The 62,389-nt window shown below is 45.0% G+C and overlaps 1 protein-coding gene across 4 annotated transcripts; it reads left to right on the plus strand.

The window, feature by feature from the left end:
* The first annotated feature begins 29,191 nt into the window (after window positions 1-29,191).
* On the plus strand, window positions 29,192-59,075 carry Znf507 (zinc finger protein 507). 4 transcript variants are annotated; one of them, XM_037199355.1, is made up of 8 exons: window positions 29,192-29,371; window positions 30,685-30,777; window positions 33,080-33,600; window positions 36,195-38,308; window positions 39,787-39,901; window positions 43,648-43,762; window positions 58,266-58,400; window positions 58,510-59,075. In XM_037199355.1, the coding sequence occupies exons 4-8, from the start codon at window positions 36,197-36,199 to the stop codon at window positions 58,877-58,879; spliced, it is 2,847 nt and encodes a 948-aa protein (XP_037055250.1). In that variant the 5' UTR covers window positions 29,192-29,371; window positions 30,685-30,777; window positions 33,080-33,600; window positions 36,195-36,196; the 3' UTR covers window positions 58,880-59,075. The 4 variants fall into 4 exon arrangements, with proteins under 4 accessions (XP_037055250.1, XP_028733585.1, XP_028733591.1 ...); XM_028877752.2 differs by lacking the exon at window positions 33,080-33,600; XM_028877758.2 differs by lacking the exon at window positions 33,080-33,600 and having other exon boundaries at window positions 36,195-37,774.
* Window positions 59,076-62,389: the final 3,314 nt, after the last annotated feature.

A 62,389-nucleotide genomic window follows, 5' to 3' on the forward strand; every position in this document is an offset into this window, starting at 1 on the left:
CATGAATGTAAACATCAACTTCATGAAGATTCAAGCAAAAGCAGGCCCTTTTTCTGCCAGAACATTTTTTTTTTTTAATTTCTTATCTGCAAAGGTTAGATAAGGCATTCACGTAACTGTTGGGTTGGAGACCCAATCATCAAACTCTTGAAACTAACCTAACGGAGAAGAGAATGTCCCTTGGTGAAGACCCCACTGTGTGTGCTGGAAGTGAGTAGGCTAAGGCAAACTGAGGGCGCTGGGGAGGGATAAGTATTCTCGAAGAGGCAAGAGTGCTGAGGAAGAGAAACTGCAAACAGATTCGTGAGAAGCTACTGGCTGCCTAACACAAATAGCACTTCTTTGCCTCCTGCAAAGGAATCACACCGACTAGTTCCAAGTGCTTTGGGTTGCTGTGCGCATGGCCTCTGTCTAATGAGACACAGTTTCCAGCCTGTTGGATTTCACACTGTTCAGTGCCAGCTTGGCAATTTGTTTTGAATCAAACTCTAAAGCCTGTTAACCTGGTGGGTAAGTCTTCTGGGTGGGCAGCCAGAATCCTGCATGGTATTTCGCTTCTCTTAAAGGAAAAAAAAGAAGAAGAAGATGGTGGTGGTGGTGGCAGTGAGGATAAAGAGAGTGAGTTCAGAGGTGGGCACAGTGGTGCACAACTATCATTCTGATGATGTGTCAAGGGGCTGAGGCAGGAGGATCACAAGTCTAAGGCCACCCTGGGCTTACAGAACAAGACCTATCAAGATGTAAGGGGAGGGGGAAAGGGAAAGAGGGAGGCAAGGAGGGAGGGAGGGAGGGGGGAGGGAGAGAAGAGTACAATCAGGTTGTTGTCTTGAAATTTTGAGCCCAACAACAGGGTCTTAGCACATAGTTGCAGTGGGTAGCTAAGGGCAATGGTGAGAGCCTGTGCTGTTTTGGAGACCTCTGGGGCCTCCCTGAGCAGTGTCTTCTATGGAGGGACCCCATGCCCTGCATGCCATGTTCATTCAATTCCTCATGCCTCCTGGAATACTTGTCCAGCCATGCACAGTATTTCCTTTTGAATTCTCTTTTGTTTAAACTGTGGTTTGTAATTACCTTATCACCTAGTAAGCAAGACACTTTAGTCCAGAGCAAATGAGCCCCAGGGGCTAAGAACTCAGAAACAAAGTCGTCCGTGATGGCTAACTGTGACTGTCAGCCTGATCAAGGTGAAGAATGCCTCAGGGATTCATGAAGCCCACCTCTGGGTGAGGTGATATGCCATTTCCAGAGACAATTAGACCATGAGGGCTCTGCCCTACACTAGGGGATTCTCCAGTGATGGGTTTATAATACAGTGGAAATGCTGGGAGGCAGTGTAAGGTAGGAGGTGGGGGTTGGGTTTGAAGATGTAGGTCGATGTAGGTGTGTTCTTATGGCTGTATCTCCCTGTAATCCTTTTCTGTGTCCTTTTTTTCTCTGCTTCCTCTCCACTACAAGATGAGCTGTTGTGACAAGCGTCCCAGCCACCATGATACACTGCTTAAGAAAATGGGACCAAGTTACTATAGACTGAAACCTTGGAAACTGTGAGCCACAATAGCCACCACCCACCACCTCACCCCCGTACCTGAAGCTCTGTCTGCACCAGATGACAGCAAGAGCAAAAGCAGCTAACACAGAGTCTAACCTCATGCTTTACAACGGTAAATACCCAAGTTCCCCAGGGGCCAGCGAGATGAATCAGTGGGGGCAAGTACTTGCTGCACAAGCCTAAGGACCTGAGTTCGGTCCCCAGAACCCATGCAAAAAAGGACACAGTGGCACTATAATCCCAGCATGCCTGCCTGCCTACCGCCTACCGCAAAACAGGAAGTGGAAACAGGAGAATTCCTGGAAGCTCAGGAGCCGGCTAGCCAGAGTACACAGCGGCAGAAACAAGAGAGACCCTAAAGAGAAAGGAAAAGGCCCCATCAGCTTTGACATCGGAAGCACTGGATGGTGTGGTGTAGCCGGCTGGGCACCCTTGCTGCACAGAGGGCCAGGGGCAGGAATGGCTATTTCAAACCCTTCCCACAAGGTCAGGAGTAAGGCAGAGAGGATCTATCTCTATAGGACTAAAATCTCTCACCTTCCTCAGCATCTACCCCACTGAGAACTGCACAGAGCTAATCGGCCCCCCAGGCTGCTGAGACAAGACAATGAAAGCTGCTCTCTGTCAGCATAAGAAACTGAAATGACAATTATCCAGGGCTTGGGTGGGAGAGCAACAAATGCCTTTGACTTACAAAGAAAGAGAAAGGCTTCCCTAGCTTAGAGAGGCCGTGAAAACAAATGTGCCCACATTCAAAGGAGCGTGTGCTAGAGGGTTACAGACTTTAACACACATGCCTCATGCAAGAGTGTGTGTGTGTGTGTGTGTGTGTGTGTGTGTGTGTGTGTGTGTGTGTTTCAAAGCTGCAGGAGCTCAACTGTCTATTGATTTTCTGACAAGCCGCATGGTCCTTTTCAGCTACTTTCAAAGACAGAAAGATGACCCTGAGCAGTGGAACACTGTCAAGAAAGTTCTGGAAGTGCACATGAGGAAGCACTGAGGACTTTGATTCGACTCAACATTGGTGACTGATCCCAACAGTGTCTGCTCACAATGTAGCCAACCCTCCAGGCACCGTGGTCCCCTGGGCTGAGGCCAGAAGCTGCAGAGCCCATTGGTTTTAAGCCAATGCATACTGATTGAAAAGTTGCAGCCCAGAGAACTAGGGATTTTCATAGGTATTTTTTGTTTTTGTTTTTGTTTTTCGAGACAGGGTTTCTCTATGTAGCTTTGCACCTTTCCTGGAGCTCACTTGGTAGCCCAGGCTGGCCTCGAACTCACAGAGATCCGCCTGCCTCTGCCTCCCGAGTGCTGGGATTAAAAGTGTGCATCCTCTACTCTCTTAAGATCTGGAGCAAATGCAATCAAGTTTTGAAGACTATTTCCTTTATAGTTTGTATCTGTTACTTTGTATCACTGCGAACAAAACACCTGAAAAAAACACAATGTGAGAGAGGCAAAGTGTATTTGGGTTTCAGAGGGATTTCAGTTCGTGGAAGAAACACCCTCCTCACATGGCAGAGACCACTCACATCACCACAGACCAGAGACAGAGGTATTGGAACAGGACCAGGCTACAGCCTTCAAAGCTCCCTGCCTCTGGACCTCCACCAACTAGGCCCCACCTCTAAAAGTTCCACAGCCTCCCTATGTTCAAAACATGAGCCTTGGGCTGGAGATACGGCTCAGTGATTAAGAGGACTGTTTGCTCTTGCAGAGGATCTGAGTTAGACTCCCAACCCCACATCAGGTGGCTCACAACCACCTGTAACTCCAGCTCCAGGGAGATCCAACCCCTTTGACCTCTTTAGGTATGTGCACATACACACACATAAACACATACATATATACACATATATGCAAAGGTAATTCAAAATAACTTTTGGGGCTGGAGAAATGGCTTGTTGGTTAAGAGCACAGGACCCCAGGGTCAGTTCCCAGTACCCACATGGTGGCTCACACTCATCTGTAACTCCGGTTTCAGGGGATACAATGCCCTCTTCTGACCTCCTTGGCTACCAGGCATGCATATACTACACAGACTTACATTCAGACAAAATATCCATACACATAAAAATTAAAAAAAAAAAACAAAAACACATGAGCAGGCTCTGGGTGAGGTGTTTTATCGGGCCCTGGACCCCCCACCCCTTTCCCTTTGGGTCCTGTTTAGATACCTAGCCCTGTGTCTTTCGGCCATCACTCCTTTGAATGTGTTCTGGGAACAAGAAACTGCCGTCTCAGGGAAGCTGCTCTCCATTTCACTGTCAACCTATGTCACTCTACCTCTCCCTCAGGACCTTCAGCATCTGAAGCTGCAGCCATAATGCAGGACAACTCTGAAATCCACACACATGATGTTGTTAGACAATTCCAAGAACTCGTCTTGTTAGACCGTTTTCCTCAAATACTTCCCAACACAGTCAATCAAGTCCCTCAAATTGACACTGTCACCCAAATGAAATCAATACTTCTTTGCAAGAGTGAAATAAGTATTTCATTTAATAACCAGCTTATTTGAGATTTACAGTGCTGGCTACTGTGACCAAAAGGCACTTCTCAATTATTTACATTTAACCCTACATTATTTCCATCTTTGTATCAATTGCACTCAAAAAAATGTGAGCATCTAATTGAATTCTGTTTTGGATCGCCTATGACATATCTATCTATAGCAATTTCCCGGGAGGAAAAGACAATCAGTCAAAAGGGTGGTTACAGAAAATACTTATCAAGCACTTTCAACATGCCAGACTCTGGGTTTGAGCCATGGTGCAGGTGGCTTCTCTGCGCCTTGGTCATGTCATGGTTGATCTCCACCGTCAACTTGACTAGATTTGGAATCACCTACAAGGCTGGTCAGGCACACTTGGGTGGAGGGTGGGTTTTTCTAGAGTAGTTTGACCTTCTGGCCTTCTAGAGATCCTGCATGTACATGACACACATGGAGAATATAAACTCAGTAAGTTGCACATACATACACACAAAAACCACACACACACACACACACACACACACACACACACACACACACGATTGCATGCTTTCTCCAGGCCCAACACACTGTACAGACAAAGTGTGTTAAACTCAGGAGAAAAAGGCTCTGAGTCCACAGAACCCCAGCCATATGATTTCTAGTCCAAATCTTGTCCAATGTCTGTACACCACAGCAGAGCACCTCACATTGGAATTTTCTAAAAACATCGTATTGAGCTTGGCATAATGGTCCATGCCCGTGATCCCAGCACTGGGGAATTCAAAGCCAGCCTGCACTACAGAGAGATCAAAACAAACAAACAAGTAAGCCAGTAACACACTCTGAATTTACCTTTCCAACATCCCATAAATGACATGTCAGCAACCTATCTCTTAAAATTAAAGGAAAAATGAGAAAATATGGGTGTAAACATTTTAGTGTCTTGTATCTCAAATAATTATACAGTAATACTATGATAATCTGACAGCAATTGAGAAGATAAAAAGGCATGGTAATCAGGTATTGTGCTTGATGTAAGCAGAATGGTACCACCTAACACCCTGCCTCTCATGTCACGGTTTCACTGCCTGGACACCCCCTTCCGGTAATGAATATGCTATTAAGGACAGTTACATTTGTGTGTTTCTATTATAGCCATTTCTCAATAAATTTCTCTGACTCCTTTCATAAATATATGTCATTATTTCTCTTTTTTTAAAAAAAAAAAAATCACCTCCTTCTTTCCTGAAGGAATGTCATATATGAGACGACCCTTCCCATATATAAAACCATAAACAACAAAGGGCCAGACGTTAAGAAGCCACGTAAGCAAACAACAGGACACGGGATGCAGTTGGGCAGACATAAGGCATTATGGGTATGTTGATGTCTTCAAAAGGAATATTTTACAATGCAAAAAGAAGGTCTAGTTTTACTACAGCATGAGACAAGTCCAGATTTCACACGGTTTATCACTGATGTCCTCATTCTGTTGTTTTCAATGTGCTTTTAGGACATGCTGGACCACTAGTAAAACCCGTATACAATGCAAACGATGTTTTAGATAAGTTTTATTGACTTAATGCTCTGATAATAAAATTATAACAATCAGTGTTATTCTGATTTGTTGCGATTTTTTACTTTCACTTTGCAATGGACTCGGAGCATGGCAGAATTGAATGTGATGTTGCTGCCATCTCAAGGTCACTCACTGGAAATGAGATGGCTTCAGCCTCCACACACTCACGCACATAAGTAACCACGGGCTTTATGGATGGAAATACCACTCTGCAGTCATGTCACAGTAAATCTAACCTTTTATTTGCAATGAAACCATGGGTTTTATATGCAATTTCCAGTGAAAGCATATTCCAGTAATGCTAGTGTGCACTGTGAATGCCAGGTCCAAGAAGAAAAAAGCTGTTAGACCGCAGAATGTGGAAAGAAACGTGGGCACAGCAAACTGAATAATCATCTGTGCACAGCTGCCACGTTGGCGTGGCTTAATCCAGATGCAGTGGCTTCTTTTTTAAAAATAGTACATAAGTGTGTTTCTCATTTATAAAGCTTCCTTGGCTCTTTCCTTATTTCCAGACTTTCTGTGTTGGTGACCTCCATGAATTTGACACTCCCTATCTGGATTTTTCTGAAGTACCCCTCATACCAGCAAAGAAAAAGAGCAAAACACTAACTTCCTCACAGAAACCCAAGTTATTTTATCTTGTTTTTTTTAATTTATGATCTACTTATTTTTGTTTGGGCACAGGCAACAAGTGCAGATGCCCTCAGAGGCCACAAGAGGGCGTCAGACACCCCCTCACCCCCACCCCCAACTCCAACCCCAACCCCACCCCCAACCCCAACCCCACCCCACAAGCTGGAGTTACAGGTGGTTGTGAGCCACCTGACAAGGATGCTGGGAACCAAACTCAAGTCTTCTGCAAGAGCAGTATGAACTAGCTCTAAACCACTGAGTAATCTCTCCAGCCACAAGTCTAAAGTTTTGTGAACAGACTCTCTGTGATCAACTTTGGATAACACTGGTGTTGAAGGTAGAATTATAAATCAGAAATGAAGGAAATGTGCCCATATTGTTTTTCCAAAGTTTAAAATGCCTATTCCTTCTAATCAGGAATCCCTTGTTCTAGCAATTTATTCTTCCAACACAATGTACATGTGTCCCAAGACACATCTACAGGGTAAATCACTACAGCAAGGGGTTGACAACCAAGTAAGTGTCCCTCTACACGAGACTTGTAAAGGATGGTGAAGCCGTAAGTGGGATTCTGCCCTGTCTTCGCAGTCGGCTCTGTGCGTACCAATATGGCACCATTTCCAAATCATATGGCTGAGTAAGGCGGGGGAGCAATGTGTAAAACAGTGTGCATGTGTAGCGTGTATGTATTTACAGAGTCTCTGAAAAAAATACAATAAATCATTAGCAATGATAGTGAGTCTAAGGGAGACCACATTGTCACTGTGTGTCCATTTCTGTCTTGAATTTTTACACTGTATATGCTTATTAATGACTCAGAATGTGTAGATAAAAATAAAACCTTTTGAAAACTGCATCGGATTGCAATTCATCATGAAAGTCAATAACTGTGAAGAAAAGACAACGGAGGCTCAGAAGGGAGGAAAGGAGAGGCAAGAAGCAGAGGGACAGAGGAAGGAAAGACTGTCGGCCAGGAGTGGGGTCTTCCGAAAGCACAGTGTTCCGATCCAGACTGAACCCGCGTTCCTTCCTAGTCCCCCCACTTTCTCCCATCTCCTCCCCACCTCCTCTGATTCGCCATCCACTTCCCTTCTAGTCATCCATCCACATTTCAACTTGTCTGATCCCTTGTGTTCTGCCTGCCTCTGAGGAGCCTCTATCGTCTTCTCCACCAGGAGGCTCGGAGCCAGCCCTCCTGCTCCTGGTGCCAGTACATGGCCGTGCTTGCCAGGTACACACTTCGTGCACCCTGGACGTACAAAGAGTGTGAAGAAGCGGCATGAAGATTAACAGCCCCATCTGCCATCCGCCCTCTACTGGAACTCAAAGTAGTCTGCGGAGTTGTCTGTGGAACTCAAAGTAGTCTGCGGAGTTGTCTGTGCTTCGCTTCCTTAAGACGCCACAGCCTGAACTTATCCTCCCATTGATCGAACGGCGGCCAGCATGCAGGAGGACGTACCAGGGAGGTTGAGAAATCTAGAGAAATGAAATGCCACAAACTTGGGACTCGCAGTGTTATGCGCGAATTCTGAAATGTCTCCCACATTTTTTAAGTTTTGGTCCCTAGCTGGCAGTGCTATTTTGGGAGGTTCTGGAAACTTTAGGAGGTGGAGCCTGGCTGGAGGAGAGCAGGCCTTTCGAAGGTATATTTATCCCCCTCCCTCTCACCCTTCCTCTTCCCTACTTCTCCCTCTCCCTCTCTCCCTTCCTCCCTCCTTTCCTCCCTTCCTTCCTCTCTTTCTCTCTCTCTCCCCTCTTCCTATTAGCCCTGATTCAAACGGGTATCCTCTGCCACAAGATCCCCCAGCCATAATGCTCTGCTCAGGTGCAAAAAACCAGGCAACCATGAACAGAACACTCCGAAACCGTGAGCCAAAATGAGTCTTTCGTTCCTGGTTCCTGTCAGGCATTTTTGATCATAATGATACCAAGGGAACAAATATATACACTCACACAAATGGACCAAGGTGGCAGCAGACTAACTAAATGTCTGTGTTGGAGATCTCTGCAGAGGTGCCAAGGCCCAGCAGCAAGGAAGAGAAGAGAGAGGAGAGAGGTGAAGCTCCTGGCTTCATGCCTTTCCTCTGTTATTAAAACATCTCTTGACCCTTCTATAACTCCTTTCAGTGACATGTCACTAACAGTGAAGCCAAAATTCTATTTGGTATTTTGTACTAACTTGAAGTCCACCAAATGCCCATCTGAACACTTTTGTAAATCACGGGATGCAGCATTTCATAAGCACATATATGTCTGCTACCCAACTCTCCCACACGCTGATTGACTCTCTTTTGTTACTAATTTAAAAAGCTACAATTCAAAGCTATCCCTGCACCAACCCAGTGTGTTTTTACAACTCTTACCCACTTTAAAAACAGCCATGTCGTTTTCACTACATTTGGAGGTTATTTGAAAAGCTAGAAACAGAGGCTGGAGAGATAGCTCAGTGGTTAAGAGCACGTTTTGCTCTTGCAAAGGACCCAAATTTTTCCCAGCACCTAGATCAGGTGATTCACAACTGCCTCTAACTCCAGCTCCAGGGGAGATCTGATGCTCCTTTCTGGACTATAAGGGCACTGCACTCATATGTACAAACACACACACACACACACAAACATTAAAAATAAAAATGAAGCTAAATCTTTAAAAGTTAGAAGCAAACTAGTGGCTGGAGAGATGGCCAGCAGTTAAGAGCACTACTGACCCAAATTTGGTTTCCAGCACCCATACTAGGCAATTAACAATCACCTATAACTTCAGCTCAGAGGATCTGATGCCCTCTTCTGACCTCCATGGGCACCTGCATGCATATGATACACATATATAGACTGAGACAAACATACATATACACATAAAATAGTTAACAAATATTTTTAAAGTTAGACGCAAACTAATAAAATGTTTTCTTTGTTAGAGCAGCACTGTGACAGATTTTTCATCCATATGGAAATCTGTTACTTTTCTTACACCCTCCAGAGAAGGTGAACAAGGTAAACCCTGCCACACCCTGTGTCCTAGTTAACTTTAACTGTCAACTTGATATGGCCTGGGGCCACCTGAGAAGAGAGTCTCAACTGAAGCATCAACCAGACTAGATCAGCCTGTGGGTGTGTCTGTTGGGAGCCCACTGTGGGCAGCATCATGCCCTAGCCAGGTGGTTCTGGGCTGTATAAGAAAGCTAGCTAAGTGTGAACCTGTGCAAGTCTGCAAACAGCCTCCTCTGAGGTCCCTAGTGTATTTCTTGGTCAAATGAGTTATTTGGCAGGAGGTAATGCTGTATAGAATAGCAAAATTGTCTGCCTTCAAAATCCTGTTTGCACTGCCGTTCTGACTTCACTCGGTGATAGACTGGAACCTGTAAGCTCAAGCTTCTCTTGTCCAGAGTGCTCTGGGAGAGCGACAGAAAGGAGACCCCCAGAAGGCAGTGCAGGAACTGGGGCCTGCTGAGTCCAGGTGGAGTCTACGTGCTCAGTGGCCCTGGACATACCACCTGGCTGCCCTGTCTCTCTGACAGGCAGCTCTCACCCTGCGACATAAAATCTGAGGTAGACAATGAAAGAACAGGAGACCAGAGCAATGAGGAACATTTCCAAGGTTTAAATGAAGCCAGAGCCCAGGCAGAGATAGAAATAAATGCCCTTCCTCTCCTTTATTTCCTTCCTTCTCTTTCTCCTTCCCTCCCCCTAATCCACTTCCCTTCTTCTTGTCTTTTCAAGGTTTTCACATGCACATGAGCTAAGGGACTATTTCAAAAGCATTTCTGCCCCCACGCCCGCCCTTCTCTTTCTTCATAACTGTCTGTCATCACCAACATACAAGTGAACACATCTAAAAATACTCCCATCTGAGCCGGTGGTCCAGACTTGGTTCTGAAAGGCCATTCTAGAAATCTGAGGCCCGCTGAGGATATAAGGTATGTCAACAGAGGTGGAGAAGTAGAGTCAATCTCTAAAGCCATGGCTGGCGCCTCAGAGAACTGACCCCTGAGCACAGCAAGCAAGCATGGCGATCATAGAATGATGACTCATAGGGGAGCAGAAAGGGGGAACTGAGGTAAAAGGACACCTCGAGGCGGTGCCTGTGGCTGTGGGGAGGAATTCTCCAGAAGGGAAGAACTGAGGAAACTTTATGATGAGAGGCTGGCCTGGTGAACCGAGTCTCTGACCTGACATCTGCCATGATGATCATTGGCTATCGCCAACCTGATGTGACATCTCCCTGCCCACTCCATCCCAGAACCGTGGCAAAGTGGGCCGGATGGTCCTTCTACAACATCACTGGTGTGCCAGGGTTTCAAAGATTTTTATTCCACATGGCAGTTAAGCTGGGGAGCTCAGACTGCCTTTCATCTGGCTGGGAGCCAGCCACTTGGAGGGTGGTTTTAATTCCTGGGATATGAAGTCACACAGTCAGGAAGCAGCCCTGACCCCGATAAGGTCAGTGCTGTGGCCAACTACCCTGGGCTCAATTTAGAGACATAACTATGGCAACGGCTGTGCCCGATCGGTTATTAGAGGAGATTTATTGACGGATATGCTTGAATAGCAGGGCCATTAATTGCAATTACCAGACAAGACACTTTGCTCATCTTGGGGGACTGAATGCCAAAATGCCCTAACAACTTTAAAATCCCATTTGCTCCTAGGCTCTCTGCTGGTCTCACAGTTTGCTCCAGATTCCCAGTCCTGGGAGCTACGGGGCAGAGATGGGTGGGGGGAGAGGAGAGAAAGGGGCATCGCTTGAGATGGCACCACCTGCAGAAGACAGCAAGAGCTCAGTGCTGAGGCAGGATTTGCATGCAGTCCCTGCATGACCCCTCACAAAGACGAGGCAGAAGTAGTCCACCATGTCCTATCGGCTGGTCCCACCAGCAGTCATAAGTAAACCACCTTCCAACTTTGCTTTCCAGTCCAGAAAATGGCTGTTTCCTCCAACATACTCAGCTCAAGCTCTACCTACTGTTCATCTCAAGCCTGGAAAACTCATCAGTGAATTTTGTACTTCTGGTCTGGATCAAGGTAGTCTCCCCTGAACACTTTCTCCTGTAGCTTTACAGGGTCTTTCTATGTACGCTGGCTGTCCTGGAACTCACTCTGTAGACCAGGCTGGCCTCAAACTCACAGAATCTGCCTGCCTCTGCCTCCCGAGTGCTTAAAGGTGTGTGCCAGCACAGCCAGCCCTCCTACGCCTCCTAGCTCCTTTTAGCACTGACGTTGTACTGCACATTGGTCTGTCTGTTCACTGGCCTCATCCTACATCCCTGGTAAGACTCCCAGGTCTATGAGAGCAGACGATCACTGTTCTTTCCAATGCTGACCTATGAGTGCCAGACACAACACCCACCACACAGTCCACACTCAAGAAATATTTCCTAAGGGCCAATGAGGCGGCTCAGTGGTAGAAGTGCTAGCTAGCATGCCTGATGGCCTGAGTTCAGTCCCCACATCCCACAAGGTGGAAGACGTGAGCCAACTTCAGAAAGTTGTCCTCTGGCCTACATAGACACACACACACACACACACACACACACACACACACACGAATAAGTGAGTATTTGTTGAAAGCCATGTACAGTGGCACACACCTGTCATCTCAACACTCAAGCAGTCCTGAGGCAGAAGGATTATGAGTGCAAGGCTATGGTGCACATATATACATATGTCCACTCACATAAAATAAAATGAAGATATCTAATGAAAAAATGAAATAAAACATTTTTTTAAAAAGATACTATCTGGGGGACTGAAGAGACAGTGATTAAGAGCATGAACTTCACTTCCTGAGTTTGCTTCCCAGCCCCCATGCCAAGTGGATTGTCATCACCTGTAACTCCAGAAACTGTGGATCTGACCCTCTTCCAGCCGCCTCAGACACCTCCCTCATGTGGCATACACAGAGAGACACAACTACGCACCACGTAAGGCCATCACTTGATAAGTTCTTTACAGGCGAAGCATCAAGGCTGCACCTGGAGTGAAGTTGGAGCGGCAGACAATTGTTTAGGAGTCTTTCAAAGGAGAGCTGAATGTGGCTCTTCACCCAAAGCTGTGGGAAGGCAAATCCCACTCCTTGGACTATCTGCCAAGGGTCTGGACTACAAGATTCCTAACATCCACGAACATCTCCCAGATGCAAAAGGGCTGTATCAGTACCCCTTCAGCCTCCATCTTGCCGTTAACAGTCAAGAGGATCTTTGTCTAGTGAGGTGACTCGGGAAACTGGAACTTCCCACACACAACACTAAGGCCACTTTCTTAGTTAGGGTTCCTATTGCTATGATGAAACACCATACAAGTCCGCAGATCAGCAGGACGGAAAGGAGCTGACACCAACCTACTCAGACACATACGAACTATGGCTATGGGTTTGTTTTTTAATGTCAACAAGGGGCGTAAGACATGAAAAGCAGGTGAGGGATGGACCTGATCAGAAAGGTCAAGGAAGGCTCCCCTAAAAAACACTTGTTTCGTTAAGACCCAAAAGACTGAGAGAAGCACTCTGGAGGATGGGGGGTGAAGCATCTTGAAAGCAGAAACATACTTCATGAGGATGGGCAGTGAGTGTCTTAGAGTTTCCATTGCTGTGAAGAGACCCCATGACCACGGCAATTGTTTTTTACTTTTTATTGATCCTTTGTGGATTTCACATCATGCATCGCAATCCCACTCATCTCCCTAACCCCCTGCTTCCACCCTCTGCCTTGCAACCTCTCCCCCCAAAACACAATATTTAAAAGTAAAACCAAAATATCATAAAAGTTAGAAAAACAAAAAAATAAAATAAAAAAATCTCAGCATGGAAGCTGTAGTGTGGCCCAGTGAGCCACACGGTAAACCCTTTAGTCCATACATCTTTACTTGCAAGTGTTCATCACAATGAGTCATTGGTCTGGTTCGAGGCCGCTGGCTTCTGCTACATGATAGATCCTGGGCCCTCCCTGGGACTCCTCTTGGATATCCTGTTGTTGTCTTGTGTCATGGAGATCCTGGAGCTTTGGATCTGCAGGTCTGGCCCCTTCACAGGCTCCAGCAGTTCACAGATGAGGTGGGTGTTGGGGGGGGGGCGGTATCTCACAGTCCTGGTTCTGGGCCTGGGTGGTAGCTGGGTCAGTGAGACCGCCGACTTTCCCTCATCTTTACCACCAGGGGGAGCTCTCCAGCACTGCCCCTGCAGCTCACCCTGTGCAGCAGAGAGCGCGGAGAGGGGCCAGCTCTCCTGTTCTCACACCCTCGGGTCCAGCTCACCGCACTCATATCACCAGGACCAGCTCTCCTGCTCTCAGACCCTCGGGTCCAGCTCACCGCACTCATATCACCAGGACCAGCTCTCCTGCTCCAGACCCTCGGGTCCAGCTCACCGCCCTCATATCACCAGGACCAGCTCTCCCTCTCTCACACCCTCAGGTCCAGCTCACCGCACTCATCACCAGGACCAGCTCTCCCGCTCTCAGACCCTCGGGTCCAGCTCACCGCACTCCTGTCACCAGGACCAGCTCTCCTGCTGCAGACCCTCGGGTCCAGCTCACCGCACTCATATCACCAGGGCCAGCTCTCCTGTTCTCAGACCCTCGGGTCCAGCTCACCGCACTCATCACCAGGACCAGCTCTCCCGCTCTCAGACCCTCGGGTCCAGCTCACCGCACTCCTATCACCAGGACCAGCTCTCCTGTTCTGCCCACGAGAGGTGAAGGTCCCACTCTCCATATTGCTGCACTTGGTGAGGGACAGAGCCAGCTCTTCCACTCTCATGTCCCCAAGGCCAGTTCTCCCACCTGTCACAGGTGGCAAGGGGTTGGGAGGGACAGCATATGTCCCTTACCCTTGCCATCCCATGGCATATGAAGGAGGGGGCGGGGCAGCTCTCCTGCTCTCACACCCACAGACCTTGCTCACCTGTACCCCCACCAATAGGGTCAGCTCTGTTGTGCTGCCCAGGCGAGGTGCTGCGCCTGTTCTCCTGGACCACGGCAACTCTTATAAAGGAAACATTTAATTGGGCTAGCTTACAGTTTCAGAAGTTTAGTCCATCATCATCATGGTGGGACATGGCAGCAGGCAGGCAGACGTGGTGCTGGAGAAGGAGCTGAGAGCTCTACATCTTGATCTGAAGGCAGTAGAAGCAACTGTGTGGCCCACTGAGTGTAACTTAAGCATAGGAGAACTCAAAGCTGACCCCCACAGTGACACAGTTCCCCCAACAAGACCACACCTCCTCCAACAAAGCCATACCTCCTAATAGTACCACTCCCTATTAGGGGCCATTTTCTTTCAAACCACCTCAGGCAGACATGATGGAGCTGAGGCTGGGGCAGCATCAGAAACATCAGGCTGAACTTCAAAAGATGCCATTTGGAGACTCTCAGGCCCCTTCAAAAAGGAAAATATTGAAGGACTGTTGCTATAATTTGGATATTCTGTCCTCCAAAGGCCCACATGAGGGGGGACTGGAGACGTTAGTAGCTGACATAGGGTGCAATGGGAAGAAATGGGGTGACAGCATGTCCTCAGACAGATTTCTTGTTTCCCTCCACTTCTCAGTCACCACAAGGCAAACAGCTCTGCCCTGTCACATGCTCCCGCCACAGTGTCCTGTTAGGCTCCAGGCCCAAAGCAACAGGGTCAGATGACCATGAACCAAGTAAGTAAAGCTTGAGTTGATCTCAGGTATTTGTGACAGTAATAGAAAGTTAACACAGGCTAACACACATATCCCATAGGTTAAATCAACAGCTTGCTGGGTGTCAGATCTGTACATTCTATTTGCCATAGCAGGAAAGTGGAAACTAGACTAAGGAGATCACAAAGAAAGGCCAACAGCAAGAGTTAAAGTGAAAAGCATTCCATAGTCCTCTTAAAGTAATCAAAAAAGAGGGATGGAGATGGCTCATAAGTTAAGAGCACTTACAGCTCTTCCAGAGGACCTCAGTTCATTTCCTAGCATCCACATCAAGCAGGTCACAACTACCTGTAACTCCAACTCCAGATGACTATCTGTCACCCTCTTCTGGCCTCCATAGGCACCTGCACTCACATATGCAGATACCCACACACAGACATACACATATACAGATAATAAAAAAATGAAATCAATGGAAATCAGAAGAGATGGCATTCAGAGACATGTTAGCCAGACTTAACCACCTACCTCTAACTGCAGGGCTCTGCAAACGAGTGGGAAATGAACCTCCAAGCATATTATCACCAAGAGTCAATTCAGTCACCCAGGGGATGGACTCCACTTTACATTTCCCCTTCAGCTAACACACAGAAAGACAATAAGGTAGCTGTGTTTCTTGTGGTGATGCCAATATTACTAGGCATCGATATAGCAGGGTGCTAATTTTAATCTGCACAAAGATCACAAAATTTTCCTGCTGAGAGGAAACTTAAACGGCATCTGAATATTTGTGCATTTTCCAAGCACACTCGCAGATGCTTTCATGAATACTTTATTTCTTATTAATATGCATGTTTGAAACACATTTTAATTTTTTTGCAATTTTACTTATTTTTCTTTTATGTGTATGAGTGTTTTGCCTACTTGTGTACCACACAGTATACATGGATGCCAGAAGAGGGAGTAAGATCCTCTAGAATTGGAGTTGCAGACAGTTGTGAGCCACCATGTGGATGCTGGGAATTGAACCCAGATTCTCTGCAAGAGCAGCCAGTCCTCTTCACCACTGAGCCATCTCCCCAGTCCATGTTTGGAACAATTTAAGTAAACTCTATGTTTTTTCATAGACTGGGCTTTTGTGTGTGTCCTTTCAAGCCTCTCTTACTCACACCTAAACAGTAGGATGGACACGCACACACTTACACACGCAGTGTATCCAGAAGGTGCTCAATAGATGCTATTAGCTGAGTGGCTTACTGACAATAAATCAAAGGCTGATAATGAATCTGATGGTCAATGTCACGCAATGGAGAGATTGACCTTGCTTCCATTTAGAAGAATCTGGTTCTTAGAAAGCAATAGGCCAGAAGTGCAGCTCAGTGATGGAGTGCTTGCCCAGCATGCACAAGGCCCTGGGTTCGAGGCCCAGCACTGCAAGCCACAACAAAAGGAGTAGAGATTATGTGAACTTTCCAAAACATGTTCCACAGGCTCCTCAAAGAATGAACACACACACACACACACACACACACACACACACACACACACACAAGGCTCTAGAAGCCAAGGCTTGGCCCCTTCCCACACAGGGAAGATGGGTCCTTCCATCTGGCAGAGTGGACTTGGCTCAAACAGAATACAAAGTGTGCCATGTGGCTGACTAACAGGTCAAAGGGAAATAAGAAGAGCAAGCAATGTGAGGCGCGTTGTCACTGGAGAAAGGGAGTAGTGTGCGTAGGTGACAGCTGAGGCCACTGCCACTTTCCTTTCATTGATCCCTGAGTGTCACTGTGGCTACCGACCAAGTTCATGTGCTCTGAGTTGACATGCTATGCATCGTAGACGTGTTAACACACTCACTTTTCCCAACAGAGAACAGACATCTCGGGTGAAACCTGGAGAAACCAACCCCTAGATGTCATTGTTGCTGATGAAATATCAAATCTGGAGCCTTCGAACATTTAAATCTGAAGAGAGAGCCGTGCGGATCCGGGTAAGCCACTTAAGTCATGTAAATTCTATTCGCTTTCAACACGTCAGCGTCAAGTCCAAAGGCTTCAGGACTTCTTAACCAAATGTATCTAAGTCGCAGGGTGTTACGGTGTGCTCAGTTGCCAACAAAATCCATACATAGGAAAAATAGGCCAAGCCCCACATGGTCATATGTGACTTGGCTCTAAAGCTCACACCACAACTCTAAGCTGAGGACAGTGGCTGGGTAACCCCACCTACTTCTCCTCTTCTGTGTGTCCGATGATGTCTGTGTCTGTCTGTCACTGGTGTGCACTATACACTAAAGCTTCCTGCCGAGGACATGCCAAAGGAGCAGAGGGGCTGACCATCTCTCAGCTCCACTCCCTGTTTCCAATCAGCCATCAAAAAACAGCTCAGAGTCTCCCTCATGGTGGCCTTTCATTTCAGGTCATATTTCTCTGAATCTTTTACAAATACACTATTTATTGATCACTTTCCATCAATCAGTCACATCAGTACCTCATATATATTATGTCATTTAAACTTTTTTAGGGTGTATGGGTTTTGCCTGCATATATAGATGCACACTGTGTGCTTATAGCACCCAAGGAGGCCAGGAGAGGGTGTTGGATCCCATGGAACTAGAATTATAGACAGTTGTGAGCTACCATGTGGGCACTAGGAATTGAACCCCATTCCTCTGGAAAAACAACCAGTGCTCTTAATTGCTGAGCCATCTCTCCAGTCCCCCTTTAAATGTTTTAACAACACTTTGAATATCATAATCCTCATATTATGATAAAATACAGCACAGAGGGGTTAAGGAATACACTGGGTCACACAGCTAGCAGGTGCTAGAAGATTCTGAAACAAAGAGCAAAACCCAGTCCACAGGTGGACTCTTAGAACTCTCAAGCCATCACTAAGACTGACACCTAGGTCCCTAACTGAATGACGACAACTTTGTCCTCTCCTAAGCCAACCTTCTTTCCGAATACTTCCTTGGAGGTGAGTGTTAGTTCACTGAGACAGGATCTCACTACGTAGCCTAGGCTGGCCTCAAACTCTGCAATCCTCCTGCCTCACTCCCCCAACTGGTGGTATCACAGGCATGCCCCACCAGGCCCAGCTCCAAAAGGCGGCTGTTGAGTGCCTCCTCTAGCTAAAGCCGTGTCTTGGAGCAGGTGTGCTAAGTGAAATCACTGTTTCATTCGATCACTGACTGTCCTTAGCCAGAGAAACTATCCATGACAAGACTGGCCGACTCCTAGAGCCTAGTGGGAGCTCAGGCCCACCAGGGCAGACCGGTGCTGAGGCAGCAACAGCACCTGTGACTAATGACAGACCAGCTCACACACAAATGTGTGGAGAAGCGAGGCAGAGTCCCGGGCACAGAGCCTCCTCCTGAGATGCTTTCCACCTGGCTCAGCCACCACTCCAAGATGCCTTTCAGCCACCTCGCTGTCCCTGCACCGAGCCCTCCACGCCAGTCAGAGGACTCTGCGGCATGCAGGCACTTGTTCTGCACCATATCACACCTGCAATCATGCTGGTCTGTGGTCTTCATGTGCACCAAGTGACCCATATTTTAGTTTTATCTTATGTGTGTGGGTGTTTTGCCAGCATGTGTTTTTGTGCACCGTGTGCATGCCGTGTCTGTGGAGGCCAGAAGAAGTCATGGGACCCCCTGGGGCTGGAGTCACAGATGGTTGTGAGCCACCAGGTGGGTGCTGAGAATCTAACCCAGGTCCTCTGGAAGAACAGCCAGTGTTCCTAACAGCTGAGCCATCTCTCCAGGCCCTGAGATGATGACCTATTTCTGAGGCTTCTTGCTACCAAGAGCTGATCACAAGGTCATCCCTAAAGGTGACTCTGTGACAGGAGCTGAAGGAGAAAGGCAGATCAGCAAGATGAATGTCACAGGAGCCTGGTCACCTCCTCACAGGAGCCTGAAGCCATCCACATGCCCGGTATGGAACACGCCACGCTCAGCTCAGGATACATTGCAGCAGACCCCTCCTACCTGCGTCATCACTTAGGATAAGGCCAGAAGGGGCATGAAAACCGTGCCCTGGACTTTCTCTGGGCACCTCGAGCCTTTCTCCTCCTCTTCCCAAGGTTCCCCATGCTTGCTTTTTCATGGTATATGAAGCTGGGGTCCTAAAAGTTACTTGCTATCTCTGTTATTTATTTATTTGTGTGTGTGTGTGTGTGTGTGTGTGTGTGTGTGTGTGTGTGTGTGTGTTGTGGTTGGGCTCTTCAGTCTGGTTTGGTTTCAGTACTGGAGATGGAACCTGGAGCCTCCCAAAAGCTAAGCAAGCATTCCACTGCTGAACAATATTCTCACCCCACCCCCTTCCTCCCACTATTTTGTTTTTGTTTTTAATTTTTGAGACAAAAGTCTCACTAAGTTGTCCAGGTTGACCTTTGTAGTGGTATTTGCTCCACCCATGACCTTGGGCTATGTGGCCCAAAGGAGGCTTCCTGCCATTACACGACTTCTTATAAGGGCTTGGAGAAGGGTCACATATCCTCCCTGCTCCCTGCTGCAGTTAAGAGCACTGTCTGTTCCAGAGGACCCAGGTTCAATTCCCAGGCTGTCTGGTGTCTGATCATGCCAGGATTTAAAAAAAAAAAAAAAGGACCCATGTGACATGAGAGGTCACGTACAACAGCAGAAAGCACCACCTCCATTGGGCCATGTAGCCCAAGGTCATGGGCAGAGCAAATGCCACTACAGGCCTTGAACTTGCAATCCTCCTGCCACCGCCTCCTGGGTACCTGGGATTACAGGCCTGCACCACCTGGCTCGATCAGCCATTTGATGATGTCTTCTTGATTTTAAGACAGGGTCATTATGTAACCCAGGCCAACCTCAAAACTTCTGATCCTCTGCTTCAGCTTCCTCTGAGAGCCAGGAATACTGGCATCCACCACCACACCAGCTTTCCTAGTCACCAAAAGAATCAAGAACTCCACGCTGGCGGCGGCTGCTGCTGCGGCGGCTGCTGGCTCCTCCTAGTCTATCACGTCAAGAGGAGCTGTCAAAATAACAAATGACATATTTTGAAGTCCAGGATTACCCCTCAGCTAGACTTCCTTGGTATGATAGGCAGTTACCTCTCCCAGTTAGTGTCTTTCTTCATCTCCCGCTTTTCATTTTCCTCCTTTGCCGCTCTCATCAATAAAGGTCTCTGCTCTCAGGGAAGAGCTCCTTCTCCGGGAAGAGCCTAGCAGTATCCTATTACAACCCTCCTCAGAAGCAGGTGCTATTACCTGTCAACAGGGTTGGGGGCACAGCAAGTAGCTTCCACCCGCTCCCCCTCAGCTGGGCTCCTACCTGGCTCCTAGTCAGATAAGTGGCAAAAGGAGACAGTCCTTTTGGAGACCTCAAAATCTCATTTTCATTCCCCTTGCAGGGAAGAGAGTAGCTTTATTGACAGAGACGACTGAAAATTGCTTAAAAATTGCCAATAACCAGTCTGCATTGAGGCAGAGAGACAGTCTGGCTGAGGCTTGCTCCCTGCTCCAGCGGGCAGGCCTGCTGTGCCTCCCTTTACTGCAGCCCAAGTCTATGGCATATGCAGACTCGTCTGCAAGGAGCCTCTTGTCATCCTCAAAAGGTGCCCCCTCCTCCTCCACTCCCAGCCTGCTGCTGAGGTTTCCTGGATCCCCACCACACACCATCGTGCATTCGGGGAATCGCTGCCAGAAACCAAACACTTAGACTGATTCAAGGACCCAAGGTCACGCCTGTGCTAGCTGGACAAGGGAAATGGCTCACTTCTCGCTGGAGTGCCTGGTGGCATAACTGCACATCCACGATAGGCCACTAGATGTCACTATCATAGGTTTTTTTTTTGTTTGTTTTTGTTTTTGTTTGGGGGGGGGTTCCTTTTCCTTTCCCTTTTGTTGTTGTTGTTGTTGTTTGCCTCAAGCTCATCATCCTCCTGGGCCACCTCCCTGGTACTGGAGGACTTACAGGAGTGTGTATCACTGCACTCATCATGTAACTTTTTCTTCTTTTTTTTTTCTCAATACTAGGAATAGCATGTCGAGTCTTGACTTTATTAATGAATGAAAAGTTTGCTCGATGTAAGTCAGAAGGAATGTATGATTAAAAGACATGATATATTATATATCTAGCTGTCAGTAATAAATTAACATTAGCTCTGGATTCTGTACACTTTGCATCCTGAATATATACCTAGAAATACTTCATAATTATAGTACGGGTCTCAAGAACCATCGTAAATTACCCACCTGTCATTCATTCTCTGTAAGAGCCGCTGGCCCTGTTACCAATGTGGTATACTGGCATCTGAAATCGCTGGTGCTGGGGTCAGGAATTCCCAGTGCAATTCCCAGCACTCCTAGGAGAGGATAGGAGGCAAAAACAAGAGAACCCCAAAATCTCAATGGCCAATGAGAGACACTGTGTCAGATGAGGTGAAAGGTACCAGTCAACACGTGAGATTGTCCTCTGACATCTGTGTGCCATTGCACATGTGTGTCCACATTGATGTTTATACACACAAGACACATACACATGGTACACATACACAAATGCACAAAATACAAATAAACAGAAGTCATAAAATCTCTAGTGTTGTGAGGCCTTTCTGTTCCTCCTTTTTTTGAGACGGGATCTCCATGTTGCCCAAGCTGACCTTGAACTTTTGATCCTTTTGACTCACTCTCCTGAGTTGTGATGGGATGACAGGTGTAAACCAGACTGCCTGGCTTTAATCTCTCCTTAAAAGAATTACTTATTTTTATTTTATGTGTAGGAGTGCTTTGCCTGCTAGTATGTCTATGTGCCAGATACATGCCTGGTGCCTGCAAAGGCCAGACGAGGGTGTCAGTTCCCCTGGAAATGGAGCTACAGATGGTTGTGAGCCACCAGGCAAGTGCTGGGAACTGAACCTGGGTCCTCTGCAAGAGCAGCCAGTGTTCTTAACCACTGAACCAACTCTCCAGGCCCTCAACTTGTTTCCTATGAGGTTCTAAATAAAGCAGAAAAATGTGCAGCAGTCATCCACGGCCAGGAAGAAGAGGAGAAAGGGCAGAGAGGCCTTTTGTGACAATGGGTGTTTGCTCTAGCTCATGTGGGTCTGGCCTAAGTTTCAGAACAGTTATTTCCATGTTAATTCATTTAGAAAAATTCCCCTGGGAGCCCCGTCATAATCAGCAGAGAGGCTCTGCCATCGAGGCTGAGATGGAACTTAGTCTAGCATGTTCCTTGCCTAGAGGTTCTGTTTCAAGGATCTGGGCGGAATGATACAAATTTGGGTTGAGAGTGGCCTCATTGAACCAGCTTTTTGAGGGTTCCAGGGATTCAAACTCAGGTCCTTGCACTTGCACAGAAAACACCTTTAACCCACTGAGCCAGCTTCCTGACCCCAGCACCAGCGATTTCAGATGCCAGTACACCACATTAGTAACAGGGCCAGCGGCTCTTACAGAGAATGAATGACAGGTGGGTAATTTACGATGGTTCTTGAGACCCGAACTATAATTATGAAGTATTTCTAGGTATATATTCAGGATGCAAAGTGTACAGAATCCAGAGCTAATGTTAATTTATTACTGACAGCTAGATATATGATAATATATCATGTCTTTTAATCATACATTCCTTCTGACTTACATCGAGCAAACTTTTCATTCATTAATAAAGTCAAGACTCGACATTACTCTTCATGATGAAGTTCCCTTTTGAACCCAGAGGACCTCCTGTAATTAAACTCTGTACCTCCACAGACTAGACATCTGAAGCTTAGAAAGAGGATAAATTGAACTTCTGGTTTTACAAGAGAGGTGAAAAATGTCAGAAAGACGGAGCCCACCCGCTCAGTGCCCTAAATGAGAAAGCAAAGGCAGAGGTGACTGCTGGCACCAGACTGTGACCGCCGCCTTCTCCCTCCTGGCCGCCGCCGCCACCTCTCCCTCTCCCTCTGTCGTTTCTGTTTCTCGTATGGGGATTACATGTGGCAGGCAAAGGCTGTACACCGAGTTACAATCCCAGCCTTCCTTTGACTTTTTGAGACAGGCTGACTTTGAACTCATCGTGATCCTCCCGCCTCTGCCTCCTGATTAGCTGAGATTACAACAATCTTTCCTTTTTAAAAATAATTTTTAAAGATTAGGTTTTTTTATTTTATATGTATGGGGGATTTTTTTGTGGTTTTTTTCAAGACAGGGTTTCTCTGTGTAGTTTTGGTGCCTGTCCTGGATCTCACTCTGTAGTCCAGGCTGGCCTCGAACTCACAGAGATCCGCCTGGCTCTGCCTCCCAAGTTCTGAGATTAAAGGCGTTTGCCACCGTCGCCTGGCCTATATGTATAAATTTTACCTGTAGGTATGTAGGAGTACCTCATATATGTCAGGTGCTCTCAGAGGCCAAAGAGAGCCCCAGCTCCCCTGGAACTGAAGTCATAGGCAGTTTTGAGCCACCATGTTGGTGCTGGGAACCAAACCTGGGTCCTCTAGAAAAGCAGCAAGTGCTCTTAAACATGAGACATCTCTTCAGACCCAACATTTCATTTTTTGAGACAATATATTTTTTAAGTGATATATATATCTCACTATCAGCCAGATGTAGTGGCAAATGTCTGTGATCTCAGCAGCTGAGAAGCTGAAGTGGAAAGATCTGCAGTTCCAGGCCAGACACTGACTCAAAAAGAAAAAAAAAAGATTCTTAATTACTGTATTTCTTATACAGGCCTCTTGCCTCCTTCAATTCCCCGCGCTGTTCAAAAGGCTTACATGATGAATCTCTCTATAAGAAAGCTAATCTAATCTCATTTTACCAAAGACAAAGTATCCTTCAGAAGTATCATGACTTGAAAGACTTCCGTTTATTTATTGCATGTGTGTGTGCTTGTTTCTGTACACACACACACACACACACACACACACACACACACACACACGTCATGGCACACATGTAGAGGTCAGAGAACAACATTCAGGTACAGGCTATCCCCTTCCATCATGTTCAGGTCATCAGGCTTGGCAACAAGCACCTTTGGACCATCTCACCCATCCAGAAACAAGATTTCCTCAGGTCCAGCTGCTCGGGTGTCTCATTCAGTTTCTGGCCAGTTACCAACTTGCCATGTACTACACTATCTTTTGTATTCCCCAAATTTTAATAGTGGGCTGGTTTAAGCTGTATCAGACTTTGTGGTCACTTTAGAAGATACAGACCTATGATACTTGCAGAAGTGAAACCTTTAACCTTATCAACTAATTAAGGACCCTAAAGTAGAATAATGAGGTGTGTGGAGACAGGGACTTGGTTATCGGGGTCATCGCTCATCTGAGAACAGAATCAGATCCCATTGAACAAGTACTAGATAATTGAGTAAGCAGGTTTCCTATCTGGAACCTGAAATCTTGCTACGGCTGGTTAATTAAATCATGATAAAAACATTCTGTGGCAGGTACAAGGTGCTGAGAGTTTATTAAGACGTCCACAAGCTCAGTGGAATGATGCCTGGATCTTTGCACTCCTTCGACTTTTAAGAAACCTTTACTACAATCTTTCTATAGAGGATTTTAGAATTTTGTGGGGGGTAGTTTTCTGTTTGTTTTTCTTTCTTTTCTTTCCTTTTTCTTTTTTTCTTTCTTTTTTTTTTCTTTTTTTAGAAAAAGTCATATTAAGCAGAACTGGCAATGCAAGCCTTTGATATCAGCTGCTCAGAAATAGAGATGGGAGAATGGAAGATTCCAGTTCAACCTGGGCTGAATAAAAAGTGAAAGAAGACCTGGGGATGTAGCTAAGTGGCAAAACACTTGGCTAGCTGGCATGCAGCTCTGGATTCCAGCCCCAGCACTACAAAAGTGTGTGTGTGTGTGTGTGTGTGTGTGTGTGTGTGTGTGTGTGTGTGTGTGCGCATGCTCAGATATTTACATGGGTGCATATATGTGTATGTATAGATATGCATATCTGCATATACATGTATGCATGTATATATGGATGCACATATACACACATGTAATTGCTGAAGTTTTGTATCAAAGACTTTATGAAGTTGTCTGCATTTTTCAGTCAGATTCTGAATTTCATTCCTTTGTACTAGTTGGTTTCTATTCCTATGATAAAACACTGACCAAAGCCAACTTGGGGAGAAAAGATTTATTTGGTTTATCTATTACAGTATATCATCAGGAAGCAAGGAAAGGAACTGAATCAGAGGCCACAGAGGAACTCTGCTCATTGGTTTGCTCCCCATGGACTGCTCAGCAGGCTTTCTTATAGAACCCAGGACCACCAGCCCAGGGATGGCATTGCTCACAATGAGCTGGGCCCTCCCCCATCAATCATCAATCAAAAAAATGCTCATCTACAGGCCAATCTAAAGGAGAAATTTTCTCCATTGTTATTTCCTCCTCCCAGATGACTCCAGGCGTGTCAAGTGGTCAAAAACAAAACAGAACAAACAAACAGAAACCCAGCAGAACTTTCTCTCCTAATTCTACCTCCTACACCCCCAGGAAGGTACCCAGAATTTTGGAAGTTGCTTACAATGCATTTCCTGTTTACTTAGGTAATATTATATCCTTCTGGGGTCTTTGATGTAGTTGAAGACTAGATAGTTATAATTATGGTTTTCCTTGGTTATGATAAGATATAAAGTAGATATGAAACCTTGGACTCACAAATATAGGATAAATAAAATATTTTCTTTAAATTTGCCAAATATAAATAGACTAGATATTGTAACTGTAATTCTTGCTTGAAAACTGTTTTGTTATATATAATTTTACTATGTTAAAGTTAAAACTTCCCTTTTTAATTAAACAGAAAAAGGGAAATGCTGTGGGATAATGCTTTTGTACACTGGTTTAATAAAACACTGATTGGCCAGTAGCTAGGCAGGAAGTATAGGCGCGATAAGCAAACAAGGAGAATTCTGGGAAGAGGAAGGCTGAGTCAGGAGACGCCAGCCTGCCATCCAGGGAGCAGCATGTAATGGCACACAGGTAAAGCCACAGAACATGTGGTGACATATAGATTAACGAAAATGGGCTGAGTTTAAGTGTAAGAGCTAGTCAGTGGTAGGCCTGAGCTAATGACCGAGTAGTTTTAATTAATATAAGCTTCTGTGTGTTTACTTGGGTCTGAGTGGCTGTGGACTGGGCAGGACACAGCTACAAATGGCAACCAACGTGGAGCTCAAATCCACAACCCTGGGATTAAGAGTCTCATGCTCTACCAACTGAGCTAGGATTCTTTATGTTATTTCCTAATTATTTTATTAGCACCCTTTTCTACCTGGAATGGTTTGTTTCTCTGCCCCTTCCAGTTGCTTCCATGTAGCAGGGAGTGCATTGGTAGTTGCTAGGCATGCTGCAGCAACAAACAGCTTCCAGACCTCAGGAACTGGCTACCCTCATGTCTGTATGCAGTAAATCAGCTAGGCCCACTGTCACTCTGTGATACAGACTGATGAGGTGGCCACCATTTAAAAACTGCCAATCATTCAACCAAATGGAAAAGAGGACCTTAGAGGGTGTTGCACTGGCAACTGGAAGCTCCAGTATAGGGCTGATTCACTCTGCACACAACTCATTAGCCCTCATCAGTCACTGGCCACACCCACTTGGCCAGGAAGTTTGATCTAACTGTGCCAAAGACAGAAAATGGGACACCGTGGATGCCAGGAATGACAGCTGGGAAGTCAGACAAAGCTGCATCTGCTCATTTTGCCTTGCTCAAAAGCCTTCTATTTTCTCTGGGTGGTCCTTTCTCTGCTTGGGATGGGGATGCCCATGGGCCTGGCACTGGATTTGGAACCCAGGGCCTTGTGTGCACGAGGCAGTCTCCACCTCTGAGCTGCAGCCACAGCCCTTTCTCTAATATGTTTTTGCTCTGTTGCTTGACCCAAGAAATTTCTGATTTCTCTTGCATTGACTTTCAGATTCTTGGATACTACAGTAGACATCACTCATCGGCTCTTACAAGCTTGAGGCATTTTGTTGTTGTTGTTTTGGTTTTTGGTTGCTATCTCTTTGCTTTTCAGTAACACCAGGGAGGGCAAAAGAGGGGAAGGGAAATGAACAAGGAGGAGATGGAGAAGAGGAAGAGTAAGGGAAGGGAGAGGTAAGGAGGGGAGGGGAAGAGGTGGCAAACATGGGGGAAGGAAGGGAAGGGATGACATTGCCATTTTGTCTCTTGTCCCTCCTTTCAGGCTTTCCTACCTGGGGCTGACCCAAATTTTCTTCTCTTTCTACCCTTCCAGGCTAATCCCCCTGCCCCCATGCTCCACCTCCAACTTGTTCCGGAAAACAAATCACTCAGCCCTTTATTTTCATTTCTTCACCACTTGGTGCAAATGGTGGCGGAGTCTGTGAACCAACAGATGGAATCCTTACTTCTTTGGTTTTTCAGCACCCAAAGGCTGGTGACCTATCTTCCAAGATTTGCTTTTATTATTTTGAATTACATTTGAGGAGAATATGTACAAGTGAGCACAGGTTGCTCATGAGCTCTAGAGGTTCCAGATCCCCCTGGAGCTGGAGATACAGGTGACTGTGAGCTGCCGGCCATGGGTGCTGAGAAGCAACAGGTCTTCTGCAAGAGTAGAATGCACTCCTAACCACTCAACCCTCTCTGTAACCCCCAGCTGGTGAACTGCTATCCAGAGACACAGTAAATAAGATGGTAGCCATACCTAAACACTAACACATATTTTTTGCTCGTATTTTGGGTCTTGCTCTCATTTGGTAACTGATGACTCAAAAGCCAAACTCTTTGAAATAGTTTCTAAATATGCAAAGAAACATTCAAAAGATACCTCACCTATCATGTCCCAGCTGATGCCAGCACCGGAATCCTCTTTAACTTCCTTCCTCCTGTGCATGCCTGACCACTGAGTGCAGACCTGAGCTCCTGGCTATGTGGTTCCTGCTACCCCCTAACTGCCTGCTTATTCCCAGCCTGAATGTCATTCCTGCTACCCCCTAAGTGCCTGCTTATTCCTGGCTTGAAAGTTGGGTGACATTGCTTCACTCACTTTGCATTTATTTCATGGTACCAACACAGGACCCAACAGGGCTTGTTACAGCAGAGTGTATACTTCATGAAACAGATCCAAACCACAAACAGAATGGCTTACTCGGAGTTACTAGGCCAAGCTCACCAAGTCAGACCTTACAACCCCTGAAGATCTTTCAAGAATCTCAAGATGGCTCAGCAAGAAAAGGAACTTTCAGCCAAGCTTGACAACCTGAGTTCAATCCTTGGGACCTACATGGTAGAAGGAGAGAACCAACTCCCAAAAATTGTCCTCTGACCTCTACACACAGGCTGTGGCACACTCACATGCAAATAAATAAATGCAATTTTTAATTTTAAACTTTTTCTCTTAAGAGAAACTATTTTTGAGCAAAGATATTCCTCAAAGGCAGCACAGTCTCTTATCAGACACCTGAGTCCCACAGGGGTAGGACCTCTTTATTTCCACATACAGTGCCTCAGAAACAACAGTCCAAGCAGAGCCTGAGATGGTGGGGGCACATCTACACTCCTGACTACTCTGGAGGACTGAGGTTGGAGGATTACAACTTCAAGATCTGCCTGGGCTACATAAGGAATAAGAAGCCAGACTGAGCCATCTGTCTCAGAAAACTCAAAGAAGATCAGGGCTGGGAGATGTAGCTCAGTACGTGCAAGGCCCTGGGTTCAATCCCCAGTACCTCAGGGCAGGATATATAGTTCAACGGGTAAAGGTGCTTGCTACCAAGCCTGAAGGCCTGAGTTCGGTATCAGGACCCATTTCATGGAAGGAAAAACTAGACTCCTAAAAGCTGTCCTCTAGCCAGCAAAAGCCTCCACAAACACCACAAATTAATGGGTAAATAATAATTTAAAAATATTTAGATTTATTTTTTGTGTGTGAATGGTTTACCTACATGTATATCTGCACCATGTGTGTGCCTGGTGTCTGTGGAGGTCAGAAGAGGGTAAGGGATTCATATCTCCTGGAACTGGAGTTGTTCATAGTTGTGAGCCACTATATGGGTGCTAGGAACCAAACCCAGGTCCTTTGCAAGAATCTCTCCAGCCCCCAATAAACCTTTTTAAAAGAGTAGTCCAACCAGATTCACATGCAAAAGGATGTAAAGAAAGATGGGGTAGATGAGGGGATGAAGAATGCCCCGGCAGGTTGAGGCCATAGTGCATATTGATTGAGTTTTGAATCTCCACCAGCACTGACAGGGGGTGGATACCATAGAACCTGCCCAGAGCCAAAAGCACTGTTCGCTGGAGGGGCGTGGCCTGTGGTAGCCCCGCCTCCGTCGTGGGCCCCGCCCCCGCCGCGCGCCGCCCGGCTCACCTGACCCGCCCGTCGCTCACGTGATCCGTCTCGGCGCCGCCATCTTGGAGCCACGGCTGAGGAGGGGCAAAGCGGGGGGAAAAGAGAGGGAAAAGAGTCAGGAACGAGGCGGGCGAGGACGAGGGCGAGGGCACGGCGGGGTCCCGGCCGGCCAAAGGAGGCTCGCAGAAGCAGCAGCCCGCCGCCCGACCGCAGGTACCGAGCCCCGGGCCGCCCCTCCGCTTGAGCGCCGCGGGCCATGTGCGGCCTCGCCGGTGACGCCCGCTTCCTCCTCGCCGGTGACGCCCGCGGCGCTGCCACGCATCGGAGCCCCAGGGCCTGTGTGCACTGTCGTCCCTCTGGCGGGCCTGCGGAGACCCGGGGCCCGCCGTGCGGCTCGGCTGGGGGGGGGGGGGGGAGGCCCGCTGCTCCTCAGGTTCCGCTGTGGCGGCTTTTGCTTCTGGAGACGTGGAATCGCTTAGGCCAGCCTGGATGGAGCTTAAGTTTGTTTAATCCCCGGCCCTTTGACCACTGCGTGGTGTAGGAACAAACCAATGCAAAAGAAAAATAGCAGTCCTGGCCTCCCACACTTACACATCCTCTGGGATGACTGATACTTCCAGAGATCGCTGAGACCCTTGGGGAAAGCGCTCACCTTTCCAGACCTGGGACATCCCGAGCGGTGGTTTGGAGTGCGAGGCCTGGGTGATTAATTAGGCCCAGGCAGCCCCCAACCCCTGGGCGGCCTTTTTAGGTTCCCACAGTGGACTGGAATTTGCTATCGGTCGACATCGCCCAAGGCAATTACTGGATTTATCACCTTTCCTGAGTTGTAGTTTCCACTGTACTGAAATCTGATTCAGTGTATGGATTGCTTTATTGATTAAATAGAGAAAGCCTGGCCCTTCGTTTCTTTACCACGGTAACTTGTTGGAAATTAACTTCGGAGGACGCCCTAGCAGTGTACTAATTTTACTTAACTCTAATCGCTAAGTTACTTTCCACGCGAACCGAATAAGCATACTTTTAAGCAGCCATAGGAAACGGTAGCAAAGAAATGGAGGACCAGGGCAGGAAACTGCATTGGAAAATATATAGGTCAAGCCACGCTGTCATATCTTTTCATGCTACCATCCTGCCCACTGTGTTTGACTAATTTACATAATCACCCCTTAGGCTGTAATTTTGGTTAAAGTTAAAATACCAATATGTCATTTATTATTCCATATTGGTTAGAAAATTATGTCAGTAAAACCAGTAGTTTGCTGAGTAAATTACTTACAAGGTGGGGGGGGGGACTTAAAATATACAATTGTTAGATGTTCCCAGACTCGTTTTAGCTTCTGCAAAATCCTCTACTTGTTAAGTAAATTATGTAAATTTGCCTCACATAATTACATTGCGTGAACAGCCTTCTGAAATTTCTTTTTAATGTTAAGTATTGGAAGTTTCTTCACCGCCAAAGTAAATCATTATGTTTCACCAAGAAAGAAATATTTGATTCTGTTTGATTTCCTTCTCAACCACAGCTGGATTGTGACGATTGATCCAGAAGACTGCATTAATTTCAGGAATTGATTGGAGAGACACTGTCTCTGCCACTAACAGCCATGTAACCTTCGGTAAGTCACTTATACCTCACTAAGTTACCTTATTTATAAACTGTGACACTGTTGTAACTGGACCCAAAGAATTCTGGGGCTCTAGTACAGGGAGATGTTTGCTGCTGCCTACCATATGGAGCTGTTTCTCTCCTCCATGTGGATGCTTTGTTCACCTTGAGGATGGAAATACTGGAGAAAGCATGGTTTTAGAATACCATTGGCATGGATTCCAGTTCTTAAACCAGATACTACCTCACATCTACAAGCCTCAAGTGTGATACTTTACACCTCTTGTCCAGAGAAGGGGCTGGGTAACAGGAGTTAGAGGAATGTTACTCTGAGTTTGCATCTCAAGGACAGTGGTCCCCAGCACTGTGCTTGACTTGGGTGTTTCATAAATTACACTGAAGCTCAATACTGCTTGATGTTAGTTAGGCCTGTGTCTTAATCGTAGCCGCCCGAGTCAGAATATTGTCTCAGACTAGGTGCCAGCTAAGAAACTCTACACTGTGAGACCCATTACTTATGTATTTATACTTTGGTTTTCTCTTAGTAGCTATTATTACATTGAGCTGAGAAGATTTTAAATAGATTATAGCTGACATTAGGAAGGTCTAAAGTATAAGTAGCTTTTAGGTTACTTTTAATAGACAGTTTGTAACTCCATGCACTAACAGTCTCCAGCTTTACCCTCACACTCAACAGGAGAAGACTCTAAAACAGTAACTTGCTGAGGGTCACACAGCTTAGAGCACGTCAGAGGAGGGAGGACCCTACCTTCTTTTGGTTGGAACAAATATCAAAGAGATATTAAAATTCTTGAGAATCTGAAAGAGTGTGAAATTCATTGGCCATCACTTCTCTTGTTTTGGGCTTGGAGTTTTTGTGTGTGTATTTGCTTAGTTGGAAAAAAAAGAAATCCTTAGTCTGAAAGAGAATGTTCTTATATCATCTTGTTCTGTCTTCACATATACCCAGAAGATTACAGCCCTTTCTCCAAGCCCACATGAATTGTAATCATACTGCTATAACTAAAAGAAACTAATTAGATACACAAATACACCAAATAGCAAATTATAAGAAAATAAAGACAACTGAAATTGTTCACTTTTCTTGGAAAAGACACTAATTATAAGCTTTTTCCTGTGGATTACTGTTGTCAAGGACAGATCTGATAGACTTGGTGGGAAAGACTGTAGAGCATTTCTGGTTTGGGAGAGTAGTTTGTTTACTGGAGCTGACACTTGATCTTCTGATCTAATGGTATAGTTAGTGATTCCAAACAAGAAAACTCCCACTTGACTTGGTCTTAGTGAACCTTCCTCCGGTCCCTACCTCAGGGAGCATGCTGTTTCCTTCTTGTAAGAAGGTGGTCGTGTTAGAGCAGGCTTCCTCATCTCAACCTTTCTTGTCACTCTTGCCCTGTTATTAACAGTATGGAAGCAAACAGCAACAAACTCAAATCAAGATACCTTGGGAGATTGTATTACAAAGATAATATTAATCCAGGTATGAGGTTCGTATAGGCAGGCCACAGGGATGGTGGAGTTAGTGGGAGTAGCAGCATCAAGAACAGGGCAGTACCAAAGCCAGAACCAGATTTGTAGAGAGCAGCTGTCTGGGAACCTTCTATCAAGAAGCAAGCAATCCAGAGTGGCCTAGAAGTAGGGAACCAGGACGTTGACTGTCCCTCTGGTCCTCATGGCTCTCCATTGGCAGTACCCAGCCAGAAGACCAGGGAGCATAGTGATAAAATCCCATAGAGAGGAGGGGACAGGGGATGACATCTGTGCCCGTAGGTACTGGGGTCTTGTGGATATCCTGCCTCTTCAAGAAGCCTTGTGCCTGTTCTCTGCCTTTCAGTTTCTCAGGACTTGGCCATTGTGTACTTAGCCTTGATATTACATTACCATAGTATTGGAAAGCTGGCACTTGGTCTTCCCTAGTTTCTCAATGTGCTTGGCTTTATCCATCTGTGAATAGCTAAGTGAGTGTAAAATGCTCCTGTCCTGCCTGATTGCTTTGTGCATTGCACCTGATTGTGTTTTTGCTTTTTTTCAGGGTGGGGTGGTATTTTTATCTTTTGGTTGTTTTTGTTATGAAAAACTTTAGCAGGCACTTGCACAAGTAGAAAGAAGAGTATAATGAATAGGTAATCATCCCGTCCCCACCTTCACTGACAGAGTCGGTTGTTCTATCTCATCTCCCCAGCCCCACCCTACTTCCAACCCCATGAGCATTTCTTTGAGCTCTTTACATCGCGCTCTCTCTCTCTCTCTCTCTCTCTCTCTCTCTCTCTCTCTCTCTCTCTCTCTCTCAGGTCCAAGGGTGGTCTTCAGATCCCTCGTGTTCCCTGCTGTGAGAGGAGTCAATGGGGTTGTATGCTGACTCTTTTTCTTTTCATCTCTCAGTCTAATGAGGTTGAGTTCACTTGACATATATAATGTACAGATAGATACCTACATATCTACGTGTACCGTGTATATAATACATATGGACTGCGTGAATGAGCTAAGAAAAATACTGTGAAAAGTGAAGAGTTGGTTTTAGTGACCTCCTCTCCTGTGTACTTCTATTCTGTGACCTTTTATTTAACAGACTTTTCTTTTAATGAGTTTGTGCTTGCTTGTTGGTTTTGCCTGCAGACCTAAATTGTTTTTTTCAGGTGTTTCTTGATGCGTTTTATGTTGTCATATCAGTTTGATAGCTGCTTTACTGTACTTATCCCCAAATGTATGCAGCCTCTAAAATGAGATACTTACATAAACGTTCCAGGGAAATTGGAGCATCTGCCGCAAGTTGCCATTAGCTCTTAATGCCTGAGCACACACAGCTTTGAAAGTGAGTGTTGTATCAAATTCTTTTGTATTAGTCTTTCTTGAGCTTAGATGAACTCCTCCTCCTCCTGATTTTACTTTCTAAGGAACCACTGAACTATCCATTGGGAGCAATTTGCACTGCTCTGTCTTCCTCCTATTGGATCATGAAGTTGAAGAGAGAAATCTGGAGTCACCTTTGTAACACTGGGTGTGAGGTCTGTTGAGCAAACATTAACGGTTCTCTAGGTTATCAGTTAGCCTGTGTGGCTGTTAACACACATGGGAAGGAGACCTTGGCTTTACAGTGGTGTAGAGCTGTATCAGGCCAACAAACTGGAAATGTGTGTAGAATTTGTTACTTTTATTATGTAACTAATATACTATAACAGTTGGATTGAATGACAGCAAAAATCCTTGAGTTATGGCCCCATAGGGAAGTCAGCATGCACGTGAAGAGCCACAGCGCCGTTTGGCTAAAAAACACTGGATTCTTGTTTTTTGGGGTGGTCTTTGCATTAACACTTGCCTAAGTGAGGTCAGAGGTCAGTGTCAGTGTCTTTCTCTCTTGATTTCCACTCTCTCCCCCCCCCCAACCCTAAACAAGGTTTCTTGGTGTAACAGCTCTGGGGTTATAGGCATGTGCCACCATGCCCAGTGCTTAGCTTTGACATGGGTGCTGGGGATCCAAACTCAGGCCCTCATGCATGCAGCAAGCACTTTATTCACTGAGCCATCTCTTTCCAGCCCCTAAAACTGGAATCTTAAGACAGTGAGCTGTTTTTAAGAAGCCACAGAAAGGGGTTTTTGTTTTTTCCTGAAGAACCACATTGTTCTCTATCAGTCTCTTTTGTAGCAGCTGGAAGTTTGGTATAGAAATCTAAAAAGATTTGTTTTGGCTGAGGATAACGAAAGGACACAAATGTTCTGAGAGGTGTTTTCAGAGCCTGGGATGGCTGTGTTACGGCTCTGGAATATGCGCTCCGTTAGGTAGCTGTTACAGGCTGGCCCTAGAACAAGAAAAGCTGGTGTTAACTTTTAAGATAAAACACTTGCATTTTTGTCTGACATGGACCTAGATAAAGAAAACTCAGGCTGCAAAGAGTGGGTCCTAAGAAAGGAAAGGCCACACAGGTGACCAGAAACTGAGAAGGGCAGGCCCAAGGTGCAGGTGGGGAGCACTGTGGGAGTCTGCCTGATGGTTTAGGTGTGATCCTGGTTGGAGGTGGAGCCTGCCTGATGGGTTAGGTGTGATCCTGGCTGAGAGCTTAAGGGCCCTCATGCAGGATTCAGCCATGTGGGGAGAAGAGTGCAAAGCCTGTTATTGGAGTTTAAGAATGGTGCCTAGTTTTTGGTCTATAGCTTGTGGCGCTGAAAATCTTGTTGGCATTTATTGAATGTTGTGAATAAGGTTCCAGAATGTACCTAAAATGTGGAAAAACAAAACTTATTGCTGGAAAAGAGCCTAAACTTAATGTGATCCACTAAAATGTGATCCAAGTCCACAAAATAATCTCACTTTAAGTCAAAGGAAATGTCTGAAATGAGAGGGCTGCCAGGAAGTATGAAGACTATTCAGAGGCCTAGAGGGAGGGTAATTTCAGGGTATGTTGTGCTCAGAAAGTTCCGTGCCTTGCTGCATTATCCAAGCCTATCACAACCCCTCCCTGACCTTCTTTCTGGAGCTGACCCAGAACTGGAGTGGCAGCATTTTCCTTCTCTGACCCCCTTCCCTATTGAGGAAGGAGAAACATGTCTGGGAATGAGGAACAGTTGACCACTGATGTGACCTCTAGAAAGCCACAGCATAGTTTGTGGTTTATCTGGTGGACCATAAATCAAAGGAAAGAGAAGGAGGAAGTGAATCATTGCTCCTATTTAGTTTCATTTGCATAGTACTTCCCAAAATTCAGTGTCCTGTATAGTAGATTAAAATGAATATATTTTCAGAATTTCAAAGATTTTGAGCAGAAAAGTGTGATTTTTGTTATCTACAGTTAAAATTTGGTATAAGAAATCATTTATCCAGAGTTGTGTCACACTATGTTGGCTTCACAGACTGATGCTTCCCAAGAGCTTGAGGTGATTCTGAAGGCCCTGAAGATAGCTATGGTTCTTGAAACAAGGAATCCGGGTCTCTTTGATTCTAGAATTTCAGGGGAGAGACAGGGCAGGGTGGAGATGCAGGATAAAGGTGTTAAAGTCATTCCCAAGGAATGTGAGGTCTCCTTCATCTTTCTCTAGGACAGTGGTTCTTAGCCTGTGGGTTGTGACCCCTTTGGCAAACCTCTGTCTCCAAAAATATTTACAAAAGGATTCCTAACAGTTAAGAAGTAGCACCAAAAATCATTTTATGGTTGGGGATCACCACGCCATAAGGAACTATATTAAACAGTCACAGCATTTGGAAGGTTAAGAACTTTTGCTCTAGGAGAGTGCATTTCAAAGTGGAATCTGAACTATGGAAGTCTGTATCAGGGACAATCAGGTGCATTGATGGGGACCTCCCAACTTAGAGGATAGTTAAACATTTCAATCACCAGAGTTGACTTTGTTTTTCTGCATTACATGCACGTGATTATCCCATAACCCATGCTCTCTGCTGTGCACTGTCCCTAGATATGGAAGAAAGAAACAGCATTGCCATGTTGGTGCCAGAGATTGGAGAACAGGAGGCTGTGTTAACTGCTGAAGGAGTCCTCAGTCCTGCCTCGGAAGTTGACGAACAAAGAAAAGCCAAAGCAGATCCATTGGTCCATGTCATCCAGAAGTTAAGCAAGATAGTAGGGCATGACAAGTCACAAAAATGTCTTCTGATTGGAAAAAAGCGCCCACGTGCAAGTGTGATGCCACATTCTCTTGAAACCCTAGAGCACTGTGAGATTCCAGCTAAAGTAGCCGAGTCCCCTGCTGCTGAGATTAGGAAATCCGAGATGTCACAAGCAAATCCCACTCCAGACTGTCCTGCCTCTACTGATGGGAAGGCTATGTCCTACCAGTGTAGCCTTTGTAAGTTCCTGTCGTCGTCCTTCTCGGTGTTGAAAGAGCACATCAAGCAGCACGGGCAGCAGAACGACGTGATGCTAATGTGCTCAGAGTGCCACATCACCTCCAGAAGCCAGGAGGAGCTCGAAGCTCATGTGGTAAATGAGCACGAAAACAGTGCCGGCAGCCCCGCCCAGCTCAGCTCCTCCTGCCAGGGAGCCACAGAAAGAAAGGAGGAGACCATGGTGGACAGGCCAGTGAGCGTGGGCAGTCCACAGACCCATGCTGTCCAAAGTGCAGCCGTGGCAGAGGTGGGCAGGAGGAAGTGGTATGCATACGAGCAGTATGGCATGTACCGGTGCTTGTTCTGTAGCTACACCTGTGGCCAGCAGCGGATGCTGAAGACACACGCTTGGAAACATGCAGGGGAAGTTAACTGCTCCTACCCAATCTTTGAGAATGAAAATGAGCCCCTGGGTCTTCTTGCTTCTTCAGTGTCTGCTGCACCTGGTGGAGTTGATGCAGTCGTCATTGCTATTGGGGACAGTGAACTGAGCATCCACAATGGGCCATCTGTACAAGTACAGATTTGCAGCTCTGAGCCGCTGTCCTCTTCATCTCCTTTAGAAGAGAGCACAGAGGAGGGAGTACACCTAAGCCAGTCAGTCACCCTGGACTCTAACGAGGAGGAAATGCTAGAGGTGATGTCTGACTCCGAGGAGAATCTGTTTGCTGATAGTTTGCTCTCATCAGCACAGAAAATCATTAGCAGCAGCCCAAACAAAAAAGGTCATGTGAATGTCATTGTGGAACGTTTGCCAAGTGCAGAAGAAACCCTCCCCCCAAAACATTTCCTCATGAATGCTGAGATGGAAGAAGGGAAGAGCCTTAGCCCTGCCAATGCCCAGACTGGGTGTGGAGGAGCAGGAGACATCTACCATGCTGACAAATGTACTGTTGATATTGGGGGGTTGATCATTGGCTGGAGCAGTGCAGAGAAGAAAGACAGTGAGCTAAGTAAGGGCCTGGCTACTGATGAGAATGCCCCGCCAGGACGGAGAAGGACCAATTCTGAGTCTCTCAGGCTGCACTCCTTAGCTGCAGAAGCCCTTGTCACCATGCCGATAAGAGCTGCTGAACTAACGAGAGCCAGCCTTGGGCACATAAACTATGGGGACATAAACCTTTTAGATCCGGACACTGGACAAAGGCAGGTCAGTGGTCCATTGGCAGCATACTCAAAAAAAATCATGTCTCCTCTTAAGAACTCTTCAGATGGAGTGGCAAATTTTAACCAAAGCAGTTCCACTGTGGTAGCACTCCCAGAGGGAAGGCAGGAATTGTCAGATGGGCAAGTTAAGACAGGCATCAGCATGTCCCTTCTTACTGTAATAGAAAAGCTGAGAGAAAGGACAGACCAGAATGCATCAGATGACGACATTTTGAAAGAGTTGCAGGACAATGCCCAGTGTCAGCCCAACAGTGATGGGAGTTTGTTAGGGTCCAACGTGGTGGAATACATCCCAGATGCTGAGCGGCCCTACCGCTGCCGCCTGTGCCACTACTCAAGTGGCAACAGGGGCTACATCAAGCAGCACCTGCGTGTCCATCGGCAGAGGCAGCCTTACCAGTGTCCTATCTGTGAGCACATAGCTGAGGACAGCAAAGACTTGGAAAGCCACATGATCAACCACTGTAAAACCAGAATCCACCAGTGTAAGCAGTGCAAAGAGTCTTTCCATTACAAGGTGAGCAGCAGTCGTGAGGGTGGGCAGGAACTTAGTAGATGTAGTCCAACCACTTCATTTTGTATATCAGGAAAATGAGTTCCAGGGAGGTTTGGTAAGATGGGTCTAAAAGCTGAGTCTCCACAGTTGCTGTCCAGAACTTCTTGTTAGTCTGTAGCACCTGTTGCTTTCGTGTTTTCCAATGTGCGTATTTTAGGCACTGGATTGTCACTTATAAAGGAATGTAGAATAGGCTGACAGGCACAAGTTTGACACAACGGGCTAGATCAGCTGCCACACAACCAGCAAAAGGTCATGTGTGTCATTGCAGAAGGGAAGCAGGCAGTGAGACCTACTGGGAGCAGCATCATGGAGATAAAGCCATACTTGATGGACAGTTGAGGAACTTGGCTGGGGATCAGCCCAGAACCTCAGCTGCTAGGCAAGTGCTTGGCTGCAGAAGAACATCCCCAGCCCTTGGGTCTGTGAGTCCTGCTGAATGTCCCAGGCAGCACTTGAACTTGCACTCTTTCAGGCTCCCTCCTGTGTGCTGAGATTACAGGGCTATACCCCCACACATGGCCATAGACATGGCCATAGACCGGACTTCCGTGGGTGTTCAAGGCAGGTGTTTATCTTGTACTGAGCCAGCAGCTAGTGTAAAACATTATATACCTTCCCTAAAGGGTGCCTGAGTCGGTCCTGGTCCGTTATTGACTTAGATCTCCTTCAGTGTGGAGGTATTTGAAAACGAATCTTTATCAGCCAGCTGGGGCATAGACTGTCACACAGATGACCTATAGTTGGGGTACAGGTGGTGAACTTTTTAAAAAAGAAACAAAAAGTTGCTTGTGTCTGAGGTTCATTGGAACTCAGATTAATTACACTCATGAAATTCCAAATAGCACATCCAGAGGGATCCTGGCAGCAAGTTCCAGAAGTATCCAGAGTTGCTTTGCTGCTCTGTCCTCCTGGTTTGAGGTGGAAATAGTTCCTGTGGCATATCCATCTGGTGTCAGAAGGTAGAAGTTAACAAGGCTTGTGGTTGCTGGTGAGCTTTCTGTTTGCAAGCATGTCTGGTTATCCCCTCACCATCTCCTTCATCTCTAGCCTGCTGGCCGTGTGGGAAGCACGCCCATGTTGTGTGTAAACACCTCCGAAGACAGACTCTCTGTTCAGAGAACGTGGAAAGATAGATGGACTTTTTGATGAGATTGCGATCACCTAGTGTCTGTCTTTCTATGGTTTCACATGTGTCAAATGGTTTTTAGTAGATTTGACTTTAAAATACTAATTTTTTAAAAAGCAAGTAGTAAATTAGTAAGGACTTGGCTGCAACTGGGCAAGCAAGTAGATGAGGTCCAGGTGGTGATTTTTTAAAAAGAGGAAACAACACCCTAGAATCCAATTGGTAATGGGTCCTAGGCCAAAGATCCCAAAAGCAGTCAACCCCTTACATAGCCTCCTGGTAACTGTAAAGGTTTCTTACTTTTTTTTAGAGCCAACTGAGAAACCATGAGAGAGAACAGCACTGTCTGCCCAACACCTTGTCAGTAGCTTCAAATGAGCCAAGAATTTCCCGTGATGCCGCTGATGGAAAGTGTATTCAGGAAGGTATCTGTGCATTTTCATTAGCATCTCTTAACTGTACAGGATGATGGTTTTCATTAGGGCATTTTTGTAAATGCGTGTAATGTGCTTTGGTCACGTTCACACACACACACACACACACACCATCATCCTCACATGTGCCTTGTTAAATTCGGGCTGCACTGACAAACTTATGAGGTGAAAATGGAAGAGTGTGTATATTCTCCTCTGGTTCTGTGCTGTGGGTGGGAATGAATCTTTCCTTTGTTCCTGCGGAATTTCTGAGAACTGACTAGAGTAAATTACATCTAGTTCTGGGTCAGAAGTACTAAATTTGCAAGGACTGCAGCTGGGCAAGTAGATGTTATGGTTAAAATTTGCAGGGGTCTGTAAGAGCCAGGCTAAGCCAGAGAAGCTGGAACACAGAAAGCAAGCCTCCGCCCCTTCTCCAGCACCAAGTGACCTGCCGAGGCAAAGCTTTTGCAGATGGCAGCCCCCACCTCAAACTTTAACTGAGGGTTCCTGCTGTGATCTTACTCTTCTCCAAGTATGACTGCCAGACTTCATCTGCATTATTTAAACACACACAGAAACCTTTTATGTACTAGTTAGGTGCTAGTCGGCTGAGTATCTGGTAATAGGAATATTAGAATCAAAAGATTTAATTAGAGTTCCATGAAAAGGCGATGCCACATCCAGAGAATGAGGGATAGAGTGTAATAAGCTGTGCTTCCTGGCATTGGTTCACGTAAATTGATATGCTTTAAATGTCTTCAGTGTGGTACATAGTGTTTATGGGAAATAAAACATATTGGGGTGACTTTCCTTTTTAGATTTCCTAAGAATTAAAGTTAGAAACAACTGCAGAGTAAAATGTTTTACCATAATGTCTCATTAAATTATACCCCAGAAAGCATAACTGATTCCAGAATGTTTCTGAAGGAACTGATTTTGACACTACCGAAGCACGAGAATCCCCTTGTCAAACAGATGCCATCCCTGTAAAACCATCCCGAACAAAAGGAGTTTATGACATGGCATCTGCTTCCGAGGTGGATGGCTGAGCGAAAAGAGCTTTGTTTCCTTTCTACAGAATAGCCCTAAATGCCTCTTTTTATTTTAATTCATTATGTTTCCATATCCCTTCTAAAGGAGACATTAAGCATTAGACATGATTGGCCCGTAAATCCTAATGAGGGAATAAAGTACGTGTGACTCAGTAGCGCCACCTGCAGTTGACTCCAGTGCTGGGACTGTTTCCAGCAGCATTAGAAGAAAACAAGGGCTTAAAACTACCCAGTGTTTTTAGCAGATTCAATGAAGACTTCAGCATGACCACTCAAATCATTGTTCGCACCTTCCCCTGCTCTGCAGTTTTTATCTGTGACTTACACGCTTGTTCCTGGGGTTTAAGATTGTATGCCATGATCATCTTGTTGGTTTGGTTTGGTTTGAGGGTTTTGTTTTTCATTTGTTACTTATTTATTTTTGTGGTGCTGAGCAAGCACTCTTCAGCCGAGCTTCACCCCAGGCCTTACCATGTTTTTAGTTTTAACCCCCACTTAGCTGCATTTGCTGTTCTGTCATAGTAGTGTAGCAGGCATAGCGGACCTCTTCCTGCATATTCTCCTGGATGGGTACGTGATTAATTCAGTATTGTTAGGAGTCGTGCTTTGTTAGAGTTCTCTTACTTATTCTGTAAGCTTATTAAACAAGGTGGGAGGAAGGTGCCTGGCTTTGCTGTTGTATAGCACAGACTCCATTCAGCCTGCTTCCCGTAAAGAGACCTGATAGAACAGTACTGCAGATGTTTGATCAGGCAGAAGGCATGGCATGCCTATCTTGAGCAGGGTCTCCTGTCAGGCGCTGGTAGTGCAGTGAAGGGCATCAGTGTCCTGGAGGAAGTCAGGACTGAACTAGTGGATATAACGTCAGCAAACCCCCTGGCATGGCACTTCTAGCCTTCCAGACAGTGTTTCTTTGTGAAGTTTAAATTGTCCTTTCTTAGAGACCTGTCATTTGTGCAGCCCTGCGTTTTAACGCCAAAACTGCAGAGACTGTGCCGAGACATGTGCAGAAAAAGTGCAAGGCTTATTCAAACCATTCGGTGAGACCCACTGCTTCCCTCCCATTCTGTAGAAAAGATAAATGAGGCCGGCCTCAATAGGTGTCATAATTTACTCATTCTCAGACCAGTGGCAGAGCAGAAATTAGGCCCAAGTTGTTAAACTTTAAATCCAGTCTGGATTCTATTGGAAACATTTGCCTGAAGTAGCATGGACTCTCATTCTGTGCTATATTAGGCTTTTCCATCTGTCAGTTTTATTAGTTGTCATTGATCTGTAATATTTCTCACAAAAAACCATTATCCAGTGTTTCACACTTCATTTTTTTCAGGTCTTTAAAAAAAAAAAAAAACTATATTTGGAACAATGCCATTTATAATCAAGTCCAAGTTTTTAACCTACCAATTAAGAGCAATACTTAGATTGTAATTATGATTAGTGTATTAATGTTATAGATTTATACCAGGAAATTGCAACATTTTGTTCTGCCTGGCAGTAGTTATTAGCTAAAGAAAATTTCAATTTTAGAAAGCTTGAATTTAACTTAAGAATTTTCTGCGTTGAAATTGCAGCATGGGTTTTCTTTTCTTCTGTGCACTCCTTCCCACCTAGGCTTGCTTCATGGCTTGCTTCCTGCCAAGAGCACACAGCTCTTCCCACTCTGCCTGATCCCTGAGCGTCCATGCTTATCTGCTGTCTGAAAATAACACAGTTATAATGAAGATGCCCTGGGCACCTGTGAACAAAGCACAGGCTGTCTTCAGGAAACAGTGCTTATGATGGAGTCCTACAGCTTATGTTGTCATGTGTGAACTACTCATTTGCAGAATGAACTAGTAATAGGGCCTGTCTCCACTGGATCCAGGTTTGCTACATGTGAGGGAGCTGAGTATTTACAGCCTTTGTCCCCAAAATCCATCAGCCTACTAAGTGTGCCTGTACTGAATTGTGGAGCACTTCAGAGTTGGCAACTGCTTTTCCTTGTCAGTTTAATTGAAGGCTGACATTTAGCAGTAAACCGAGCAAACCCACAGGGTAAAAACTTGAGACGTTTTGTAAGTAGCTCACTAGGTATGACTTTGGCCACACTTTAGTTTTACTTATGTGGCTCACTATTTTGGTGCATGTGTGTATGGGTACTATATGAATATAGTGCCCATAGAGACCAAAAAAAAGATCCCCTAGAACTCAGGTCATAGTGAGTTAGAGACAGTTGTGAGCCACCATGTGGGTTCATGGAACTAAGCCTGGGTCCCCTGCAAAACCAGCTAGTGCTTTTAACCACTGAGCCATCTCTCCAGCCTCTGGCCATACTTTATAATTGTATTATCTTGGGCTGTTGGCAAATAGATGTTTCTTTAAGACACTGTGCCTGTTGCAAATTCACAGTGTACCTTAGATAATTTAGCTGCTAAACAGTCAGCTTAGCAGCTGGGAGCAAGTTCATTCTGCTGTAGAACTTGGAACATGGTTACACAGAACCAGTCCAACCTGCCCATGTTTACAGGTCAGATGATGTTCATCTCATGCCTACTGATGGTCTGGGTGCAGGAGAGTCTAGGGAGCTGCTTAACACATGTTAATTATACTGTAGGAGAGCCATGATTAAAATGTTGGCACATATTAATTACTTGTTCATGATGGGGTGTATGTGCTGCTATGTGAGTCTTACCAAGTCATGCCTCTAAACCTCTCTTCTTGAAGGGAACAAGTCTTCAACCCAGAAGCAGTATAGGTGCGATGTGTGCGATTACACAAGTACAACATATGTTGGTGTCAGAAACCACAGACGAATCCATAACTCAGATAAACCATATAGGTAAGTGTAATGACTCTAGAATTCTAATGCTTGTATTAAAATATAATTTGATGATGATGATGATAAATATTTTAGAAATAGTTTGGAATGTGTGGGACTTGTTGAAACATGTTAAAAACTTAGAAACTATTACATACTGGTTTCTTAAATCTCATTTTAGTTCATTAGGAAACGTTTATTGTGAGTCTTAGTACAGCAGATATTCTGGGGCAGTTGGAATACTGGAAGATATCCATGTCTGCCAGTTTTAATGCTCTCATTTCGCTCGAGTATGAATTATCTTAGCAGTTTCCAGTGCTTTAGAGCCGGCTACCATGATGTAAGGTCAGATACTTGTCTATCCCAGCAAAAAGTCAAAAAGCCTAAAGGAGGTAAAGGGCCTGGGAAAAGATTGGTTCCTGAAAATTAAGCTGCTATGGTTTGAGCAGTGTCATTTGAGAAGTTTTGTCATGTGTGCATTTAGAGAAAATGACGTATTCTTGGCTAGACAGAATCAGCTGCTAAGCAGTGACCACTGTTCAGTAAAGTTTACCTCCTGAAGGTAAAAGGCTACTTAGAGTAAAGGTGTGAGCATTTCAGAGGGTGTCCACCCATCCCAGAGCCACAGCAGGCACTGTCCGCACGGCCAGGAACATGGATGCTTAGCCCCTTGGCAAAACAGCTTTTCCCCAATTTAACTGTTTCTGGATTTTAGGTGTGATACTGATGAGTCTGAACAGGTTGCAGCATTAATTAATCTAAATAATGGTATAACTAGAGTTTTCCTGCCTTGCCCACAGTCAGGACAAATCTTTGTCACGCGCCAGTCCCACAGCCACTCAGACCCAACCAAGTAAACACAGAGACTTATATTGCTTACAAACTGTATGGCCGTGGCAGGCTTCTTGCTAACTGTTCTTATAGCTTAAATTAATCAATTTCCTATGGATTATACCTAATCTATACCTTGCCACGTGGCTCGTGGCTTACCGGCATCTTCACATGCTGCTTGTCACGGCTGGCAGTGACTCCTTCCACCTTCCTGTTCTTTCTTTTCTCCTTTCTGTTAGTCCCGCCTATACTTCCTGCCTAGCCACTGGCCAATCAGTGTTTTATTAATTGACCAATCAGAGCAATTTGACATACAGACCATCCCACAGCATAATGGTTTTAACTTTTTCTATTCATGACCCCTTTTTACCTGAGAAATTTTTACAGAGCTCCAGGTATGTGGGTTTCTAAAATAGGTATACAAATCAGATATTTACTGATAATCACAAGAAAACTTATGTTAAATGTTACTCGGTATTTGTATATTTTACCATTTACTAAAGACAGAAGCAATGTTAAGGAGATGTGTGTACTTATATATTTTACATAAAGAATTATACCTTGGTTGAGCAATTGAAACTGAAGGACATAATGTCATCTTCAGCATTTTTTAGAGTTAATCAATATTTTGATTTTATAGTTATCAAAGCTAAGAACACCATTCCTCATAAATACCTGGTACAAAGTAGCAGAAGTATGTTTGGGGCTATTTCAGGAACTTACAGAAATTCTGTCTTGCTCCCAAGCCAAAATTCATTGAAGATTTTTTTTTTTAAATGTAACTCAAGTCAGTATTTCAGGCAGAGATTTTTAAAAGCAAACTTTGTAATGACCACAATCTAAAGAGAGATGGCTTTGATAATTGTGCAGGAACTGGGAGTGTAGTCGGTTTGTAGAGTGCTTGCCTTGCAAGGTGAAGTCCTGTCATCAGTCCTAGTGTTGCATAAACTGGGTGTGGTGGCATGGACAGAGCGGGCACTTGGGAGTTAGAGGCAAGTAGATCAGAAGTTCAAGGTCATCCTCAGCTCCATGTGGAGTTTAGAGCCAGCGTGTGCTTTATGAAACCATGTCTCAAAAAAAAAAACGAAGGTTTTGTTTCTGTATTTAAACGGTGTATGTCTATAAGGGCAGAAGCTTCTCAGGTAAAGTAAAAAGCACTGCAATTCAGAACATCACATAGTCTCATATCTCAGCTGAGGTGCATCAGGCCACATCCATCAGCACTTCCTGACTTGACAGACTACTCAGGGCAGGGTGTGCAGGTAGTGTGTTCGGAGCAAAGACTGCAGTGAAGCTGCCTGATGGAGCACCCGTGAGTGCTGCCAGAAACAGCTCCGAGTCCTTACATGTTTGAACTAATGCTTGATTGCCATGCATTCAGAAACCCTTTACTGCTGCCGTGTTGTTCATGATCCAGCTTGAGAGACTGAGAGCAAAAGGAACAGACACAGTTAACCTCACACAACGTGGTTTTGGGGCTGGGGAGTTGGCTCAGTGAGACACTGGCTCCTCTTCCAGAGGACCTAAGTTCAGCTCCCCACACCCACAGGGCAGCTCGCAGCCATCAGTGACTCCAGTTCTGAGAGATCCAAAGCCCTCTTTGAGCAGCACACACACACACGTGGTGAACAGACATAACACCCATACACATTAAATAAAGATTTGGGGGGGGGGCGGGGAGGGGTTTCAAGACAGGGTTTCTCTGTGTGGTTTTGGTGCCTGTCCTGTAGCCCAGGCTGGCCTCGAACTCACAGAGATCCGCCTGGCTTTGCCTCCCAAGTTCTGGGATTAAAGGCGTGCACCACCACCACCCGGCAATAAAGAATTTTTAATGTGGCTCTAAAATGTAATGTGCTTGTGCTCTCATGCACTCTGTGTGTGGGGGCGCGTGCTCGGGAGTGTGCTACATGTGCGTGAGAGTGTGTGTATGTACGAGTGTGTGTGTGAGTGCGCAGGTGTGCATGTGTATGTTGCTAGTCTCAGGCCTGCAGGCATCTGCTGGTGTGGGAGCTCTGGGAGACACTCAGCTTTGCCTTAATACCTACCTCTATTTTCAAGGCAAAGAAGGATTTTTACCAAAACATGACGGCCATTCATTATTGCTAGTCATTTAAGTGCTGTGCATTCTCAGTGAGGAGTCTACAGGATTGAACATGTGGGAACACCTAGGAGAGCCTGGTAGAGACAGGGCTTTCCTGATATCAGAAAGCTTTCCCTTTAAATCTCAGTACCTTTATTCTTGAATGTAATAGGAGGTATACCAAATACACATGATTTGGACAGGATATGTCTCAGGTTTAGAATTAGATCATACATTCACTCATTGGGAAATCTGTTGCAAATCTGTTATGTCCCAGGTAACAGAAGAGGCATCTTTAACATCACAGGGTTTGTGGATAAACTTACTGTCTGAGACGAAGGTTCCAGGCCCTGATCCACAGGACTAGGCAGGACCTAAAACTCCCTGAGTAACAGCATGATGAAACAAGAATTATTTGTATACTACACATGTCAGCCAAAATGAGAACACTCAAAAAAGACCGTACAAAAGTATCCTCGGTGTGCATATAAGGTGTATATGAAACATAGGTGGGTTTGCTTAGATTTGAATCTTATTATACATACATTAATACTCCATAATGCAGAGTCTGAGCCACTTCTCTGACTCTGTAGAGGAGGTTTCAGCTGAGTGGATTAGGCTCATGATATCTGCTGTTGGCATGCCCTGTCCTGCTGCATGGGTTTATGTACTCAGATACTCTGCCAGGACTTCATCTCCATTGGTACAGGTCTGCGACTCACTGAGCTGGGAAGCACAACCTTCTTGGTATCTGGTTTCACCCGAAGACCACAGCAGTCCTTTCTAATTACTTCATAGCCAATCTGGTTCCTTTTTATTGCCTGGTAAACTCATGGTCAGTGTTTGGGCTTGTCCTCACAGTCCACCTTATATGCGTTTCTGATTATTACTTTGTTTTCTCTCTTAAGAAAAATGTGGTAAATTCTCATAGAACAAGAATGCCTTTTTGTACAGATAGCTGGTCTTTGTCCAAATGCACAGGAGGTTCCTTGTGTGTTTGAGCACCTCTGGTGTTAAGGCTTTTGGTTTTCTCTGTTGTGGTTCCAGTCAGCCCAGCCTGTCTGTGTGATCTGGCAGATACTCTGTCATGTGTGAGCTCTCTGCCTGTGCCAGCATTAGTCCTGGTCTTCAGTCTGACCCTTCCAACTTAACAGGGTTTGGGCTAAATTCTGAGTCCCCGGCCTAACATGTAGTAGATGCTCAATAAAGGCTCACTCATAGTTTCTGATATGCCTCAGTTTTGCTCATTTATAAAATGGTTCTGGTTTGCTACAATTTTCATTGAAAAATAAATGCATGTTAGTATTACTATGCCTTTTTAAAGAACTGGCCAAATATATATATGCTAAATTGTATACTGCCCTGTCCAAAAATATTGTTAGAGTTTCCTATAAACATTAGTTTGATCAAATCAAGAACCTTACAAGGTCAAAACACTAAGTTTGATTGTTAGGTTCCCTCCCTCTCTCCCTCCCTCCTTCCTTTCTGTCTGTCTGTCTTTGTGATGTGTATGGGTGTTTTGCCTACATGTATGTCTGTGTACCATATGCATTCACTGTCCATGGAGGCCAGAATAGTTAGTCAGATCCCCTGGGGCTGGAATTAGAGAAGGTTTGAGCTGCCACCTGGGTGTTGGGAATTGAGTTCAGGCCCAGGGGGAGAGCAGCCAGTGCTTTTAACTGTGATCCATCTCTCTAGCCCCTTTGGTTAAGTTTTTTATCTCTCTGTCCCCACCCCTTCTCTCTCCTCCCTCCCTTCTTCCTCTCTACTCCTCTGTCCTCCACTCTTCTTCTAAATGTCTTAAATCAACTTGCTGATTAAAGTTAGCATACACCCTGAAAATTACATCCCAAATTCACACTTGATGAATAATCACAAATCTCTCCAGCTTTTGACAGCACAGCCTTCTTGGCCTTCCTGTCATTAAGTACCCTCACCCCTTTCTCACAGGCACCATCTTGACAGAAATTAGTTTTGTGTGTTTTGAACTTAATAGAAATAGAACCATATGGTGTGTGGACGTTTATGCCTTTTACTCATTATTGTGTGTGTGAATGCTAATAAACTTCATTTCTATATTATGTTCTATTATAAGACCATAATATATAGTTGAGGATATAACTCAGAGGCAGGGTGCTTGCCTATGTGCACAAAACCCTGAGTTGATTCCTGGAGCTACCAGAAACAATTATTTACTCGTTTTGTTATTGATAGACATTTGGATTGCCACTAGATTTTCTTCCTTGTTATGAATAATTCTTTCTTAAACATTCCTTCACCTGTTTGGGGTGCACATAGGAAACAAGCCCATTTCTGGTCGCTTGATACATGGCAGTAGGGTTTCTGGACCTAAGGTGGAGGCAGTGTGTTTAGCATGGACAGTGTCAGCAGCTGAGGGAAGTAGTAATGTGAGCTCCTGCCCTCCTTAGTGCTGTGTGTTGTCATCGGGTGTGGCGGGTGCACTGGTCCCTCGGGTAGCTGCTGCCCACTACTGTGCTGGTTTGTTTGCCTATCCTTGCTGGTGTGCAGGAGTTCATCTTTATTCTGCATGGAAGTCCTTTGCTTAGGCACTGCTGATACCCTGTCCTGTGCAGTGGCTTCCCTGATATCTGATGTACAGGAATTTCTAGATTTCCTATGGTCAGTTTTGTTCATTTGTATCTGAGACTCTTAATGTTTTTAACTCTGAGAGTAGCTCTGATTTTTCTCAGGAATCTGGGGGTAATGCTATAGAAGTAAAAATATAACATAATAACCAGCATAAATAAATAAACCTTAAAAACAGCCATGGGAAGCGGAACAAAAAAACCTTGCAGGTTTCTGGCAGTGAAAATAACATAGTGGCCTGTGGGCAGTGTTAGCAGTGAGGAGAACAGTGTGTTAGAGAACACTGCTCTGGGCCATGTGCTAAATGGGTGCTCCTGTATCTAGGGTTATCTTCTGTTGTCTGCCATAGGCAGGTAAACAGGCTGGGGTACATGAAGTACAGTGTGAACCCTTGTTCCTGTGGACCTGCCTGCCTGTGCTATGCTGGAGGCAGCATGCCAGGCCACTCCACAGCAGTAGTGTGAGATAGCAGGCATTCCCTATGCTCAGGGTCGCTGAGTCGGGAATGTGGAAAGGGCACATTCCACATGACAGGTCTGGAGCCTCTGCAGGGAAGATTTAAAGCCAGAGGGGAGCAGACAGCTGAGGGGTCATCTGTCAAAGGCTCCCTAACCAGTCTGTGGCTAGTGCTGTGTTGGCTGCACCTCAGCTGGAACACGTCCACAGGTGCCCAAGTCTGCAGATCATGTCCCTTACTTACGTCAAATGACATAGTATTTCCACATAGCCTATGCGCATGCTCCTGTGTGTGTCAATCAACTCTAGGTTCTGTCTAATAACAGTGTCAATGCTGGCTGAGCGGGTATTGTTGAGAGGACAGCAGAGGTAGAACATGTGCAGATTTAGTGCAGATGGACTTGTTGTGGAGGGCTGACCACATTGTTTTTTATGACTTGAAAGCCACATTCCATCATCACCACCACCACCACCACAGTTAGAATTGTGTGTGCTTTAATCTGTAGATGTTGACTCATAAATCAGTGCTGTTAACCTAGGGGAGAGCTTACATTTTAGAGGCATGGGTTGGTTTTAAAGAACACTGTTTACCCGATAATTTAATCTGAACAGTGGTGTGGGTGATGGGGCTTTGAAGGACAAGCTGAAAGATTTGTTCCCACAGTGACGGGAGCCTTTAAAATCATCTCAGGCTATTGTGTAATTTAAATCACCACTAGGTCTTTTTCTTTTCTTTTCTTTTCTTTTCTTTTCTTTTCTTTTCTTTTCTTTTCTTTTCTTTTCTTTTCTTTTCTTTTCTTTTCTTTTCTTTTCTTTTCTTTTTTGTTTTGTTTTGTTTTTTGAGACAGGGTTTATCTGTACAGCCTTCCTTGGCTATCCTAGAACTCAACAGAGATCCACCTGCCTCTACCTCCTGGGTGCTGGGATTAAAGGCCTGTGCCACCACCTCCCGGCTAGGTCTTACTTCTTAAAGCATAGAAAATGAGGGCTGGAGAGTTGGATCAGCAGTTAAGAGCATTGGCTGCTCTTAGAGAGGACCTAGGTTCATCCCAGCACATACTTGGTGGCTCTCCGCTGTTAGGGGATCATATGCCTTCTTCTGATTTCTGTGGACACCAAGCATGCACTGCTACACCCATGCACATAAAACATTAAAATAAATAAATCTGGGCTGGAGAGATGGCTCAGCGATTAAGAGCACTGGCTGTTCTTCCAGAGGTCCTGAGTTCAATTCCCAGCAACCACATGGTGGCTCACAACCATCTGTAATGAGATCTGGTGCCCTCTTCTGGCCTGCAGGTATATATGCAGACAGAACACTGTATACATAATAAATAAATAAAATTTAAAAATAAATAAATAAATAAATCTAAGAAAAAGAAAGCAAGCCAAGCTTGGTGGTACGTTCCTTTAATCCAGCACTCAGGAGACAGAAGCAGGCCAATCTCCGTGAGTTCAAAAGCAGTCTAGTCTATATAATGAATTCCACAACAACCAGAGCTACACAGAAAGACGCATAGAAAATGAATTGTGTGTAATAATGCAAACTTGGTTGCGATATTTCTATTGAGATGTTTAGTATGTTAAAAACATATTTACCCTGCCTAATACATCATAAGACATTCAGCTTCTCCTGGCTTCCATCTGGCTCTCTCACAGCAATTGTTAGTTAACCTTGGAGGCTAACCAAGGAAGGGCCCAGGCCAGGGAAGTAGTTGTTTCAACCAGCACCTGCCTGCAACTGTGTTAACTGCCTTATAATGATGAAGTAGTGATGCAAGGCCTGTAGGGTAATTCTGATCTATTGTTAGTCAAGACATGAGAAGCCCTAACTAAGTCTCCTCATTGGCTTTCTTTTGATGACAACATTGGTGTTTTGTGCAGTTATGGACGGGGTGTTCTGATCATCATAGAAAGTGGTTAGTTCTGTCATTCCAGAGCTTTGAGGCAGCAAGGCTTACTCACGAGTTGTCCAGACTGGCCAGCAGTTGACTATTAGACTGTTTTCTGGTCTTCTCATGTCACAGGGATGGTTTTGCCTTGACAGATATGCATAGTGGAAGTGCTCATGGCTCTGTCACAGTATCAACAGGCAGCTCCACTAAAGAAACAGTAGATTGGTGGCAGCTGAAGTCAGGGCAGATGTGCCCAGGCTGCTACTGTCTGGGTGCTTCCACCCTGTGCTCCCAGGGGATGTTCTCCTAGATGAAGGTAGGCTGTTGCTGCCCTCTTAGTGTGGTGTGTAGATGTTCTCTATTAGTCTGTTTTAAAACACACGTTGTCCTTTCTCCCTTCTCTGGGAACTTGATAGATTTGGATCAGATTGAAATAGGGTCAGCTCTTCACAATCTGACTCAGCAGAGCATGTGACCATGTAAGGTACTTGTTGGTGAAGAAGGTGAGCACAGTGAAGTAGTCGGGGTGGTGCTGTGCTGTGCTTGTAGTCACTACTTTCTTAGTTGCTGAAATGAAACGCCTGGTAGAACCAACTTAGGGAGAGGCTCTGGCTGGCTGTCATTTGGTGGTGGGGTGGCATGGTAGAATCCATGGTGATAGGAGCAGCTTCTGACCACAAAGGCAGACACAGGACTTGGCTTGCTCATACCGCTGGACCAGGAAGCAGAGCTTGCCAGAACTTGGGCCAGGTTGGAACCCTTGAGCCCCACCCCTGTGGCTCTACTCCTGCTGTACACAGCAATGCTGTCAGCAGAGGCAGCTCATACTTCAGGCGTACAGTGGGCAAAGCCTGATGACCTGAGGGTGAGCCCCAGAACCCACATAGTGGAAGGAGAGAACCAACTCCACGGGTTGTTCTTTGCACCTGTGCCATGGGAGGCACATACCTGCTTGCATATTAATATTCTCTCCCCCATCCCTCCCCTTCTCTGTCTGTCTCTCCCTCAATAAACAAACAAGTAAGTAAATGTAAAGAATAAAGCATAACAGTGATTCATTCTCAGTTTACAATTTATTATGAGTATATGAGTGTGAAGTATGTATATGGGAACAAGAATGTCGGCAAGGACAATTTTGTGAAGCTGACTTTTTCCTTCCAACTTTATGTGGGTCCCAGGGGTTTGAAACCAGGTTACCAAGCTTGTGCAGCAAGCACCTTGACCCACTGAGCCATCTTGCCAGCTCACTTTTTAAGCTATGGGAAATGTAGAGATTCAGCTAAGGAAACACATTCTAAGAAGGATGTGTGAATAGCATTCAGATCTCCTTCCCGAAGCTGAGGTCCCCTCTGATCAAGTGAGCATTGTTTCCTGTTGAACCTCCTCAGTGTGTCCCCGTTGTCTTCACAGGGACTCCCATCATAGTATCCACTGTTGTTAGTGTCCTTGTTGTAGCTCAGGAAAGGGTTGTGTCTGCTCAGTAGAGAGGGGTGGAGAACTTTGTAAAGAGATTGAGAAAGCAGGGGGTGCTCTCAGCTGAGCAAGTGGAGTGCTCTGTGTGAGTCACCAAAGAGCGTTTCTGCTTAGGAGATTTCAGAGTTGTTGTGGGGTTTTTTTGTTTGTTTGTTTGTTTGTTTTTTTGAAAAATCTTTGTTGTTCTGTTTATTTGTTTTGTTTCTTCAAGACAGGGTTTCTCTGTGTAGCCCTGGATGTCCTGGAATTCACTCTGTAGACCAGGCTAGCCTCGAACTCACAGAGATCCGCCTGCCTCTCCCTCTCGAGTGCTGGGATTAAAGGCATGCGCCACCATGCCCCTCTCCCCCAAAACTCTTTCAATGTGTTTGTCCTTCACAGACCTCCAAAAGCTATTTGGACATTTATATCTGAAATAATGTGATTCCCTCCCTACATAAGTGTCTATTAATTTAAAAAGCATCTATGTCATCATTCCCGGTTTATCCCTGACACTATAAATGCTGAAAGTGCTTTCAGAGTGCTATGCCCCAGTCTGGAGCGTTATCTCAGTGGTTAAGAGCACTGACTGCTCTCCCAGAGGACCCAAGGTGATTCCCATCACCACAGAACTCTCTGTAACTCCAGTTCCAGAAAGTGTGAAGCTCTCTTCTGACCTCCGCAGGCATCAAGTACACACATGACGCACAGACATATATGCAGGCAAAATACCCGTACATATAAAATAAGTAAATCATTTAAAAAAAAATTTATTTTAAGTCCTGTGCTCCATACTTCAGGAAAGGTGAGGGATGCCAAGAAGACGGGGCCCACACACAGTCTCAGGGGTCCTGTATCTTAGGTGTAGAGGTGGAGTTTTCCCTTTTTCTTAAGAATTACAAGAGGAAATAGACTCCCCAAAAGAATGGCAGGGTACATGTTTGATTTTTTATGAATTTTTTATTTAGGTATCTCTTATGGCACTTGACATAAAAGAGAACAAAACAGCTCGACAGTGCTGGTGGAGTAACTTCCCTAGGGTCGAATGTCACACCCATTGAAATACATGATTTTAGTGAGAAAACACTCAGAACAGATCATCATAGCTCTGGGTACAGGTTAACATCCACCTTAGAAGTTTTATGTCTGCAGTTTCTTTCAAAGAAATTCTGAACTGCAAGAGTAAAATTCAAGAGTAGAAGCAGGCACCTCATAAGCTAAATAAACTATACACCATCCATGTGGATGAATCAGAGGTAGCAAAAGCCCAAGGAGTGGGCCACAGAGTGATACATCAGATAGAATGGGTATAAAACCAAGAAGTAAAGCAAGTGATATAATAAAAACATCAGAAAATTGATGTCTCCTTTGGGGAAGACAGACTTGAGATCTTGGAGATGAGGCTCCCTCCCAGGGTGTGGTGTTATTATTCTTCAGCAGGGATTACCTGCTGTGTTTATCATTTTGTGAATTGCATTCATACCACTTTCCCATGATGAGTTCCAAAATAAAACATTTCTTTAGCTGAATATGAAAATTACATTTTGCAGGAGGATGGGTAGTTAAGAAGTGTAGTTTGGGGCCAGCAAGATGACTCAGTGGGTAAAGGCACTTGCAGCCAAGCCTGATGACCTGAGTTCAGTTCCTGGAACCCACAGGGAAGGGGAGAGGACTGACTCCTGGAAGCTGTTGACTGGCCTACAGTCTTGAATACACATTACACAATAAGAGAGTGCAATTTAAAACAAAAACAAGAATTAAATGTTTCTGTTTAGTAGATATTTCTTACCATTTTGAATGAATAGTATATAGATACACATGAGTTTTGTAATCAGCCTTTCTGATTTTCTCTTAAATTACTTTGTTACATTGAGATCATGTTAAACTTCTAAATTGATTTAGAAAACATTAACAGTTTTACATGACGGGCTTTTGCATTGGTTCAAGTCACACTCTGCACATAAGTCATGTTTTAAACTTGTCTTCATATGTATAATTATGAGAATCTTTTCTTTTTCTTTCTTTGAGTTTTTTGGCTTTTATTTTGTTTTGTTTTTCTGTATTTTCGAGGTATGGGGTCTTACTGTGTAACCTTAAACTTACTGTTCTCCTGCCTCAGCCTCCCAAGTTGCTGGGTTTATAGGCTTGCATTACTATGTGTATATATGTGTACATATATACACTTAAGGGAGGAAAGAGCTAACTCCCAAAAGTTGTCTTCTGACTTCCACACAAGCAAGCACACACTCATACATAAAACAAATAAAATACATCTTACGAGGAATATTTTAAAATGTACTAAAAACCTTTCTTGCTGATTTTCCTTTTTATGGACCAATATTGGCATTGGTTTGTGAGGAATAAATATAGTTTTTGGTTGGTTGGTGGTGTTCCTCTATCATGTTCCAGTATGTAAAAATAAACCAGTTTGTTTCTCTGTTCTGGTGGGAAAGCAGTAGTTGTTAGCTACATCCTTTTTGCTGTTCACAGCCATAGTGAACAGTATGTAAACGTGTGCTAGAGAGCCTGTAGGGAAAAGCCCAGGATGATGTATGCAAATGTTCTTCATTGTGTTCACCCTTACATACAACTGGTGTGTTCCATCTCTCCACATCATGGAGACTCTTCTGCACTACATCATAAGCACACTGTCTTTTATCTCATATGACTGTGCTGGATTTCTTGGATTATTAGTGAGCTTCAGCATCCTTTCAGGTTTCTAGTTTTTGGGAGTTCTGTTAAGAATTACCTAGTCATGAGGCTGGAGAGAAGGCTCGGGGGTTATGAGCACTAGCTGCCCTTCCAGAGGACCCCAGGTCCAGCTCCCAGCACCACATGGCAGCTCACAACCACCTATAACTCCAGTTCCAGGAGATCCATTACCCTCTTCTGCCCTGTGAGGACACTACATGCGTATAGTGTACAGATGTACATGCAGACATAACATCCATATACATAAAAGTTTTGTTGGGGAAAAGAATTGCCTTATCCTTGTCAGGTGTGGTGGCATATGTTATGATCCTAAATTCAGGCTGAAGCAGGAGGCTAATTTCAAAGGCAGCCCAGACTACACAGGGAGAATATATTAGGTTTTTATTGCTGGCAAGTGGGCTAGTGTTTCTCACGGTCAGTGGTCCTTAGGATATGTAATGAAAAAGTGCCACTTGCTGTCTTAAAAGTAAGTTTGAATCGGTTAGGATAAGAGTTAACTATCTCATGCCAGCCCTTTCTCATGGGTATAGGGAAGAGTTGAGAGATCTGCTTTGTTAGGCTTGTGATTGAGCACATTTATAGTGTCCAAAAAGATCATACTTGTACAATATAAGCTGGAAATTATACACTTAGGTGTTTTCCTACAAAATAAAAACTCTTATTCCCCAGAAAACATGCATACAGATGCTTATAGAAACTTTATTAATTGTAGCAAAAGCTAGAAGGAAGCTAGTGAGATTTCTCAATCAGTAGAGTGCTCCTGAGCAAGCATGGTAATCACAGGTCCAGAACTCACAGAAGGAAGACCTGAAAAGACATGGTGTGCTTGTAATCCCAGTGCTGGGCATGGGGAAGCAGAGATTGCTGGCTTCCTGGGGCTAGTAGCTGGCCAGCAGCCCAGCATTCTTGGTGAGTTCCAGACCAGTTAGAGACCCTGTCTCTGAAAACAGGGTGGGTTGGTGGTTGCCAGTCAAGGTAAATAGGCAGAGCACAGAGGACTGTGAGGACAGTGGGGCTCCTCAGCAAGACACTGCAATAGGATGCACAGAGCTGTGTGTTTCTAATTCTAAGCAGAATTAGACAAACTATGAGCACAACTTCAGACTGTGGAGTTGTAACAGATCACACTCATGCAAGATACTCAGATTTACTTACAACAGAATTTGGGGCTAGAAAGATGGGTCAGCATTTAAAAGCACTAGCTGCACTTCCAGAGGACCAGAGTTCTATTCCCAGCACCCACATGGTAGCTCACTTATTTGTGGAAGGCACTTTACTGACTGAACCATCTCTCCCACTCATCTTTCTCTCTAGATATATTTATTTTATGTGACCCACATGTATGCACTGCCCATGAAGGTCAGAAATGGGCATTGGGTCCCCTAAAGCTGGTGTTAACAATGGTTGGGAGCCACCATGGTGCTGGGAATCCATTCTGGATCCTCCACAAGAGCAGCCAGAGCTGAGCATCTCTCCAGCCCCAGGTCCACATTTCACTTTCTTGATAAACAGTGGAATAAATCATTAAACCTGTGGGTGAAGAATTTAGAACAAAAATTTTGTGCTTTACTATGTTAGAAATCTTTCTACATCATGTGTTTTCACTAAAGTAAAATGTGGTGTTTATTTAGATTCCTAGAAAACCTCATATTATAAAACATCTCCTTCCCTTGGTTTTCTTTCTTGTTGTTTATACTTCTTTCTAGTACCCTGTGAAGTCTGTGTGTGTCTTAGAACCAGTGAAAATTTAAGTTCTGTGAATGGAGGCTCAACTGAGAACACTTAGGGGGTTACAGTTAGAACCATTGTGAGTTTTTTAAATGTGCTTTTAATGTTTTTCATTTAAATAGCATAACATCACTTTCCCTCCTGCCTTTCTTCCCTTTAGTCTCTCCCAAACATCCTCCCTCACACCTCTCCCATGTCCTCCAACATTCAACTTGATAACCTGTTTTCTTTGATAATCATTGTTACACGTATATATATTCACAAACATAGATAAATACAACTTACTGAACCTGTTTTTGTTTGTGTGTGTGATTACAGGCCTGACCATCCTGCATTGGACAACCAGTTTAAGGAGGCTCATTGCTGGGAGAGCTTAACTCTCCCTCTCGGCAGCCATTAGTTGCCTGTAGTTCTTTGTCTAGGCGTGGGGTCCTATGGAATTCTCCCTTCAATGTAAACCAGACCATTGATATTGCCTTTATTCCAGCCTTGTTTATGCAGCCATTTCTCAGAGAGACTGTTTTACAGCAGACTTCTGGGATTCTGGCTCTTACAATCGTTTTTCCTTCTCTTCGGTGATGTTCCCTGAACCATAGATGCAGGAGCTGTGATGTAAATGTGTCCAGTTGTGGTTTTCTGTGGTAGTCCTCATTTGCTGTGAAGAGAGACACTTATCCAGGAAGGGTGGCTCTCACATAAAACCATAGTGAATTTTCAATAGTGTTGTGAGATGGTTGTAACTTCCCTGGAACCTGTCTTCCAGGTGCTCCTTGTGTGGGTACGTGTGCAGCCACCCCCCTTCCTTGAAGTCACACATGTGGAAGCACGCGAGTGACCAGAACTACAACTATGAGCAAGTTAACAAGGCCATCAATGATGCAATCTCACAAAGCAGCAGGTATGCCATCCCAGCCCTCACTGATTGCTAGCTACAGAGCAATGCTAGGGGTCATCCCCTAGCATACAGCACAACCCACTGAAAGTTTGCTATGTTCTGTTTTTATAAGAGTAAATCTGGGCAAATCCCCTGGGAACACGTTCCTAACCAGCAGTGGAGAGAGAGCTGACCCTACCACAGGCAGTCCAGAAGACTTGGTGTCGTCCTCAGAGCTGACTTCCCAGCTGCCCAGTGAAGTCCTAGATGCCAGCGAGCTTGAGAAACTGAACCCCACAGGCAGCAACTCTGACATCTCAGGAAGGAGCTGCAGCTTGGCTGCACCAGGCACTGAGTACTGCGTGCTGCTCTTCTGCTGCTGCATCTGTGGCTTCGAGTCGACCAGCAAGGAAAGCCTCCTGGATCACATGAAAGAACATGAAGGGGAGATTGTCAGCATCATCCTGAACAAGGACCACAGCACAGCCCTGAACACCAACTAGCTGGGAGCATGTGGGAGGGACCCTCCAAACTGCAGGTCAACCTTAGTGCCATCACTAGCTCACTAGACACAGGGAAGCAGGTGTTGTGACTGGTATTTGAGTGCTTGAGTGGGGATATAGAGCTGTGACCCTGTGTGAGCCTCTGTCAGCCCTTCTTAGTGTCAAGTGTTGATTATTAAAAGCTTACCATGGCTCACAATGAGGTGCGAGCAAATGAATTGAGAAGGACCTGCAGAACCACACTTGCCAGCTCTACAATGGCCAGGGCTCTGGTAGGGAAAGTGGCAAATGGGAAAGGATGGTTCCCACTGTCTCCAGTGGGCAGCGGGCTGTGGAATAGGCTTTATAAATCGTTTCCCTTGTGAATAAGAATTTGTCACAGACTCGGTGTAGGGGATGGTCCTTTACTCCCTAAAAAAGACGAAAAAGGGATCACAGATCACATTTGGGAAGTAAATTATTGTTTCAAATTTACAGTGACTGCCCACAAGACTCAACCAAATCTCAGGTTCACAGAAATGGGTGGCTTCGAAGAGGTTCTCTGCAATGTGAACTCAGTGAGCCCACTCCTCCACCAGCAGCAGCAGTTACCTGACCGCCTCCTCAAGCAACAGAGGACCAAGACAGTCTGCGTCACTGGGCCTTAGAAATGCTTTGGGGAGGCCGGGTGTGGTGGACAGGCTCTAATCCACACCTGGGGTTAAAAGAGAGATCACTTGGAGAATAAGAGCTGAAAGTCAGCTGTTGAGCTTTTCCTCCTTAGAGTTTAGTGGTGTAGGTACATGTAACAGAACAATACAGTATGACCGAAGGATGGTAAAACTTAAGACAGCTGGGTTCTGAGGTTGAGGCTAACCTGGTCAGATAGCAAGTTCCAGGCTAGCCAAGACATCACAATGAGATCCTGCCTCAAAAAACTAAACAAAATAATAATTGCAAAAAGGACTAGAAAGATGGCTCAGCAGTTAAGAGACTGGCTGCTCTTCTACAGGATCCAGGTTTGATTCCCAGTAAGCTCACAACCATCTGTAATTCTAGTTCTGGGGGATCTGGTACCCTCTGGCCACCCTCAGGTACCAGGTACGCATGTGGTATATAGTCATACATTCAGGCAAAACACTAATAAAAAATAAAGTCTGTAAGGAACAGAATTTTGGAGACTTGAGGATGTGGCTCAGCAGTTGAACACTTCTCTAATGTACATCTCGCCACAAGAAAACCAAACAAAAGCAATTTCTTGTCAGAAACACCATTGGCAAGTGGCTAGTCTATTTCTAAAAGAGTCCATTTGTTAGCATGGAAGGCATACTGAAAACTCGCAGCACATTTGTGCTAAAGTTTATACCATGCAGATGTGACCTCATTAGTCACCTGTTTATGTCATTATTTCGGAGGCCGAGGTGAACAGGGTGTTGCCATTTTTTGTATTTCTGATCACTTACATACTGTTGCATTAAAGCAGATTCTGTATTGCTGTTAATGTTGGTATTGTTTACACACTCAGAGGTGAGGGGCAGCTCCTGGAAGGAAAGGGTCCATTTGTGTTGACAAGATTTTTACAGCATTTGTTCCCAAAGTTCAAGTGACCAGAAAATGAGTTCCTGGCTTTCCCGGGGCACTGAGGACTGTTGAAGGGGCCAGTATGTGGAAACACTTCATGATTTGCTTTCTCTTTCTCCCCCACTCATTTTGATGACACTAGAGAAAATTGGATAAAACTTTGTCACTCTTACATTTGATTTTAGGTAGCCTCTTTTGTTGTCGTTGTTTTAAACAGGGCCTTTCTGTGTAGCCTTGACTGACTTGGAACTCACTATGAAGACCAGGCTGGCCTTGAACTCAAGAGATCCACTTGCCTCAGCTTCCCAAGTGCTGAGATTAAAGACAAGTGCCACCACACCTGGCCAAGGTAGGCTTAATTTATTTGTGAAAGTTAATTCATTTCTGATACATGGATTTTAATTAAAAAAATGAATTTATTGATACTAATTAGATTCCCCTACATTCACTCTGTGGATTTAAATAAATTTTCTCATATTTTCACAATTGAAACATTTATATTTAATGCCAAATGCAAATAATTTCCATGTTTCCATTTTTATCACCCACTGCTGTTACACACACCAGATCTATTTTTCATTGTGCTTTAATCTAAACAGTATTAGCCTTCAGTGAATTTTCTGTGGCTTTAATTTTCTAGACTTGTTTAGAAAATAGTAAGTACCCAAACATCCCACATTCCAGCAGTATGGCTCTTCAAATGATGCTTCCCAATCTTTACATGATTGCGATCATGAGTTTAAAATTTCCTCCACCCCATGGGGGAAAATTAACCCAAAGGTTCAAAGCCTCCACACTGTCATCTGTTCCTATGAGCTCTTTGGCCTGGATGAGGGACAGAGTGCCTGGTACACTGCACACCCTGCTAACATTTGCAGCAAGCCTTAACCAGTCTCTACCAAGAAGCAAGTTCCATAATAACAGAAGCATGCTTGTGTGGTTGTCATTGTTGGGGGAGACATAGTTAGGGTCACTGGCCACAGGAGTGTACTGACTACTGCTGTACGCTTTGGCATGGGAACCTTGTTGTCTATCTTCTGCGCTGACCACCTGCAGTTCTATGATTGGACGGGGAATTCTGCTTTAAAGACATTTCCTGGACTCAGTAAACATGAGATGGAGAGGTGATGGTTGTGATCTTTATAACAGTTATTTTAGGGCTTTACCATCTTGCTGTGACCATAGGAATCTGGCAGGTGCCCCCACTGACCTGTCAGCCACATGCTTACTCTATTTTTCTGTTGTCTAGAGCATATGAAGCAGCAATACCACCTGAAGCTTTTGCCCTGGACCTTTTAGTCCTGTTGTGGTAACCATTGGTGGCTTTGTAAGTGTTCTGCTTTTTTCCTCACAAAACAAATGTGAGCATCATGTTTACATCACACCTCCCCAGCGTACTTGGCTTACAAAAGATGAGCAGACTTCTGTTTCTAGTTTCATAAACACTTATTTAATCTTTTTTTTTAATTGTACAGCAAGGTGCTCAAAGTAATAGTCTATAAATATATTTAATAGAAACTTGAGTTTGACATTCATGAGCATAAGGATGTGTATTTTTTTAAAGAAATAAGTATTGTGTAACACTATGGCTTTGCTTCTGTAGCCAAAGTAGAGAAACTTCTGAAATACGATGTAAAAAAGCAACATTTGATTTCTGACACTGTCATTAAAACTGGACGATTGGCATTTGGTCATGTTATGTTGCACATGGAGCTGCAAGCCTTAAAGCCACCTGTGCAGAAGAGTGCAGCCGGCCACCAGGCATTTCCTTACCTTCAGGAGGACTGTGCAAAATTAGAATAATTTATTTTGCTTTACAGGAGTTTGTCATGTATTGACTTAAATATTGTATTTTGGTAATAAATTTTTTTGTTAAAAAACACCTGTTTCTAAGTTTCATTAACAGCACACATCCATTCTTGTCTTGGGTTTATTGATTTAGAAACTTGT

This window comes from Peromyscus leucopus, chromosome 1, assembly GCF_004664715.2.
Source record: "Peromyscus leucopus breed LL Stock chromosome 1, UCI_PerLeu_2.1, whole genome shotgun sequence".
Taxonomy (NCBI): Eukaryota; Metazoa; Chordata; class Mammalia; order Rodentia; family Cricetidae; genus Peromyscus; species Peromyscus leucopus.

Bases quoted from the DNA above. Each gene is read 5' to 3' on its own strand.
- Znf507 (XM_037199355.1), top strand. From the start codon at position 36,197: ATGGAAGAAAGAAACAGCATTGCCATGTTGGTGCCAGAGATTGGAGAA. The intron at 43,763-58,265 runs GTAAGTGTAATG...CCTGTCTTCCAG, and splicing joins AACTCAGATAAACCATATAG to GTGCTCCTTGTGTGGGTACG. The intron at 58,401-58,509 runs GTATGCCATCCC...TGTTTTTATAAG, and splicing joins GCAATCTCACAAAGCAGCAG to AGTAAATCTGGGCAAATCCC.